The sequence below is a fragment of the Drosophila melanogaster genome, chromosome 2R, assembly GCF_000001215.4.
Source record: "Drosophila melanogaster chromosome 2R".
Taxonomy (NCBI): Eukaryota; Metazoa; Arthropoda; class Insecta; order Diptera; family Drosophilidae; genus Drosophila; species Drosophila melanogaster.
Window position 1 is genome coordinate 4,776,917 of NT_033778.4, and position 69,942 is coordinate 4,846,858.

The window sequence follows — 69,942 nt, forward strand, 5'->3', positions numbered from 1 at the left end:
TTCAAAAACTTGGACCATAGTTAATAGTAGGAGGCGACTTCAATGCTTTTTTTTTTTATATAAATCATTCTATTTATTTTGGATCCAAAAAGAATCGTTCAGTCAATTCCTCTGAACTTAACCTATTGTGTGTATAAATGTATATGAGACAAAGTGGTTAAGTATTAAGTAGAAAAGAAAAAAAAATTTTTCTAGTTATTAATTACATAATGTGTAATATTTTATACTATCCTCCGGGTAGGGAGATCGGTGGGGTGTACCCTCTTCAGCCTTCGGAGGGAGATGGGATTAGCTAGGATATTTGCTAGTTGGTTCGGGTGGACCATAAGCCTGTCGGCATAACGGCTGCTGTGAAAATTGATCTGATCCCCAAGAGGGGTAACTTCAATGCTAAGCACCCCTGGTGGGGCTCCAGATTGACAAATCCGAAGGAAAGCGAACTGTACAAATGCATAGTAAACAACAGCATAACAACACCTTCAACCGGCAAGCCTACATACTGGCCTACTGATAGTAGAAAGATACCAGACATAATAGACTTCGTAGCATACTTAGGAATTGCACAATCACAAATGCGAATAATGGAAAGTTTTGATCTAAGCTCAGACCATTCTCCAATAGTAGTGACATACAGTACAGTAGCTCATATATTGACAAAACCATAGAAAGTAAAATACAGATATCAATGCATTTAAAAGTTATCTGGAAACAGCTATCATCCTGGATATCTCGCTAAAATCAGGAGAGGAGATAGACCATGCCGTGGAGCTACTCACAAACAAGATCCATAAAGCAAGCTATATATGTACGAAGCTACCAGCCAGATACTCACAATCAAATCAAATAGCTGAAATCCGACAACAAATACAACACAAGAGAAATTTGCGTAAAAGATGGCAAGAAACTCTCTATCCTGCCGACAAAAGATCGTATAACAAGGCTGCAACTGATCTCAAAAAACTACTGTCAACTTTATGAAATGAATCTCTCGCTGAATATCTTAGAAATCTAGATCCACATTCTTGTAACCACGAACATAATTTATGGAGAGCAACCAAATATCTCAAGCGACCGCAAAAAGAAACACAGTAGTCCGAAACTGTAATGGCGAATGGTGTAGATCTGATGATGAACAAGGCAAAGCATTTGCTCAACACCTGCACTCTGTATTTCAGTCAAATGATATTGATAAACCGCAAACAGAAATCGAAGTAGATAACTTTCTCAAGTCACCCTGCTAAATGAGCTTATCCATTCGTAAAATCAGTATTAATGTAGTTTCATCCGGAATTAAATAGCCTGAATAGTAAAAAGGCTCCAGGTTCAGACACAATAGATGGCATAACCTTGAAATATCTACCACCAAAGTGTATACGATTTCTAACGTTTATATTTAATGCGATGTTAAGAGTTGACGACTTCCCAAGCCAATGGGCAGAAATTATAATGATCCTTAAACCAAACAAGGCAGAAAATGAAGAGACATCGTACCGTCCCATTAGTTTGTTGTCAATATTTTCTAAAGTATTTGAAAATAGATAGATAATAATCTAATAATAATAATAGATAGATAAATAGAATGTTGCCAATCTTGGACGAATTCGCTATCATACCCGAACACCAGTTTGGATTCAGAAGAGGCCACGGAACCCCTGAGCAATGTCACAGGATTATAAATGAAATTTTGTCAGCATTTGAGAGCAAAAAATACTGCACTGCAACATTTCTTGACGTTCAAGAAGCCTCACAACTCCTGCAAGAAGAGCTACGCCTTATTAGAAGCTGGTTTCTTTTTTGGAAAATTAAAGGCAACTCCCTGAAATCTGCGCAAATTACTTTTGCATTAAGAAGAGGTGTCATTTAATGGATCAGCAATCCCACAAAGTAAGTGCATAAACTACCTTGGCTTGCACCTCGATCGCAGACTAACGTAGAAATACCTGGTTGCTTGGCCGAAAATCTGCAATCACCCTGGAAAATAAAGTCCGATTATACAAAGCTATACTAAAGCCCGTGTAGACTTATGGCATACAGCTCTGTGGTACTGCCAGCAACTCAAATATTGAGATTTTACAACGCTACCAATGAAAAATATTAAGAAATATATAATATAGTAGCATATGTGCCATAGTATAAGACCACATATACTTACATACAGACACACATACATAACCACATAGGAACAGCCATACACAAAATCATAGAATGCCTTAGGATATAAGTCATAAAATCATGTATCCAATAAGAACCCAAATTCTGGTGACAATAACAAATCCAGCCTACCCTAATGTAAACATTAACATCCGCTGCCGAATCAGTTATTCCCACCAGAGGGTCAAAACTGCTTACACAGCTTTAAGGGTCAAAACTTTCCACGTAGCTCAAACTCGGCTGATCTATATCCATGCGCAATCCACTCAAGAGAGCGCCTAATTAACGTAAACATAAATGAGAGCCTATGTACGCTCAATATGAAGAAGTAAATAAGCTCAGCCAAGGGTTTGCTAAGCGTTCGCTTTGGAAATTAGATTTAGATTTTATTCATACTTCAATTGTGTAAGACGTGAATTTGTCTCCGACATTCGCTTAAGTTTTTGATCAATAAAAACACTTTTTTTTATAAACCAATAAACCGCGAAGTTGTAATTATATATATATAGTGACGTATTCACGCCAACTCATCACGCTCAGTTAATTGAATATACGCGCCACCCAAACTGGGCCGCTCTTGTTAACGGATTTCCAAGCCTGACCTAGCAGTTTCGTCTGCTCTCTCTGAGGCTCTCCTCAACGTAAACATCCAAGAACATCACATGATTTTACCGTTTAAAGCTATTTTCTGCGTTATCTGCGTGTCGATCGTCTATTACTTCACTTCACAACCTTGGGAGATATTCCGTTTTTTTCCTATTCTTTATTTCTGTAACCCATAGAGGCCCCTCCTCAATCTCACTCACATTTGAAATTAGTCTTAAGTTGAAAGTTATACCGTAAAGTTCAATAAGTCCTAAACCGATATTTAATAAAAACCAAAACCGAATTTAATAGTGTTTAATTTATTTCGGAGTTGATCCTAGTTTAAATACGGATCATTTGTTCGACTTGAAAAATAAAAACAATTAAACTTTCAGCGTTGATCTTAGTTTAAATACGGATCATTTGTTCGGCTCAATTAAAAAACTATTTAACTATATATATAAAATATTAAATTGTTAATGCTCCATTTTATATTTCAAATGCCAGTATACATAAAGACTTCGGAATCCCTTATGTTAACGTCTACGGTTTTTATAGACAGACTAAGAACACATGAAAATAACTTAGCCTTAAGTTTCGTAAATAATAATAACACCTACCATAATTGGATGGTAGCGGAAATTCTAAGTCGTCGTTGTATCAGCAGTTCGCTCTCTTCTTAGACCTACTTGCGGATTTCTTTAGTTTTCAATTGGTTTGTTTAGCCCAGTTCCAGTTTTTAGTTATGTCTTCTTGTCCTATGTGTCCTATGTTCCTCACTTTTGGATCTTGCGCTACTTTAACTACCTACCCCTGTTCTATCTAATTTCAAAGAAGGCGCCCCACACGATTTGGTATAGATTGGGTCCACCTTAAGCAGCGTGTCGACATCGCTTTCTATGAACTCTCCATTAGCAGAAGTTTCGGTCCGTGGAGTTGCTGCACCGGAAGAGGCGGTGGACGCGCTGCCTTCGCGGCGGCGAAAAGGACAACAGCCATGTGAAGCCATCGGTCTCAAAACTCTGCGGCGTCGCGCTTGAAGAAAGTAACTCGCAGATGCTCGGTGTTCACAAAGCAAATTGCTGGTCGCCGAGATGCTCCTGCCGCCTCGGTCTGATTGCTGCATATCAAAAGGATCTGGACGCTAATCGTGCCTTCCCGACCGCAATTTGGAGAGTCCTGTATGAATTAGGGTTGCGTCGTTTGTGAACGAACGAACTAAATTGAACTATTCACCAAACTGAACGAACGAACTAAGTCTGTCTTTATAGTTCAATATAGTTCGTTAGTTCAATTTAGTTCACTTAGTTCAATATAGTTCACTTAGTTCAATATAGTTCACGTAGTTCACGTCGTTCATTTTGATCTCTAACCCTGATCGTTCGTTCGTTGTTCACTTAGTTCGATCTGAATTCACTTAGTTCGATAGGTCGGTGAAAGTCGACAGGAAGCAAATATTTTATTTATTCTTTTAAATAGGCTCAATAAATTCTTTGAGGAGATAATTGCACCCCAAGATCAAGTAATAACTTCGTTCATTCAATGACCACCGGTTGCCGGGAAAGCTAAGAAATACATTGATAGGCAACAAGTTCGTATTGCAAAAGGTCATCATGCATTGCGAATTGTAGAAGAGCCTGATTTCAAGCAGCTGTATTGTTGAACCTCTCTCTTGCTGTTACAGCTCATTTTATTGAGAGTGAGGCAACTGTTATAAGCTCACATATGATTGCATCTGAGGCATTCGGTGAGCAGCACAGTGGTCAAAATCTGTGCGCATTTTTACAAAAAATAGCAGAAAGATTAAGTATAGAGAACAAAATATCTGCTGTGCTTTCCGATAATGCTGCAAATATTGTCAATGCCATTAAAACAGGAAATTGGCCACGTATACCATGTTTTGCACATAGCTTGAACCTAATTGTGCAAAAAGGACTCCGCAAAATCAGCGTTGTACAAAACAAAGTCAAATTCATTGTGGAGTTTTTCAATCGTAGCACTTTCGGCCTTAAGAAGCAGAAGTCAACTCAAACCCAATTGAACTTGCTCGATCCCAAATTGATTCAAGATGTGTCAACTCGTTGGAACTCAACTTTTAAAATTCTAGAAAGGCTTGTTGTGTTGAAAATTGCTCTTATTTGAACACTTTCTACTCTGCGTCCTGAAATAAACTTATCTCAGAATGAGTGGGCGATAGTAGAAGAGTTACTGCCCATATTAAAACCATTCATGGAGGTAACAGAAGAAATATCAGCAGAAAAGAATGTAACACTTTCAAAGGTTATAGTTCTTGCTATTTTGCTACATAACTGTTTGAAAAACAAAACGCCTAAAGATAAATGTGTTGTTGCACTTCTTACAGTTCTAAAAGCTGAGATGAATCGACGATTTTGCAAGCTGGAATGTAACGAACTCTACGCAGAGAGTAACATTTTAGATCCTTGATTTAAGGGTCGTTGGTTTAAGTTAAAAGAAGAAGACAAAAAAGGTGTTTTTAATCTTAAAAGGAAAGTAACTCCAATTCGTCTCAACAGCGAAAATTATGAATTCGAATCATCTGCGTTTGAAACTAATTCAGCCAATCAGAGTTCGGTTTGGTGTGATTTTGGCAGTGAGTTCAAGAACACGACAAAGGCAGCAAACACTACCGGTTCTGCCGAGAAAGAGATCGAAAAATACCTCGAAGAAGAATTTATACCGAGGACTGCTGACCCTTTGGTTTGGTGGGAACAAAGAAAGAAATTGTATCCGCATCTATATCCTTACACCCTTAAGCGAATATGCGAACGCCTATTTTCAAGTGCTGGGGAAATCATCCGAAAAAGACGGATGCTACTAAAACCTAATAAAGTGGAAAATCTAATGTTCCTTCATAGCAACATGTAGATGGATAACAGGCATAAACATAATTTTATCATATGTTATTGTTCACTAATAAACTTCTCTATTCTCTTTTCAAATACCAAATTAATGCATTAAAATTACTATATTATCTGTTTGTAAACTCTTTATTATTTCTTATTATTATTATGTATAATTGTTTTTGACATAAATTGAATAAATAATATTATTTTTCAATGACAGCACTGTATGAAATAAATGCATATATAGATATATATATATTTTTTTTTGTTGGAAAAAGGTGCTTCAAGCAAGTTTAAAAAATGAACGATTGAACTAAATGAACGACCTAGTTCATTGATTTTTAAAGAACGAACGAACTTATTTCCAAATTGAACTAGGATTACCCAACACTAGTGTGCATACTCCGTCATCGCCTTGCGCTCTACAAATGTTTACCAACATATTCGTTTCATTGTAGTCAATCTTAATCTTGCCATCACTTTGACCATGCAGGCAGCAGATCCGCCGGCACAACATAATTGGTATTTGGGCACTATTGGACGGCACACATTAAAAAATAACTAGTTTACTAGGTGCTCCATTCTAGACACCCCGTAGTTGTCGCTAATAAATGGCGTTAGGTCGATCAGCCGTCGCCGTGCCTCCCAGTTCATCGATTGTGTGGTCCACATGGCCTTGCATCTAATCCGCTCCTGGCAGGCAAAGAATCGTTACCGCCAGCAGTGATGGTTCCATTGTCCTTAGTTATTGTTCGAACAGACAAACCCGATTTTTTTTCGACCTGCGACGCATGCTCGTTGCTGTGGAACACTTGGCCTCATCCTCGTGCATCAAGAACAGCGAACCGGTCTGATTGAAACGATGGTATGATGCACAGTCTGATGGTCGTGGAATTTTGCTTGTAACAAGCGCCGCAATTTTCCTAGCAATGCCCCCAGCACGTGCGTACAGTGCAATTTTATAGTTCTTACAGTTAAGCAAAGAGCGAGCAGATCCAACAGCTCACTTGTGAAAATGAAGACCGTGCACGCTTTAAGATCATTATAGGCCAAAGGCGTTAAAGTCGCATCCAGACTTGTCGCATCTGGAATAGTGACTTTTTTTCAAATAGACACACGCTGCTGCCTGCCAGCTCCAGGCACAATTACTGAGATTTTTTGCAGTGCGGAGTGGTTTTGTTTCAAAGCTTAACTATCACACGATCATATTCGCGCTCTAAATGGAATGTGCTCAACAGCACAAATCGGTGGATGCGTCATCGTCCAAGTACTTCTTCAAATGCTGGACCCGGTGAGTCAGTCAATTCCAACGTGGGAACAACTGCTGTACGTGGTCAAGTCAAGCGTGTGCCAGAAATGCCCACGAATTGCACCGCATTAACAGAGAAACGAATAATGGATCTTCGTCTTGCTTGATAATTCTGCGAACACTCAAGGAATAGAACAGCCTTCATTTAATTTACTAAGTTGGACTTCTTCGAGTAGATGGTCGACTGCAGAACTCTTCGTTGGATTTTAATGACAGTAACCCAATCACCGTACCGAAGGGATCACATCATTATGGCTATTATATGTAACACTCGTATCCGCATAAATGCTTCTTAAAAGAGTTGGAGTCCCCCGAGTTTTCGTACTTAGGAGAGCAGCTGAATATAAGCCACTTGAAGTAATTCATTTATGTAGATATTTGGTTCTTTATGCCACCCTTCTTCGTGCACATTTCTCGCATGCATCTTACATACTTCTTAATGAATCTTGTATTTCCTGCACCCTACTAGTAACGGTTATAAAATAAAAGAATGATAGATAACTGATACTCATTGGTAATGGTATAAAGAAATCTAAAAATTTGGTTGAATAGCAAAGAAAAAACAAACAAAAATCTGAAAATTTACGAAAATGTGGGCGTGACAGGTTTGCTTTTTCAGCTTGCGGGCGCTAAAATGGGCACAGATAAAGTGATTTTGGTATTTCAGTTATATTGTAGACAAGTAGACAGTTTCCAAGTAATAAAACTGAAAATTTTTTTTTTCAAAAATGTGGTCGTGCCCATCTTAATCTTGATATTACAGCATTTATTAGTATAAGCAGATGGATGGACGACGGACATGGTCAGATCGACTTGGCTAGTGAGAACATAACACAGTCGGAAACGCTTTCTTCTATCTGTTACATACATACACTAGCAAACTGCATAAATAAATATTTTAACGTTTAACGTTGGAATTAAAGTAAAAAACAATGCGAAAGGGTTTAATGTGTATCGTCAAACTGTGTATTAACAAATTAAAACGTTTAAAAAACATAATGATTTAATGATTTAATAATGAACAATCGCTGACGACAAAATCCTTATACGGGAACTAAAAAAAAAACCCTACCAGCCCAATCCGTTGTAACTCAGTGGAATCTGACCGCCAGCCTCACGAAAAGTAAACGTAAGCAATCAGTGACTGCACAGTCTGGCAATTTAAAGGAACATAGATTGCTAAGGATGTGCCGTATATTTCAAAAATGTTCAAGTGTAAAATGTTGAAATATGCCAAAGAAACATATGGATGAAAGCTTTTGTGATAGTAAATCGTCAAAACAAAAAATTGTTGGTAAGATTACCAACTCAGAAAAGGCAAAAAATAAGGCCTTCGGCCATGATGTTGTGGGGATGTGTTGCCTACAATGGGTTGGGCGACTTGTTTCATAAAATTTAGTTACACAAAACTCGAGAGAAAGATTTGACACCAGAGATCGTTCACAATTTGGTGGATTCAGTAACGGACTTACTACAAAAAGTTATTTGTGCCAAAGGAGGGTATATATTTTATTAATTGTTTCAATACTCCTAATGTACGTTTAACCTTTTTTGGCATTAAAGGCTTGTCAAAATACGTATGCCGATACAAAAAATCATCATATCATATTAAATCGGAATTTTATATCTATATATTATATCTATATCAAATTGGAATACAAAAAAAAAAAAATGAATATGAAAAACAACTGAATCTAATGTGCATTTTAAATAATAAAATTGGATCATTTACATACTTCATATTAAGTCAAATGACTTTATAAATATAAAATAATTAAAGCAAATACAAAGGAAATTATGATAACTACTGTAATTTAAAACATAAATTTTCCAAAAAGAAGACATTACATTGAAAAATAAATATTTCATAAAAATAATACGAATAAATTTATAAAAAAAATTTATAAATTTATAAAATAAAAAAAAATATGAAAACTGTTTATTGCAAAAGTCATATCAAAGACACTAGAATTATTCTAGTGTCTTTGCTTTGCTGAATACTCTATAAATATTCTAATATAAAGTCATTTTGAAATTTATTTTGTGTTATTATGATTCGGCTATTACTATTTCTCAGCTATATTTAAATAATAATAACGTGCCAATTGATCAAAAATAATATAGATTTAAGCCTAAAAACTTCTAAGGTGAAGGGAATATTTTGTCAAATTCACAATGCATGAGCATACGTGTGCACACATACAGTTGTCTGCTGTCACTGTATGCGTAGAAAGGAGCTGTAACGCTCTCCGCTCTCGAACAAAAATTCTAGAGAGCCTGGATCCACCTCTAGAGCCACAACGAAAAAATCGTGTGCCAAAAAATCTTTGGCGTTACGCATCTTGTTATTCTAGTATCTTTGTTTATACTCTGCGGTTATAATTAATTTAAAACAAACATTCGAACTATTTACACTGAGAGTAAAGGATATAAATGTACATACCGAAACATTATTATGGATATATGCAAAACTTTTCTATCAAAACATTTTTTATTGTTCAATGTCAATATTTACGTTGTGGATGGATATATATTCTTCTTGTATGTCATCGCGTTTTATAGAAACCGTGATTTTTTTTACTAGGCAACAATTTGAAAGGCATAAATTTAATACGAATTCGATGGTAAATATTTGACTGCTTTCACACATAAAATCAGGCCTAGTAGCCTGCACCTGCATGTGGCACATCCCATCAAGTAGATTTCCGCACGTTGGATTTACTATTACAGATTGACATACAGTTTTCACTATCCATTTTTGAGGAGCTTCCTTTGTAAAGTTAAATCTGGGCGAAAGCCGAAGGTTAAAAAAAATTTTACTTGGTTTAATTAAATCAAGAGGCAATGCTTTAACTATATTATTTTCCGTAGGCTTTTGTGTATCTTGTGGCGCATCAATTTCACTAGCGGACGCTATTTGTCTGAAATCTAAGCCAAACGGTTGTGCTATAAGCGTTACCAAATCTATTGTATGTATTGAATGGTTATTGGTATCAGCTACCAACAAATTCCGTCCGCTGGCATCCAAGCACAGTCCGGCGGGCTCGTTTAAAATCAGGTTAGTATTTTCTTGGCTCTTAATTTGTAGAGTAGATATATCATTTGAATCGATGTCAATAATTTTGATTTTATGATTATAGGTATCAGCAACATAGAGTTTGTTATTGGTATCATTGAAAGTCACTCCTAACGGATGTTGGAGTTTCGCGCTGAATAGTCTACCGTCAATGTCGCCAAATGCAAATAAATTCTAGAAAAATCATACATTAATTTTGAAGACTATATAACTCATATTCATGACATGGAACATACAAGTGGGTTTCGATCTCCTCCGACGACAGGCATAACCTTTCCATCTATCATAGAAGCTTTGCGTATGCTAGAGCTTTCGCTGTCAGCTATATATAAAACGTCTCCCGCTATGGCCAGGCCAGATGGCTGTGCGAATGCAGCGTTCTGTGGGTAAGAATTATTACGGTTCTCTTCCAAACCATTTCCTATTAGTGAGACACAGCAACAAGGCTCAAATTTACGAAATTTCCACCAAATAATTCCTTCGGGAAAATAGCCCCAAATCTGGTGGGTGCCTGCCATGGATATAAGGATAATTGTTTTTTCTGGTATGTTACGTTCATCAAGATGAAAGGACATATCCATGTCCCTCGTTCGAAATATGGCAACATCCCACGGTGACGACAGTGGTTGCAATGGTCCTAGACGTCCACCTATTCGATCATTTCCCTGAATTCCTGTGCCAGCAAGAGTTTCCACCATTGCATTTGTTAGAGAGATCTGACGAATGGCGTGGTTTTTAGTGTCCGCTACAATCAAAACGTTTTCATTAAGAAACGCAATGCCTTGAGGATTATTAAACCGTGCCACTGTTAGGTCTCCATCCACGAAACCAGGCTGGTGTCCTCCAATTCTGTGCTGTACCACACCGCCTGCTGTAAGCACAAGCACCCTGTTGTTCCCCGTATCAGCAATAGCATACAGGCCATTAGGGCCTTGAACAATCTTTGCGGGAAAACGCAAGTTAGATGCTGGTTGAAAGTCATTAAATAATTTTAAAGGTAAACCCCTATGGTCAATTATACCCTGACGGCTAAAATACGATAGGGCAGAAGAAAAAAAATCCTGTAGGAATTTTCCATGCCCTTCACCCATTAATAACATCATCGGAACACCAGTCGGGCTTAGAATCAAAAGAGAAGGCCAGCAACGAATTCCAAGAGCGCGCCACATTCCAGATCGTGAATCATTGACAATGGGATGTGATATTCCATATCGTTGTACAGCGGACAGAATGTTTGCCGCATTGCGTTCATTTTCAAACTTAGGACTGTGAACACCGATTACTACAACACCACTTTCTATTGGAAAGCGTTCTTCCAATAAGTGCAACTCTTGCAGCACATGCATACAATTAATGCAGCAATATGTGAAAAAGTCTAATATGATAACTTTTCCTTGCAGTCCTTTTATCGATAAGGGGCAACTTACATTGAACCACTCTAAATCTGAAGTAAAGCAATTAATAATATGAAGCATTGATAACTATAATTTCCTTTTACCTGATTCAAATTCAACAGTGAGATCCTTGAGTTTTGCAATGGAGATATCGTCATTCCATCGGTCAAGAAACTTGACAATTGTCCCAGCCTTTTCATTTTCTCCTTTACTGCTTTTGTATGCTTGCAACAGTTCATCTGTTATAAATGTCAAAATATCAATAGGCGATAAGTCATTATTAAAATCCATTCTAGCATAAGTTATAAAATTGTGTATATATATTCAGATAAAGTTAATGTGACCAGAGGTCTAGAATGAAAACTATATACATATATATGCATGTCGACAAATTTAATATTATAATTATTAGGAACGATGATGATAGGAACACCATGAACAGCATAAAATTCAAAAATGTTCGACCTTAGTTTGATTGAGTAACTGTCACCCTCAGAACGAACAGATTCCATAATGAACGATAGACGAGTTCTAAAACTCGTCTAAAGAAAACTCTCTAAAGAATTATAAAAATATATATAGTGAAATGCTTGTGTTTATTGAGTGGAACTAATGTCCCGTCAGTTGACTAAGGATAACGTCTTTATTCTTTTGATCACAGTTTAAGACTAAATGTTAGTGACAAATATCTTTCTTACACTGCCCTTTTGTTTACATTATTTTGACATAGACAGTATTATCGATAGCAATTAGCGGATGTGATGTACACTGGCGTGGGATTATGTGAATAGGACACTCATTGCCCAGTTGTTTATATTATTTCGAGAGCGAGACCGCCGGCTTGGTATATTGATATTAAGAATATTCTTATTTCTTTGGACAGTGCTAATTATGTGTATCCCTTCTCCTCTCTTAAAAATTATAATGCTTGGGCTGGTATTACAGGGTAGGCAACTAGTTTTGTGCCGGTTCTATTTCTTGTAGTGGTTCTTGATTACTTTGTCTTGTTTTCCAAATTTAGACTGGGGATGTATAAGAAGGTTAGTCGATTCATTAATTTTCGCCTAAAATAGCATTTCCAATCTTTATTTTACATTGTTTATTTTGAGAGATTGTATGTAAGTATAATATTTGGTTCAACGTACTAGATAATTTCCTTTGAGGGAGTCGGCATATAATTTCAAATTGGATTCTTCCGCTTAATTATATTTTTAATGCATTCATTGTTAACTTCTTTTTTGTTATGATAAATTGTATTCTCATCTTCAAAAAATATGTTTTTTTTATCTAAATAGTTTAACTGATACCCATATGGTCAGGATAGGGAATTATTTTAATGGTGTTGATGGTTTCCTGGTTACCAGGGCTATGTGAAATGAGTAAGAAGAACTCGTTATTTTTGTGGTCAATTCAAGTTGATGTTCTGATAAAACGTGAACCTATTTTGTCAAATTAATTTAATTTAATCATTTAATTCTTTTAGAAGCTTCTTGTATAAGGTTTTCATTGTGGGCGAGTCTGTGATTTTGTTACCAAAAGATCGAGATTTTGATCACAATGATTTCCGTTAAATTAATTATTAGACAGTGATGATATTTGAATTGGATTGCTTAAGAAGAGTAAGTAGCCTAGGTCGGAATCTTTGTTGATTATTTGAATATTTTGACTGTGGTCCGTGGTGAATGTTAGACACAACATAATTATACACAAGGTTCCTGTGGAAGTTTAACGGTATTAGGTTTCTTTTGTTTCTTAAATTGTGTTTTGTAGTATTCGGTTTCCCTATTTCGTATTTTGTAATGGTCTTGATCTATTTATCTACATTTTTAAATGGGTTTGGTTTAATTTTTTTTATTTTCCTCTTTGAAGTGGATCTTTCCTGTATTTAGTGTCAATATTTATTTTATGGTTGTATGAGTAAAGGATTGTTTCTAATTTGCTTAACAGATGAATTGATTATACGGATTTTATCATTTATTATATTATTTAGTCTTTAGACGTCTGCTACACCGTTTCCTGCCGTATTAAGTTGCAATTCGATTCCTTCTTCTTAAAGCCGTCGCTTTAGAGTCAAAATGGAAAAAGCTCCGTCTCTGTCTGCCTTTAGTATTTTGGGTTTACCTGATTGATTGGAAATGCACATTATTGCGTTTCTGCATTCTATCCAGTCCTTTGTTTTAATTTCACATATCTCTTCTCTTCAAGTGTAGCGAATTTAAAATAAATGACAATTCAACTGATGTTGATTGCCTCAGCAATTAGGAGTGATTTTAAAGGCAATTTGGTGTTTCTGTGTTCTGTGTTCTGTGTTCTTTAATTAATTTTGTAATGTTCTGTATAACTGAATGAATGAATGAATAAGGTTGTCTTCTTTTGCGCTATGTTGAGTAACTTCCCTATGATGGTTTTCTTCAAGTTTAATTCTAGATAATGCATCGCCAACTGAATTCTCCATCCCTTCAATATAATCGATTTTTGTTGATGATAATGATAACCTGATGATAGCAATGATAAACTGTCGTCCTAGTAAATAATGTCGAAAAGTTGTTGTTGCCCAAGCTATGGCGAGTAATTATTTTTCGATAGCGCTGTAATTTAATTTGTGTTTATTAAGTGTTCTGATAAGAAAGAATATAGGATGACCATTTTGAGAAAGTACTGCCAAATGGGCTAAATTACTGGCATCTGTGGTTAAAGTAGACTTTTTTGAAAACGGATTAAAGCTATAAGTTTTTTGAATGCCTCTGTGTAGCCAAGGTTTTGTGCACCTACATATCTGTGCGCTTTTTTTTTAAACCTTTGGTTATTTGTCTTGCTATGTCTGGGGGATACATTTGCTGTAATCGGTTAATCCAAGAGAAGCTCTGATCTCTTTTACCTTTTTTTGGAATTGGATATGAATCTATGGCTTTTATTTTAAGAGGTTTTGATTTTATACCATTAGGGGTTACGATGTGACCAAGAAAACTAGCTTCCTTTTTCAAAAATTTACATTTATCTGGCTGCAATTTTAAATTTGCTTTTGGGAGTTTTAAAAAGCCTATCTGTAATGAATTTAAAATGTTCAATAAGGGATGTGGAGAAAAAACTAAACAGTGTTTATTATCTATTTATATGTGTATATATGTTTATTAGAATATTATTCATGCCAAATGGCATTCGAATGTACTCATAATGTCCGCTTTTGGTGGAGAATGCAGATTTACATATTGATTCTGGGTCAATGGTTTTTAAATATTAAATATTGACCTTTTCCTAATTTACCAAGGATTTCGTCCATGTATTATATTGGTTATCTGTCCGGGATAGTTATTTCATTAAATTTTTATAATCAATTACTACTCTGTACACAAGTTTCCTAGACGCATCAGTTTCGAACTACCGAGCTGGGACTGTTGTATGGCGAATTACTTTCCCTGAATTATACCTAATTGAGCATTTCGTGTACTTGGTTTTCGACTTCAATTTCATGCGTTTGAGCAAGTGGGTAATGTCTGGAATAAATTTTGTTATGTGTTATGTGTTGTATTTAGTGTGTGTTTAATGGTATTTATAAATGTTTGTTTATCCATCTCTTTATATTAAAGATTTTTTAATTTATTTAATAAACCTGAGTTTTTATTTGGTTCTGGTTTCTTTTGAATTTAAAAATTTTTATATCTTCTCGGCTCTGAAGTAATCAACTTGTATGTTTTGTCAAAAAGGTTAACTGTGCTATTATTGTGCTATATTGTTAATTTATAAATGCTTGTGCATTTATTGCCAATTAACATATCGTAATAATTATTATTAGTTATTAGAAAAACTGTGTAGATCAAATGGTTGATTTTTGTTTAAAAATACTATTGCTGGGTAAGACAATCAAGCTTTTCAACGTAATAGTGTCATTTGATGTTAAAACTTCGGATATTGTATTTTGAATAATATTATTATTATTAAGTGGGTTTCTATGTGTACTGCGACCCAGTCGGCTCTATTGTACTACCCCTTCAAAGATCCCCCTGACGTCTAATGCACTGTATAAATGCCAGAATTTTATTGGGATTCAGGGCTGCAATTATTTTCCGTGGGACTACATACATGCCCAGGAGTCTGTTCGTCCCGATGGAAAGCGCCACGCAGTCACATATAATATGTGCAGAGCTCTCCTCCTCCATGCAGCAGAAGCGACAGAGTTCACTGTCTGCAATGCCAATCTTATGCAAATGCGAAGTCGGCAGTGCCCCGTAAGAAGGCCAGTTAAAATGCGCACGGTGTTTTTTCCCATGTGTCATTAAGGTCATTACATTACATTCACGGAGGAATGTATGTTACATTCACGGAGGAGAATCTTAGACTGCCAAAGACCTGGTTGGTGTTCCCAGAAGGACAGACGTTTTTCTTCCTCTATTGACTTAAAAAAGCCCAGTACTCTGTTGTGACCAACACCACAGAACTGTTCGGGCCCAGTTAGAGGGTTGTCTGCCCCTTTCTTGGGGAGGTTGTCCGCTAGCTCATTTCCCGGGATGTTGTTGTGTCCCAGGACCCACCTTATTGTGAGTTTGCTGACAGCTCATAGGGCTCATAGGGCTGGTCAGGGCTGTCCTCACATATAGATTAAATGTTATCTTAGCTTTGCTGAGCGCCTTTATGGATGCTTGACTATCAGATTAAACTCCGCACAGCGTCCAATACCACAGACTTCAGCTTCAAAAATACTGGTGTATCTGCCCATTGATTCGTGGTATTTCAACCTGGGGCCTACAACCCCCAGCCCACTTCCTTCGTTGGTGAGGGATCCGTCTGTATACCACTTTATTGTTTGTGGTTTCATAGGGTGTACTTTCCCCAGGGTTGTCCAACTGTTTTTATTACTGAAATGAGTGCTGAAGTTCTGAGCGAACCTGTGCTCAGCTGGCATCTCATCCCTTTGTTGCATTAGCAAAGGGATATCCCGTTTTAGGTTTTCAGCATCCTTACTTGTGAGGTTGCAGCCATTTCCTGCTCCCTCAATTCTTATTAGGGTGGCTTTCCTCTTCATTTCAATGACGATATGAATCGGCGTCACCTCCATAAGTACTTCTAGGGCTGCAGTGGGACAGGTACGCATTGCTCCTGTCATGCATACGCAGGTCATGCATTTGCAGCTTATGGAGTTTCACCTTAGTGGTGCTAAGGCGTGCTCTATCACCCCAGGCCCCTTAAGTTAGTATGGGTCTGACTACCATGAGGTACAGCCATCTTATTATGCGTGGATGGGTTCCCCACGACTTACCAGCAATGTTTCTACACGTGAAAAGTGCTCTGGTGTACTTATCAATTGTGTTATCGACATGAGTTTTGAATCTAAGTTTGGAGTCAAGGGTTATCCCAAGATACTTAACTTCTTGGCTGGCCTCTATGGGACATTCTGACAGGGTTATTGCCTTCATTCTCTGTAGCTTGTACCTATTTGTGAAAGGAACAATAACAGTTTTGCTAGGATTAAGGCTCAGGCATACTTTCTTGCACCATTCGCTGGTTATATTGAGGCCCAGTTGAATAATATCGCAGAGTGCTTCCTCATATTTACCTCTAGCTATAATGACAATATCGTCAGCATAGCCTTGGCAAAGTATACCCCTGCGGGTCAGTCTGTCCAGCAACTCTTTTACCAGCAAGCTCCACAGGAGAGGCGAGAGGACACCCCCTTGGGGGCAACGCCTTGTGGTAGATACTGTGGACGACTGTCCTCCTATAGTGGCCATGGCTCGCCTAGATGCCAGTAGTGATTTGATCCATCTGCTGATTGTCGTATCTAGTCCTCTTCTTGCCAGGGATGCGTTGACAGCCTCATGGGAGGCATTGTCGAAAGCACCCTGTATGTCTAAGAAGGCACATAACGCCACTTCCTTATGAGTCAGTGAATCCTCAATATGGCTTTTCAAGCTCTACAAGCAGAGTGCTTCTAATGCTGACATCCACTAGCTTTTCCAACGTTCTTAGCAAAAACGATGTCAAGCTGATGGGTCTGAACGACTTCGGATCTGTGATGTCTTTCTTTCCAGCTTTCGGAATGAAGACAACTTTTGCCAAACTCCAGGCAGTAGGTATGTGTCCCAAAGCTAGGCTGCTGATCAGTATTTTCCTGATCGGCACTGCGAGCTGATTTAGCGCTCGTTGTAGCAGGATTGGCTGAATGCCATCTGGACCAGGAGATTTGTAGGGCTGGAATGTACCAATTGCCCATATTTTGAATAGGAAGGTGTATACACACATATCGGCTAACCACTGTACCTATATGTATTCATAATATACAAGCACATTGTAGCACTCCGTTATTATGTGTACATAAACAGTCCAGCCCAAGTGTATGCGTAATACGAGCACCCACGTGGGAGCTAACATATATATATAAGATACGCAGAGAAGCGTCGTCTGCAGCGCTGCTCCTCGACCTAGGCTAAGAAAGCTTTGTAAGTAGATCACGAAGATATTCACAAATTGACTTCGAATGAAGCGGGACCTTCCTTGCTCCTCAAATTGATTAGAATAAAGAACATACGGTGCTTGTGATAAAGACGTAAACAAGTTACCGTTTACTGGTCATGGAAAAGTACTAGCTCAGCTCGGAGTCTACTTGGGCGTAACTACAAAGACAAAAATAAAAGTAAAATCTTCTAAAGATACCATCTATCGTCCGTAGATGGCATGCACGATTCCTAACCCTCAGTTAGACAATTTTGCCTATGTACTAAACAAAAACCTCCGCTCTCTCCTATCCTTGTCGAGCTCACCGGAACTGCCAGTCAAAGTATTTTATCGGTGGGCAGGGTGTTATGCCAAGTCGCACGCCATCTTCTTTTGCGATGAACAGCAGCGTGACTCACCTTTCTCGACTCTTTAGTCACCTTTTACTACCAGCCGAGCGTACTGTGGTAGAATTCTATCTCCGCCACCACACGGCAGCACTTCTCATCCATCGCTTTGATTGACCATCTCTTCCTTACGGAAACGCTTCATCATGGTGACGATGATCACATGAACCCTATTCCAAACGACGTTATCCGCCATCATAGCGGCATTCAGGCCTCTCGGGTTGAGAGGTGCCCCAGCGAGCGCCTCTAGCTGCACCTTCTTCTCGGCGAACCTGGAGCAGTGCAGAAGGATGTGCTCTGCTGTTTGCACTTCGTCTGTGCAGTAAAGGCACTGGGATGTATCCACGTAGTGGTACCTGGATAGGTACCCTCGGAAAAACCATGGTTCGTGAGGAACTGGGTCATGTGGTAGTCCACCGTTTTATGATACACACTCAGCACACTCTGTTAGATTCGGTATAAGCTGGTACGTCCAACGTCCTCGTTGCGACTCATGCCACCTGGTCTGCCAAACTCCTTAACTCCACTCCCGGATCTCTAACTGGGTAAACCCCTCTCTCGCTAGGTATTTGCCCTTTATGTCCAGGTCATTAGGTGTAATGCATGAAAGAGCGTGCGCTGTGTCATCAAATATGATTCTAAAGCCTCTGATTAGTCTGAGAGCCATCGGTCGCGACAGTGCGCGGGCACTATCCAAGTAGGTTGTTTTGGTGGTAACGCAGCTCCAGATAGGGGCAGCGTAAAGCAGCGTTGCCTTTGAAACCGCCACTAGCTGTCTCCTAGCCGGCAATCTGGGCCCTACCACGTTGGGCTTGATTCTTGCCAAGGCTGCTGCTGTCATTGCCGCTTTTTTGCTGGCATAAATTGCTCGAGCCTTGAACGACGGCCTTCGGTCTATTAGGACACCCAGCGTTTCAGCGTTTCAGCAGGACTACTCCGGTCTTATGCGCAGCTATTCTTAGTCCGACTTTCTCGAGCCATTCTATGACCGCCCTGGAGCTCCGGTATTGTCTTGGCGACCGCTGTTACCGCAACGTCGTCGGCGAAGCAGTGCAGCTCCACACCTCTGGGCTCCTCCTAATGTTCCACAAGATCGGTTCTAGTACAAACCCTTGGGGAACACCTGCGGAGACTTGGTGGCTTCTTGGATCAGCTTCTGTTACGTACCATAACACACGGTCCCTGAAGTAGTTGCCAATTACGGCTCGTATATAGCCGGGAATGCCCAAGTTCCGCATTGCGCCGAGGATATTAGGCCATCTCACTGTATTAAATGCGTTCTTGACGTCTAGCGTGATGATGGCCCAGTACTCCATACTGCCGCATAACCATCGGTTACCGTCGAGTGATTTCTTGGCAACGTCTGTTACGGCTTTGAGAGCGTCGAGCGTGCTTTTCCCCTTCCGGAAGCCATACTGTTAGCTCTGAAGGCCTGTGGGACTTTCGGTGATTAGCTCAATGTACAGCGTACAGTACACGCTCAAGGAGTTTGCCAACAATGTCCAACAGATACAGATGCTTGTCCTCTTGGATTAAAAGTGTTGATCACCAACGTTCTCCCTGGCGTTTTACCGGTGGAAGTTTATTCCGCTTCAAATCGGACACCAGAGCTCTGCTTAGGCGAGAACGGAGGATGACCTTTGACTTACGATATCGCCCACTGCGATAAGTGGGCAACGTTATCTGATGCAGGTGATCTGATTATATTACCAATTTCCTGGGTCTTTCGTTGAATTCTAAAACGACACAGTGATTCTCAGGACCACGGCACAAACTTCAGTGTGGATTTAAAGACTTGCCGTCAATTATGGCTGACAGGACTCGTAAATATGTCATAAATAAATGCATAAATCCAATCCAGCCTTCTCATATATCTCCTTCTCCTGTGTAGATACGATGATAGCCTCACTTTCTTTAGCAGGCTCCGAATACTCCCTCTGAAATGTAAGAGCACATCTGGCAAAGGCTTATAGTGCTGAGGCCCTTTGTCCAGTGCCAAATTTATCGAAGTTCCTCTCACATTGGCTACAGCATCAAATACAAGGATCTAGCCGTGTGCCCGCTTCGCAGACATTTTAAGCACAGCCAATGCTTCTCACCGATGTTTATTGAATTCGTTACGTAAGATGCTCGCATGTAGAACTTGCAACGCCAAAGCCGTGCACACCACGTTTGCGTATTCCTGTAACGGCGCGCTACAGTGAACTACGGTTGGAAAGGGCGCACTAGTTGCAGCATGCCGGACCCTGTCCACTTTCTTGCTCATAGGAAAATTTACCACAAGATCCTCTATTAGGGATAGGTTCGACAGGTGTTGCTCCAGCTTCGCTGTCTGCAAGAAGGCCATGACGTTTCTCGCTCGTGTCGCGAAGGGAATTATCTTTATGCTAAAAGGTGCTAAAAGGCAATCCTCAAGCCGATCTGGACTTGCGGGATTCAGCTGTTGGGCACGACAAGCGCATCCAACCGCCTGAAACTACAGCGGTTCCAGAACAAATACCTAGAAATGTCTCCGACGCACAACCACGAGAGTTCCATTATCCACCAGGAACTACGATGATCAAGCCGTCAAGATACTCATACTCATACATACTCACTGGAGATCGCGACTTGTAAATGCAAAGGAAAACAGCTTTATAAGACTATAATAAAATCCCCTAATAAACTTGATTATGTTTCTTCTGGGAGTCCTACATACTGGCCATCAGACCTCAAAGAGCTTCCATGCTTGATCGACTTCGCAGTTACAAAAAATATTTCTTCCAGCTAGGTTAGAACTACATGCCTGCCTGATCTGTCATTTGATCACTCGCCTGTACTAATTCACCCCTGCCGGTACGCGGAAAACTTAAAACCATCTTAAAATTAGACTTCACATACAAACAAACTGGCTCAGGTATACAAAATATATAAGTTCATACATTCAGCTAAACTCAAAACTTAACACTGAATCTGATATAAAGAGCTGCGCAGGGTTACTAGAATCAATTATTACGGCCGCATCTCGTACTGCCGTACACCAAAAATCACAAGTGGTAAAATTGAGCCGAACAAGACATGCTACAAATCGAGCAACTTGTCCACGAAAATCGACGCTTAGGTAGATGCAGATCTCCATCTGCAAAACAAAAGGTAAAAATAGCCACACGGAAACTCTGAACCAAGATTATGAATACGCTAGCGCCGATACATAGAACAGCTTTCACCAACCGACACAAGAAATAACACACTGTGGAAAGCCAATCCAACTCCTCGCCCACCGACTGAAATTAATTTGCCAATAAGGAATTCCTTAGGCGGCTGGGCCCGTAGTGATGCAGGCGGAGCCACCACAATTGCCGCTCACCTACTAGATATATTTACCCCAAACGAGGCTACTAGCACATTCGCAAAAAATAATTAAAGAAAATCTCAACCCGAAAAAGTCCCCTGGATGCTCTTTACTGCCATCAGCAAACTTGGTTACTTCCCACATGCAAAATATCGAACATCACAATGTTTCCAAAGTGAAGGACCACAGAGTTCCTTCATCTTCCAAACCAATAGGGCTGCTTTCTTATTCTATGGTTCATCGTAGAGTAAAAGGGTATCCTAGATTCGTTGAAAAGTATGTAGCAGGCAGAAGGAATCGTTTTCGACCATATAAAGTATAAATATTCTTGATCAGAATCAATAGCCGAATCTAGCCGATCTCGCCATGTCCGTTTGTCCGACTGTCCGTCTATCCGTATAAACGTCGAGATCTCAGGATAGGTCCTGAAAGATTGAGATTCAGCATACAGATTCTATAAACAAAAACACAGCGGACAAAACTGCCACGCCCACACTTTTGAAAAAACTGTTTATATCTTTTCACATTTTTATTAGTCTTGTAAATTACTATAAATTTGAAAAAAACTTTTTGCCGCGCCCACTATAAAGCCCAAAATCCGGAGAACCGGTCACGCCTACACTTTGGAACTATTTTTAAATTTTTTCTCATTTTATTCTTCAATATCTTGAATATCTTCTTCCAGAAAAATGATGAAATTTCGCATTGACACTAGCTGAGGAACTCGACTATAGCTTTCTCTCTTGTTTATTTTCTTTATTTTCTTCAACAGCTCTCTCCCAACCGACCGAGGGGCTCGATTAGCGAGAGGATAGACACGATATAGAAAAGAACACAGAAAAGAGGAAATATATAAATATTAGTAAGATCTAAATATGTGTTGAAAAAGTTCGAATTGTTTTTTTAAAGAGTGGCAGATAGTCAAGATCATAGATAATTCGATAAAGGCTATTATAATACTATGTACTGAACATGCAATTCTTAGTTAAATTTACAATGATTTAAGATAAGGGGTATGTAGTTTCTAATTAATCGGACTGGAACAGAGAAGTTTAGCCGACTATCGATTCAACCAATTCATTGCGGTCCAAGTGGACTCCAAGCAGGTAATCCATACTTAAGAATCGCACAGACTAGCGAAATAAATAAGGATTTAGTCATGTAAGGATCATCAAATTCCTTTGACCATCTTTTTATAAAACCAAGCACACCCCTGGCCTTATTGACAATAGTCAATATATGGTCTGAACATTTTACTTTTGGGTCCAGAAGGACACAAATATCATCAACCCATGTTATTCTGTCCAAAGAGCACCCACTTAGAGTAAAAGGTCATAACTTTTTCACTTGAAACCACTTCAGTTTAGTACGTTATCACGGCACCATATTTAAAAGCTGTCTAGATCGTATTGTAAATTCCAATGGCACGAAATGTCCCTATACTGGAAGCATAATTTAACATCGTCTGCATACATAAGAATGTCGTTAATAAATAAGGTAAAAAAGATCGGACCAAGGTAGTTTCCTTGTGGGACACTGGATGTGACTCGGCGAATACAGGAAAGATAACTTTTAAAGAGGACCCGTGGCGTCCTGCCATTCAGATAACTTAAAATCCAAGTTAGAAGATCCTTACTAAAAGAGAATGATTGGCAGAGTCAAATGCTTTACTAAAGTCAGTGAAGATGACATTTGTTTGCAGACTCTGTATGACGAAGTAAGTTAGCTTAAAATGGTTAGTGGTTGCTGATCTGCGTTACATAATTGTAACGCCTCACCCCTTTGTCGTTGACCTTCGTCAGAAGGTCGTCCAGAATTGCTCCCACTTGTTGGTGCACTTGTTGCATTGCTCGGTCCGACGGTCAAGTGTGACGCGGTCTGGGAGGTTTGGGTGGAGTGCTTAGTAGTTAGTTGGCTGTCCGTTCTGGGCCTCCAGAATCCGAGGGTGGATTTCCACATTTGTGGCTGCCACCTGGAGTATTAAAGTTTTCAACAGACATTCCAGTTAGTTGGTGCATTTTATACCTCCTGACAGGTTTGCGGATTTATACCTTTCGCCAGGTGATGGTTATGCTGCCGCCCGATGCGGCTCAGACGCAGACCATTCCGCTGGCCAACTTGGCTCAGACGCAGAATGGGTTTTTATTATGCTGTGGCCGGGCTGGAAAAGAGAACAGGCGCAGGCCACGTACCCGCACACTTTGGGTCAGACGCGTCGTGGACTTATGGGGTGCGTGTGAAGGGGGGAGTTGCGACGGTGGGAGGTATACCGCTCCAGCTTGGTCGACAGAGCCCCGTATTTAAAGTGTGCCGCATAAGCTGATAGGTTGGCTATTGATCTGCTCCTTGACTTCTTACACTATTATTCTGCCTTTCCAGCTCGTTTGTGGTCCTGTCCCTGGGTTTCCATGGGATGTTGCCAATCATAACTGTCAGCAGCCCAAAAATGTATTCTACGGCCGGTGAACCGATCGTTTGGCGATTTTCGTAGTGCTTGCACCGAGAAAACGGCTCACCAGTGCTAGGGGACTCATGCATCCGACCAGCGCCGCCAGACCACGCTGCTTTAACCATTTACCAGTACTGCTTTCCAAACTGACTGCGAGATCAGCTGACGTGATCGGCAAGTCTGGTGGCAGCCAAGATGCCAAGAGAAACAACAAAGCGACAGAAGAGAAAGTAGTGCAGAGAAAGTTCGCTGCTAAGTTCTATCACCTTGACCTGCCCTATGGCCTTGAGGATCGGCGCCGGCGGGCGATCCATGGATACTTGGAGCTTACCTTCTGCTGGTGAGTACTCATATCGGCACTGTGTGTTAGAGACAGCCATTACTGGTTCCAACAAGCCGCCGCGACACGGGTAATTTTGGGGTTTTCCAGGAGCGCCAACTCCATTCACAGAGCTACTCGCGCGAGTCCCCCCTGTGTGACGGTTATATGTACATACATATACAGTTTGTCAATAAACTGTTTACACACTGCGAAATAATTTGAATTTTTGACTTTAAAGGTAAGAATTCAGAATTCTTTGCTTAATTAAACGCAATTTTTTTATGAAATATAATTCAAGAATGTTTATTTTACTTATAAATAAAAAAAAACAAATTAAAAATATTAAATATACAAGAAAATAAACAACAAATTCCAAGTTTACACACTTTTGAGACTGTCAAGAAACTCTTTATATATGTATGCATGCATATTTTTCCTTTGGCAGATTGTATTACATATAATATTTTTTGAAAATATTTAGTTTTAAAAGAAGGACAAACGAAAAAAACTTATTATAAAGGGTGGGCAAACGAAAATATTTATTTTTGTTTTCTCTCTTGTTTTTCATATATTTATTAGTATTGTAAATTTCTATGGATCTGCCAAAAACTATTTGCCACACTCACCCTCTCTCTCTCCCACACTTTTGACAAATTTTAAATTTTTTCTCATTTTATTCACCAATATCTGTAGATATCGCTGAAAATATATGAAATTATGGGTTCGCATTTCCACTAGTTGAGTATCTGATAGCCGGGGATCTCGACATTCTCTCTTCTTAGAACTGTGTTTATATCGTTTACGTGACCCTACATTCTTTGGGAGATTTTTAATTGAAGAAATTTTTTTTAAAGAGGTGGGCTAACAAAAAAACTAATTATTATTAGTTATTTTTAGGGATGGGAAAACGACAAAAACTAATTTTAAAGGGTGGTCCAACGAAATTATTTATTTATAAGGATGGACAAGCAACAAAAACTAATTATAAAGGGTGGTCAAACGAAATTATATATTTTTAAGAGTGGGCAAACGAAAAAAACTCATTTTAAAGGGTGGGCAAACAAAATATTTATTTTTAAAGATGGGCAAACATGATCAAAATTATTTGATTTTAAAAAAGGGCAAACGAAATTATTTATTTTTAAAGGGTGGACAAACGTTTTTTTTTTTTTTTTGAAAATATTTATTTTTAAGAGGTGGGCTAACTTAATTGGTTTTTTTTTAAGAGAAGGCATATGAAAAAAATGTTTTTAAAGGACAACTATAAAAACTAATAATAATGGCTAGTCAAACGGTTTCAATTGATAATATAGGGTGCGGCAGCATAACGTCCTTTTTTAAAATGCGGTAACCATTTAGTTAGTTGATGACATAGCAGAGGGCGCTAGTGGTCCCGCCATCATGCGTTAAAATAGTGAGAGCGTGCCTTTGCATTTGACTCCTACTTTTCAAGCGGATGTTCGGTTATTAAAACACAGCGTTCATTTCGGACCGCACATCAAATATTACATGTGTGCAAGTGCGACAAAAAGAGGAACTGGAGTCCCTCGGCCCGTTAGATCACCTGAGAGCATTGAAGCCGTGAGAGCGTCAATATTGCAATCTTCACGGCGTTTTGCGCGCAAACACGCATCTGCCCTTAGACTATCCGATCGTTCTGTGAGAAGAATTCTTCATGATGATCTTTAATTCCATCCGTATAAGATGGCAATAGTGCAACGGTCCCAAAGGTCCTAGTGTGGTGTGCAATTTCCTCAGATGGACTTATTATTCTTTAGGTTTAGAATAGAGGAAAACAAGGTCACAGTGATTCGGACCGGTATGTAAATATGCTACAGAACCTTTTTTCCTACGGCAAAAAGAGTTGGATTTGAGGGACACTTGGTTGGCTGTCCGTCAAATGTAAATGTCTGTCATCGTTTCTGACTTACTCCACTTCTCGGGTCAGCACCCATCTTGAAAAGGTTTATCTACTTATTTTTTTGTAGTTAAATTAATAACATATCTTTATTTATTTATATACCTCCGACTATTGCCATGTTTAAAAATAAATTAAAAGCTACAATGCAAAAGCTACAAAAAGTTAACAACAATGGTTTTAGAGAAAAGTATAGAACTCACTACCAAGCCACGGTGCACACGTCAACAAAAGTTGTTGGCTATTCACGAGTACAAGTGGAAGTGCAAGTCTTTATGCGTAAAAAAAACTGATAGTCGCCGCTGAACAGTTATCTTTATTTATAAAAATTTAGTTATCATTAGACATTTTTTGCTGTCAATAAAAGGCACTGCCTGGAAGAAGTTAACACTAAACACAACATTATAAAAAAAATATATGTATTTATCGTAAACAAGATAAACAAGGTTGGCACGAGAATATACAGAGGTGGTCAAAAGTACTGTTTATGGGCCAAAAATAGGAGCATTTAACTGATCCTTGCCTGTTGACAAAAGTATTTACACACAATTTTTACGCGTCAAAATTATTTACACAGTGCAAATTGAGGATTAGTCTTTGATTTGCATTGAGTAAGTGAAGTTCTAGTTGATGTTGATCGAATAATTGTTAACAGTTAAGTTAAAAGATAAAACTAAGCATTTAATTTGTAAAATGGCAAAAACAAAGCAGCTATCAGGTGGGCATCGAGCCGAGATTGTCTCTAAACTTAAGACTTGTACTTCTGCATCCAAATTAGCTGTGTTGTACAAAATATCACGTAAGACTGTGTACAATTTAGTTAAAAAAAAGGACACATTGGGAAATTTGGAAAATAAAAAGAGAACTGGCCGAAAAGTTGCATTGAACCCAAAAGACTGCAGACACATTATAGGAGTTGTACTCAAGAATCCCACCATTAGTCCCGTTAAAATTGCCCCGGCTTCGAAAAATTTAATTGGAAAACAAATGAAGGAAGTTGACATCAACTCCCATGTTATTCGTGCAGTAGTTGATATTAGCCCAAGAAACAAGGAAAAAAGTCTCGCATTTGCCTTGGAGTATAAAGAGAAGCCTATCGAGTTCTGGTTTGATGTTTTATGGACTGATGAAGTTGGGTTTCAGTTTCAGGGATCCTCTGGCAAAGCAATGCATTTCCCAAAGCAACTAAAGGGTAATGCCGGTTAGCCAATCAATCGGTTTGGTGGTGGAGCGGTGATGTTCTGGAGCTGTTTAAGCTACTATGGATCTGGAGACATGGTACCGATAGAGGGTACACTAAATCAAACAGGATACCTCCATATCTTAAATGAGCATGCATTCACCTCAGGAAATAGACTGTTCTCCAAGAATGACTGAATCTTGCAGCAGGACAATGCTCCATGCCGAGTACCAACCAAGTTCTTGAAAGACATAAATCAGGCGGTACTTCCATGGCCCGCACAAAGCCCCGATCTGAACATTATCGAAAATGTCTGGGTTTATGTTATGAGTCAGAGGACATTTGAAAGAGATCGCCAGCGCGATAAAAATAAAATTACCTCTTGAATTTGCGCACAACTTGGTCCGGTCAAAGACACTAGAATATTCTAGTTATTCTAGTGTCTTTGGTCCGGTCAATACCAGCAAGGCTGCAAACAGTCATTAATGCCAAAGGCAGAGTAACTATTTATTAATTGGCTTAACATAATCACATATTAAAATAATAGAAAAAATATTTCGTTTAAATTAAAAAAAAACGCAAAAAACAATTAAAACAGCTGTGTGTCAATAATTTTGACGCGTAAAAATTGTGTGTAAATACTTTTGACAACAGACAAGGATCAGTTCAATGCTTCTATTTTTATCCCATTAACAGTTATTTTTCCACTTTTGCTTCTGTTTGCTTCTGTATAGATGTAAAAGTATGACAAATACCGTTATGTTCGTTTCTGAGTACAAAAGCAGCAGCAATAAGCGATCAAAGTTGACAATTGAAAAAAGAAGCACGTTGTGTAAATACTTGTGACCACCTCTGTATGTATAAGTTAACCAGTTTCCTGCTGGCTCATTTCCCGGGATGTTGTTGTGTCCCAGGACCCACCTTATTGTGAGTTTGCTGACAGCTCATAGGGCTCATAGGGCTGGTCAGGGCTGTCCTCACATATAGATTAAATGTTATCTTAGCTTTGCTGAGCGCCTTTATGGATGCTTGACTATCAGATTAAACTCCGCACAGCGTCCAATACCACAGACTTCAGCTTCAAAAATACTGGTGTATCTGCCCATCGATTCGTGGTATTTCAACCTGGGGCCTACAACCCCCAGCCCACTTCCTTCGTTGGTGAGGGATCCGTCTGTATACCACTTTATTGTTTGTGGTTTCATAGGGTGTACTTTCCCCAGGGTTGTCCAACTGTTTTTATTACTGAAATGAGTGCTGAAGTTCTGAGAGAACCTGTGCTCAGCTGGCATCTCATCCCTTTGTTGCATTAGCAAAGGGATATCCCGTTTTAGGTTTTCAGCATCCTTACTTGTGAGGTTGCAGCCATTTCCTGCTCCCTCAATTCTTATTAGGGTGGCTTTCCTCTTCATTTCAATGACGATATGAATCGGCGTCACCTCCATAAGTACTTCTAGGGCTGCAGTGGGACAGGTACGCATTGCTCCTGTCATGCATACGCAGGTCATGCATTTGCAGCTTATGGAGTTTCACCTTAGTGGTGCTAGGGCGTGCTCTATCACCCCAAGCCCCTTAAGTTAGTATAAGTCTGACTACCATGAGGTACAGCCATCTTATTATGCGTGGATGGGTTCCCCACGACTTACCAGCAATGTTTCTACACGTGAAAAGTGCTCTGGTGTACTTATCAATTGTGTTATCGACATGAGTTTTGAATCTAAGTTTGGAGTCAAGGGTTATCCCAAGATACTCAACTTCTTGGCTGGCCTCTATGGGACATTCTGACAGGGTTATTGCCTTCATTCTCTGTAGCGTGTACCTATTTGTGAAAGGAACAATAACAGTTTTGCTAGGATTTAGGCTCAGGCATACTTTCTTGCACCATTCGCTGGTTATATTGAGGCCCAGTTGAATAATATCGCAGAGTGTTTCCTCTAGAGTGTTTCCTCTAGCTATAATGACAATATCGTCAGCATAGCCTTGGCAAAGTATACCCCTGCGGGTCAGTCTGTCCAGCAACTCTTTTACCAGCAAGCTCCACAGGAGAGGCGAGAGGACACCCCCTTGGGGGCAACGCCTTGTGGTAGATACTGTGGACGACTGTCCTCCTATAGTGGCCATGGCTCGCTAGATGCTAGTTGTGATTTAATCCATCTGCTGATTGTCGTATCTAGTCCTCTTCTTGCCAGGGATGCGTTGACAGCCTCATGGGAGGCATTGTCGAAAGCACCCTGTATGTCTAAGAAGGCACATAACGCCACTTCCTTATGAGTCAGTGAACCCTCAATATGGCTTTTCAGGTGATATAGGGCAGTATCAGTTGATCTGCACGCCCTGTAGGCGTGCTGCGTCCATTGGAGAGGATGCTCCACAAGCAGAGTGCTTCTAATGCTGACATCCACTAGATTTTCCAACATTTTTAGCAAAAACGATGAAGCTGATGGGTCTGAACGACTTTGAATCAGTGATGTCTTTCTTTCCAGCTTTCGGAATGAAGACCACTTTTGCCAAACTCCTGGCAGTAGGTATGTGTCCCAAAGCTATGCTGCTGATCAGCGCTGCGAGCTAACTTAGCGCTCGTTGAAGCAGGATTGGCTGAATGCCATCAGGACCAGGAGATTTGTAGGGCTGGAATGTACCAATTGCCCATCTTAATATCTCCGTTGTTACTATTGAATTTGCTTTGGCCCAATCAGTAGAACGCGGTCTACTTTGTGCCGTTACCGGGGTATTCCCATCCGTTTGAAGCGTGCTTCCCGGAAAGTGAGTTGCCAGTAGTAGCTCTAGTGATTTGATTCTGGCACTCCTTTCAGATTGCTGTGTTTACTATTGCCTCACAGAAAGTTCTATGATTCCTTCGTTTGGCTTTCCTGATCTCATGGTTATACATGGTCAGTTTATTCCGGTAGGCATCCCAGTTCCCTTCTCTTTTTCCTTTGTTAAAGAGACGCTTAGTCGCTTTCCGCAATTTCTCCAATCGGTCGTTCCACCATGGAGCATCTTTATCCCTCTTGGCTCGGCCAAGGGAGCAGTTTTCTCTGAATGCGTTAATAAGACACGAGTAAATATCTTCTACGGCGGCCTCCAGTTCTAGAGTGGTACGGAGTTTCCCGGTTACCCTAGTAACTGGATCTCGCAGTAAAGAGGCATTGAACCCTTTCCAGTTCGTATTCCTAGGATTGCGCTTACGCTCGCTACATTCTAGATTTAGTCCCATGTTAAAACGAATAATTCTGTCATCTGACATTGACTCCTCAGGAGATACGTGCCAGTCGCTTATATGCGGAGCCTCTGATCTGCTGGCAAAGTGTAATGTCCAGAACCTCAGATCTTACCCTAGTAACAAATGTCAGAACATTGCCGACTCACCTCTTTGGTGATGATGGGTGAGTGCATCCTCTTACAGTGCTCAGCCAGTGCAGTGATTTCGGGAGGTGGGCACGCCTCGTCACCGGCAAAGTATGCCGTACCACCACAGTCTTCTTGACTGCTCCCACATCTTCTACCACGATCGGTACACAGTCCCTCGTGAGAAATTCTGTAAGTATATAATAATTAATACTTCTACATGCGAGGATACAGGCTCTAGGGCTAGAAGCCCGTTGATCCCAAATTACCTTGGCGTTCTTCACGTACAGTCCTTTTATTCCCTGGTTATACCAGGGTTCCTGTACAGGGCTAGCTCAAGATGTTGCTTGGTGAACATCCTTGCCAGCACGGCCGAGGCCGCCTTGACGCGATGGATGTTCACCTGAGCTATCCCTGTACTCCCGACCATTAGATGATCGGGTCCATCGTCGGCGTTACTGATCTGGAGATGCCCAGATCAGCGTCCGCCGGTACCGCTTATTTCTTACTCAGCAGGTCTAGTTCCATGCCTAGCTCTTGAGAGGATATCGGGGTCTGATCCCCATCTTGATGACGATCGCATCGAGATCCTCATCATCCGCCAGATCCTCGCTGGATTCGGAGAGTTTATTGGGCTTCTCCTTCTCCGCGGAGACTGGTAGATTTCGAGGAGTCTCGACCCGTCTTGTGCCGGCTTTGATCGTCTTAGCCTTCTTTAGACCACAAACTGAGATGTCTCCAAACCTGAAGCTCAGCTTGTGGTCGCTAGAAAAGATCTTGGCACATGAGTTGTCATCAATGCCCAGGCTGAGGAACGAGCCACCACCCTCATTCTTCCTTGATATAAGACGCCAGTTCTCAGTGTCCAAGTCATTCTGTTTTTTGATCAATTCCATGATCCACTTTGTTGTCTTGTCTCCTGTCCTAGGGCAGAAGATGGTGATGTGGTGTGACGATGGCAAGTCGTCGCCCATCTTTACCTCCAGGGAGACACCGCTCCACTTACTGAGGCTGGGGACTGCTAATTGCAGCCACTCAGCAGTGGTTGCGTTGCGGCAGTCCACTATCAGTTGACCCACCCTGAAGTGGATTCCTCCAAACTTAATTGGAGAATCCCAACCGGTCCTCTCCGGTTATCTACCTATCTCTTCCAGTAGTACGTCCTCGAGCTCTGAGAGGTTCTCACTGCTGAGGACGGCTTTGGGGTAATCCTCTGGTACGACCGCAACTTTAATGGCCCCAGTTAAGGCCGCATATGATGGCTTGAGTACTTCAGTTGCCTTTGCAGCCCTTGAGGTACTGGGGCCATCGAAGGGAGCAGTCAGTGGCCTGCTCTTCTCCACCTTCTGCCTCTTAGGTTTTCCGTCGGAGGCGTCAGGGTGGAGTTTTCCCGCTTCGAAGCAGAGTTGGGCCTTTGCTCTAGCGGCTGCGATGTCTTGGCCAGAGACAAAGCTTCTGCGGGTGACTTGCCCTGCTGAAGGTAACGAAGATACCACTTCGTTCTGGCCCCGCTCAGCCCCTTAAGGTTAGGGTCATCCCGGGCCCCAGGCTGACCAAGTTGCGGTAATGGGGTTTTAGCCCGTACCGCTTGCCCGGCTTGGACTACATTCGAGTGATTCGGTGTGGCTGCCCGATTCTTCCCTCCCGCAACCGGGCGTGCTTGTGCCGTTGGCGCACTCCGATTATGAGCATTTTTTGGTGTTACCACCGAAGTAGGCCGCTCTCCGTCAAGGAGACCACCCGCAGTCAAGGCCTGCGGTGTTTTAATATTTTTGGGTCTATGGTTCATAGTTCCCATGAGTTGCAGAGAAATTAACGGTCCACCCGGGCAGAGATCCGCAGTACGCGGGTCAGGCTAACTAGACCGGGCGGACGCCACTTGCCCGGACTGTCCGTTAGCGACTGGGCTAGTTGTTTCCCGGGCCCTCAGCCTGGCAGACTCTCGGCACGGGTCGAATGACACTTCAGTCTGGCCCGGAGATGTGGAAATTTTTGAGAGTTACCAGCTCCAGCCCAACTACGATTAGCAAGCACTCTTAGCAGAGACGTGGCCTAACTAAGTGCCTGTTTCCAGCCACCCTCGCGTGGAGAGTGAAGTTGCACTTCCAGTAGTGTGTCACAACTGCGGCGCGTGCCACCGTTGGTGGCGCGTTAATCCCCGTGTGGTACCTACTGGCGTGGTGTCCATAAAAGTTGTATAGGAAAGTTATAATTCAATATATGCTAAGAGGACTAGTTGCTAAAAGAAGAAAAAGAACACATCATTTATTTAAATTTTTCGATATATACGTGTAGGGGTATTATATATCCTCTTAGTTAACTAAAACACACAAAGGCAGGAATTGGACTCTTTGATTTATTTGTTACTTCCCGTGTTCAGCTTTAGCATTCGACTGACTCCCTCTCCGTTTGCGATCTGCCTCTATGCTTGTTGCTACAGGGCCGATATTGCGAAACAGAGAGAATGCCACCCGAAAGCGAACAAGTACTTCATGTTTATATACTATGTTGCTATTATGAACCGAACTTATGTATGTGTACCTCTAGCCTACTACAATTCGACCATCCTGACATTTAAGATCACCTGATCTTGTCGAAATTTCCAACTTATAACTATTACATTGTTCTTAGCCGCTATTTGTTAAATTTTTTTTTTTTTTTTTTTTTGTACTTTTCTTACTACTTACTACTTTCTACTCCCTATCCAATGTTTAATATTTTGACTACTCCAGACACCTTGATATGGATTTCGCGCTAATTGAAAACCTTCAACATCTTTAATTAAAAACCTATCATTTTTCAATACCTTCTCTATTTCATATGGACCCTTATGTTTAGGTATTAGCTTTCTAGCAACTCCTCCTGTACTATCGAAATTCTTAACCATAATGTAATCTCCTACTTTGTACTGCGTACTTTCTTTTTTCTTATTATTATATCTTTTTTCATTATCCCTCTGTGCTTTTAATTGCGATTCCGATCCTTTTCTTCTAATTTCTTTCAAGTCTCTAATTTCACTAACATTATCTAACTCTTCTAATTTTTGTCTTAATTCATCAACAACTTTTCCCTTTTGTTCAATTCCAAACAACATCTTGCTGGGAGATTGCGCTACACTTCTTTGTTGGGTATTATTCAGAGAAAATTCTACGTCTTCAATAACTGCATCCCAATGCAATGTTGCATATGCTTTCCTGCTTTATGAACTACCTCGAAATCGTACTCTAATAGTTCTAATGCCCACCTCGCAATCCTAGGGTTTAATTCTACTTTATTTAACGCTAGACTTAATGCGTTGCAATCCGTAACAATTTTAAATCTCTTTCCCTGTACATAGATTCTAAATCTTCTTAATGCATACACGATGGCCAATGTTTCAAGTTCAAAACTATGATATTTGGCCTCATCCTTTGTTGTGGTCTTTTGCAATAACACTGCACCAAAACCTTGTGCACTTGCATCTGTATGTAACTCTATTTCATCCTTATAACAATATAACCCTAACACTGGAGCTTCCACTAACTTTTTCTTAAGTGTCTCAAAACATTCTAACTCTTTTTCTTCAAACGAAAATTCTTTGTCTTTCTTTAATAAGTCATATAAAGGTTTTGCAATCGTTGAAAAACCCTTAATAAATCTTCTAAAATATGAACACAATCCTAAAAAGCTTCTGACACCATGCTCCTTATCTGGTACTGGAAAATCTCTAATTGCTTCTATTCCCTTGTCATTGGCCTGTATTCCCTTACTTGTTATTAAAAATCCTAAATATTGTACACTCGATTGCAGAAACTCACATTTATCCATTCTCAGCTCTAATTTGTTCCTCGTCAACCTGTCAAAAACTTCCCTAAGTACTTCCATATGTTCCTTAATTCCTTTGCTAGCTATCATAATGTCATCCATATATATAATAACTTTATCCTGCCTTATCATATCCTCGAAAATTCTATTAATAAATTTCTGAAAGACCGCCGGTGCATTTTTCAGCCCCATTGGCATCCTTAAAAATTCAAACTGTCCTAAAGGCGTCATAAAAGATGTATATTTCATTGATTCCTTATTAACAAAAACATGAAAGTATCCATGTTTAAGATCTAACTTCGAGAATATCGTTTTATTTACTAATCTATCCAACAGATCATCATGATTAATGGTAAAGGATAATTATCTTTGACCATTGTTTTGTTAAGTTTTCTGTAATCAACACATAATCTTAGGTCTCCTGTTTTCTTTTTCACTAACACTATCGGAGATGCATACTCTGAATCACTCGGTTTAATAATTCCGTTTTTTAGATATTCATCTAAGATAATCTGCAGCTTTTCTTTTTCAGAATATGCTAATCTTCTAGGAGAACAACTAAACGGCTTTAGGTCATTTAATCTTAATTGTATTTCACACCGAATCTCCGGTTCATTCGGTCTTTCTTTATTAACATAACAGTTTTCTACAAACTCAATAAATTTTATACTACATACTATACATACTATACATTTTATACTATGATCCACCTGATCACCTATTTTGTAATCAATTGAGTCATCTATTACATTAATTTCAAACATTTCCCTCTCCACTTTGCTTATTTCAGCATTGACAGCTTTCTCTAATTTATTTTTAACCGTGTCACTACTCATTTGACTTTTACTACTACCTTGACTAACACTATCGCTAACTGTTTTATTGTTGTTGTACATATTTTCTTCCTTTAACATTTTATCGCTTTTCTTGTTACATCGACTTTCAATTTTATCCACTGTAATCATTTTCAAGGTGTCCAGATTCAAGATTAAATTACATGCTTCCATAAAATCTCTTCCCAATACTACATCATGATTCATAGACTCGTTTGCCACCATTATTAAATTAAAGTGTATTTTATACAAGTTTTTCATAATGTAACACAATATTTTTCCATATGTTTTCAAGGGACTTTTGTTTAATCCGTAAAATGAACTTAAAACTGGTACTCCAATAACATCTTTGGGTACTTTACTAATTTTTATGAACGAAATGGGGCTTCCCGTGTCTATGGGGCATGCTGTAATAAATTTTGATTTAGCATTGTTCATAAAATTAATTTCAAAATATCTTACGTAATTGTTTTCATCCCCATTCTTGTTTTTCAGGCACTTTGCTGCAAAGTGCCCCATCTCACCACAGGCATAGCATGACCCTTTTTCGCGCTTTGGCTTCCTGCACTCTTTGGCCCAGTGTCCCTTCGAATTACAATTGAAACAACGCAAGAGTGTGCTGCTATTATTGTTCACCGATGCCACCTTCTTGCCTGCTTCATCCACTTTCGGTAGTTTCACTTCCGCAAATGCCTTCTTTATGTGCTAGATATGTTCAAAGCATTGGATACGGGCTTGGTTACGTAGCATTTGATTCGGAATACCTTCAATGAGGAGCGCCACCAATTCTTCCTTATCCATTTTTATTCCATGTGCAAGCATCACCTTATCGTCTGCATAAGCAACAAAGCTTTCGCTCGCTGTCCACTTTCGTTCCTCAAATTTTCGCCTTGTTTCTAACTTCGACTTCCTCTCACCAAACATTGATATTAGCTCAGCCGCCAACTGCTCCGTTGGTAGCAATACACGTTCTGGATCTGCATGCAACCACATGCATGCTTTTCCTTTTATCTTACTGACAATCAACATCTTTATATACGGTTCCTTTATTCCATAAACGCTGGCTATGTTTTTCACCTGTAAGATCCATTTGCGCGCACATGTATCTCCCGAAAATTCATTTACTGCCTCGGTTGCCATAAGCAATAATAAATCCATATTTTGCACAGCTTGTCCCACTGTATTTCGTTAATTCTTGCCACATTCTTTGTTCATTTTCTCACCGCCGCCGTCTTCGCTGTCGCAAACTTCGTTTTCGTCGCTATTCCCGTCGCCGCTGTTGTTGTTGCGGGCGCCGTCTGCACTGTTGTTCTTGTAACTGCGTATCCCGCTTTTGTCGTCATGTTCGCCGTTACTTTTGTCGTTGGGCACAGTGCTCTTCTCATCGCCGTCTTCGTTGCTATCTCCAGCTTCGCTGTCACTTTCGTCGTCTTTATGCTCTCCGTCTTTTCCGTTATTTCTTTTTCCTTTTTGAACATTATTATTGCTGCTTCCGTCGAAATCTTCTTCCTCGCTTTTTAATAATAATTTCAATTGATTTCGCTTTTCGTTTGTTAAATTATTCAAACGCAAAATCAATTCTCTTTTTGTTCCCGTGGTTGGTTCTTTTACTTCACTCAACCATCCTTTCAATTGCGCCGTCGATGCATTGCTTATATTCATTTTTTTTTTTCTCTTTGGCTCGTGATCGGCCCACTTCTGATATTGTAGGGGTATTATATATCCTCTTAGTTAACTAAAACACACAAAGGCAGGAATTGGACTCTTTGATTTATTTGTTACTTCCCGTGTTCAGCTTTAGCATTCGACTGACTCCCTCTCCGTTTGCGATCTGCCTCTATGCTTGTTGCTACAGGGCCGATATTGCGAAACAGAGAGAATGCCACCCGAAAGCGAACAAGTACTTCATGTTTATATACTATGTTGCTATTATTAACTGAACTTATGTATGTGTACCTCTAGCCTACTACATACGTTTTTTAGTATAATATAATTAATTAGTATATATAATTATATAATATATTCTTGTTTCATAAATTATTATATTTTTTTTTTCAAATCAGCTTCTTTTCCTTAATCATGACAAAAAAAATGTATGAGAGTGGGCTGCGAGTTAATTCGGTTAGATTTTAATTTAATATAATATAATTTAATATAATATTTAATAGTTGATCTTAAATTAAAGTTCTAACAAAATAAATAAAGTTGTTTTAAATTTATTTACTTTGGCTATTTAGCCTCCATGATTTGTGCCGTTGTATAGTTGAAAAAAACTGTTGTTATTACGTTGACTACTCTTCGTAATTTCTCTTGTTGTGCCATTTCCAGTTTCAATTTTAATTAAAAAAAAAAACTCACTCAAATTTTAATCCTCGGCGAAAGATCTATCTCCGGCGCAGGTGAGCTGAAATAAAAGCATGGCATTTTCCACGAACACTTGGAAAATATACAAACACATATGTACGAATTTCGAATCGAAACGAATTTAAATAAACTTTTCTTGCCAAATTTACTACGAAAATGTAAACGCGCACGTAACTCATTTAACTTAGGGAAAATAATTAAATTAGGTTAGATTAAATAATAAATAAACTTTGGGTCCCAGTGCAGTTAGTACGCCACGTTCTGAATAATGCGCATGATCAACATCTCTCATGGCCTCTCATGGAGTCGTGCACAAGGCACAAAATGGATTTGTCGGTTATGTTATGTTTATAGTATTTTAAGTCGGTTTCCGCAAGCCGGTGGCTTCACAATAAATCCACGACGGAGTAACTTTTAGAAAACTCTTTATTGAGCAGAGCAAGTGTTGCTGCTTATGAGGGTAGAAAAGAACTAAATATACGAATACAAGAATTCAAATTAAGAGCTAAAACTAAAACGAAACACATTGTTGCGGTTTCATATTCGTAGCGGCCACGCAAATAAACAGTTTTTGCCGGCTACGTAACGTCATCCGGCATAATGCTTACATTGCAGAATGTTGTTGTTGCCGTTTTTCACATACTCGCCGTAGCGGCGTTAACTTAAGTTAACTTATACATATATATATAATAATAGACGAAATATGAAGACAACATGGGAACTGTGTTCGGTCAAACGTACCCCACTTTAATCACGTAAAAGCTTTGAGTCTTCAGATCATTCAGACAGGTTTATTCAATTGAAATTAATAACAGTTTTGTCGAAATGCCGAAATTCGACTGACTGGCCAGCGTTTTGCCGTCCGCTCGAAAGCTCAGCGGCCCAACGCTTAGCCAAATCTCACGGTGTCAGCGGGTTCCGCTGCAGTTCCGATGCGATGAAGGTGGGGTAGGAACTGTCCTGATTACATAACAATGACCGCAACTGCAGTGGTGACAGCCAGCGGGGTTGAGAGGGGGAAGTAAGTGCTGTGTGTTAACTTATCTGGGATGTAGGTTTTCCCACGGCACGTTCCGACCGCTATCTGGTTCTCAAATTACTTGAGTCCGAGAATCGCACCTCCCGAGAATTAGCTACACATATCTATCGGGAGCTGAGTTCTTTTTATACCAGTTTAGAGCTTTTTCTGGGTTACCCCGGTCGTCAAGTGTTCCCACCTAAGAGTCATATTTCTCCAATGCGGTGTCCGATTGCGGTCGTTCGAATGGACACTTTTTCATTGACGAATTGCATTTACTTAATTGGTGGCAACAATCAACCTAATCAAAAAATACAACTTTAGTAAACTGCTCCTAAGGGAAATAGATAAGGGTACATTCACACTTTAAATGATTTGCTACAGTACGTCGTGAACCCAACGTGGAAAGGTCTTCATCGCAGTTGCGGCGATAGGGTGCATAATATGCAAGACTGATTTTAGTCCCTGATAAAATCAAGATAATGTATAACCTGAATTTGAACATAAAAAGCCAACAAAGAAACGCTTATCCAGATTAGTCTAAGCAAGATTTTTGAACCGTCAATTCCGTTGAGTAAATACCGGGGCAATGTACGCTGAAGTCGCTATGATAGAAATATTGCAAAGAGCGAGCTTGCCGAGCTGCGATTAGATCGATTGGGAGTTCATCTCACCGCGTGCCACACACTTCGGTAATTTATGGGAGACTGATGTTAAGTCGGCTAAATTTTACTAAATTTCGTTGTGTATTCCATCTTAGCCATCAAAGAATTAGGAACTCTGGGGTATGAGATTTCTGTCATCCTTAATTCCCGTCTACTCTGTCCTATTTCAAAAAATGTTGAAAGTCTTGAGGTGCTTCTGCAAGCGCATTGCCAGCTACACAAAATTTCCTGAGCCGGACACTCTACTTTGCGTAGGCCGCCTAGCAAGGGTGAACCAGGTAGCAACGGGTGACCCAGATGCAACAATACGGATGGAGCTGCAAGCATTTGTCCCTACTACAAGAGAGAAGTAAGTGGCGAGTCGATACGTCTAACATCAAAGTTGGAAATATAGTTTTTCTGAATGATGACAACATTCCACGTTGAGATGGCAGCTTGGCGCATCCAGGAAGGCATCATCAGGCATCATAATATTATATATTTTTAATATATAGTAATATACTTTTTATTATAGAGTATTATATTTTTCATTATATTATATTGTGGGAGGGATGCTACACTAAACTATATACACGAAGATAAGAAAATGCTGAAGTTGTTTCGATCATAACTAGTGATATGCGAATAGAAAAGTAAAACAATACTTTAAAATATAGACCTCAATTTTTTCTTTAGTTAAAAAGCTTATGATAAATTGTAGTTTTACCACACTCCTCTTTGAAGGAAATTTACCTCCGCAGACACATTGTGTTCACAAAAAAATTAGATGGTGTTGAAATTAAATTAAACGGAATTTGATTCACTTAAACGGTCTAAAATAAAAATATGTATATTTTCATGTACAAGTGTAAATGGTTCAAAAAGTTAAACATTAATGGAAACCAACTGATGACGATTGTGTTGCTCGAATTTCTTATTCATTTTCGATGGTCATTCTTTGTTGTTATTGCAATATGTAAGAATTCACATATAATTTATATGTAAAAATAAATTAGGGCTAATATAAAAGCATTTTTAGATCAGAAATACAAAAGTTCGTCGTTTAAGAGTGAAAGTTGCTTTTTTTAAATTCCCACAGCTACGACTCATCTTTTATATGTGGTACACTCGTTCCCCTTGTTTCCAATCGTCCAACTGTGATCAAGGATGTCTTCGCTTGTGAAACGAACGTCTGGATCCGCCTGAAGCATATTGGCAATAAGATCGCGCACTCCGTCCCCTATATCAGACCAGTAAGGATCTGGAAACTCATAAATGCCAGAGATAATAGCGTCGAATAGCGGCTCCTGTTGGTTGTCAGGCGCTACAAACGGCGGAAAACCGCATAGAAGTATATACAAAATGATTCCAGCGGCCCAAACGTCAATCTTTAAGAATATATAAGTATATTAATTTTTAAGAAAGCTATTATTTACTATTACCTTTAGCCCATATCCGACTTCTAACAATATCTCTGGTGCTACATATGTGGGAGTCCCGCAGACAGCATATAGAAGATCGTTTACCTCACATGCTAATCCAAAATCAGCAAGCTTTAGTTCAAGAACGTTTCCATGCTCATCCAATTTCACCTGCAAATAGTTCCAATGATTAGTCCTATTATTGCTCAGTATTTTTCATTAGTCATGTCATACTAGAAGATTCTCAGGTTTTATATCTCGATGCACAATGCCCATTGAATGCAGATAAGTCATGGCCGCACCCAAATGTCTAATCATAATGCGCGACTGGTTTTCTGAGAACCTCGTTACCTGAGTTATAGCGTCGAATAAATCACCACCTGTTACAAATTTAACAACAAATTTAAGCAGAAAGAAGCTGTGAATGTATTCACATTCAACTTACCACTTACATATTCCAGTACAAGATACATATTTGTATTTTGGTCTACACTCAAAATAAGCGAAATTATATGCGGATGATTTAATTTTTTCATGACGCGAACTTCCGCGTCTATGTAGTGTTCCTTGCCCTTGCATTTGTTCTTGTCTATTATTTTTAGGGCGTAGGAATGACCAGTTTGGCGGTGCTTAATCTTAAACACAATGGCAAAGTTGCCGTCGCCAATTATTCTTCCCAGAGAGTAAGTGTTACGAATATTCGATGGCAATTCATTGATCTCCATACCAGTGCTCGTAAGTAAAGCCGCATGCCTATCATCTTCTGGTGTGGTTTCTGCCTTAAATGGCTCCGAATCAACCAAAGGAGGATACACTTTTTTGCTCTTTATGGGCATCTTAGGCTTAGGTCCCTTGCATGTGGTTCCAGTCGTGCGCATGGTCTTACGAATGACATTAATAGCTCGCTGCTCCTCCGCCTCTAACTTAAAGTCCTCCGCAGTGTTAATCCGCTCTGTCCCATAAGCGAAGAAAACATCATCCGACCCAAAAAAATCAGATAGTCGGACCACTGGGATACCGGAAAGAGTGAATACTTTTCTCACATAGCCCGTGTCCAAGCGAACCACTTGCGTAATGGCGGTCAGCACATGATCGAAGCTCGGGCTGTTACGCTTGTTTAGCAATAATCGCATAATACGCCGCGGCTTAGTTCCACTACGTATCAGCGTCACAATACGAGGATGAACCACTGTAACTCGATCGCTTAATCTGGAAGCGATAAGTGGACTTCCGTTTCCCGTTCCTCCGCCACAAGCTGGGAAAGGACTGCTGCCTGCAAGCAAGCCATTTTTTAGGGGAGACGATGGTCGACACTTAGCCAATCGATGACTGTTGGAACGACTATTGCTCAGCGGCAGATTGGACAAAGGCTGGGAACCAGTGTTGTACTCAACCTTCTTAAAATTCTCGTTATTGCAGGAACAAACATAGCTCTGTCCATCTTCCAATTCATCGAGAGAGGTAATCTACAAGGGCAAATAAATAATAAAAGTATGTGTAGTAAAAATAACGAGAAGTATCCACCTTCTTCCCACACAAGTTGTAGATGGTGCGAACAGCACCTGGTATCTTTACATTCTCTTCCAACAGACGGGTTAGGTCTTCAAAAAGTCTTTCAAAGGATCTGTACCGTTCGTTAGACACGGGAATTGTTATACCCGGATAAAAACGATCCCCGTTCCGGTAGAATTTGATTCTTAGTGCCTTTCTTGTCGGCGTTCGACTGCTTGGGATACGTTTCTTTATGTGATCAGCGGTGGGTGTATTGCTTAAGCATGCCGACCCACTAGCAGAGTTGGTCGTGACAACACTTTCAAGCGTTTTAGTTTCGGAAGTGACTGATGTGATAGAGTAGACGCCGTTTAGCGAGCCAGTCGATTTCCCCACCACTACGCTGTTTGTTAGAGAGGAGGAGTGCAAGTTCCGCAGATCATCCAACTCCTTATCCTGCTCCGAGCTAGAACTTTCGGGGCTGTCGCAATCTCTATTGTAGTTATTATCTTCCTGAACATTATGTGGTTGATTCGTCTTTTCGATAATAGAAGCCTCGGTGACGACATTCGCCTTTGAAGGAACGCTCTGAGGGGATGTCGCAGAAGGGGATGCTTGAAGTGAAGAGAGCACAGCATCATTACAATGAAGGCTGTTTATCTTTACTTTCTCTAATTCCATGCTGAAGCAAGAAAGAAATTAAGTGTGAAGAATAAGCAGTCTGTGATTTTTATACTTCGATTTTTTTTAATACATTTAAAACGAGAGAATGCTATAGTCGACTTCCCCGACTATCAGATACCCGTTTCTCAGCTAATGGATATGAGAACACAGAATTTCATAATTTTCCTGGAAGACTGATAGATATTGGTGGGCCGGCAGAATCCTTAACGACACCGAGATAAACTACTCGACCATAGAAAAAGAAATGCTGGCTATCATTTGGGCGTACCATATCAGACCATATTTATTAGGTAAAAAATGACGGATCACAAGCCTCTAATCTGGCTATTGAATTTCAAGGAACCGAATTCTAAGATCATCCGTTGGGGTCTTTAACTGCTAGAATATGAGTTCGAGACCATTTTCAAAAAAGGCTCCCAAAATGTTATAACTGGTGCATTAACCAGGGCAGACGTTAACTTGAACCATAACGAAATGATTCCCGAACCTGCCCCTAAACCTCCATACATCCGACAAACCTCTCAAAGAATTTCCCCCGATAATAAACACTTAACAGTTACACACTTAAAAGAGAAAATTAGAAGAGAATACTACAAGCCCTTATTTGACTTTACCGGTTGTGCAAATATACTCAAACAAAAATTAAAGCCAAATAAGACATGCGCTGTCTTTGCCGACGAAAGCATTCTCAAAACACTGGAACACGTATACGCCGTAATTTTTCCAATAACCCAGCATTTAAATAAATTAGCTTTTTTCCTCACGGAAATATCAAAATTATTTGCTATTAAGCAAATCTCATTCTTAATTCCACTAACACCTTGACCCAATGAGCACCGAACATGCTTACCTAGAAAAACTACATACTTTCCAAGGAAAACTTTACCCAATCGTTAAAGGAAACTATCGTAACAAGAACTCTTCTCTCTCTCTCTTCTCTATTCCAGAAATTCCAGTAGACCTTGAAAATATAGATTTGAAGAAAGAGAAGAGGAGGCACTACACTCACTACCATTAAAAGACAGAATCTACGCAAAACTTAATATAATTCCTATAAACAACGAAGGAATACTAAAAATAGCAAATATATTTATAAACCAAAATATATATGTCCAATTAGATGAGCAATTATACAGTCTTTTAAAATCATATACTACCTATTACAATTCAAACATCATATTCAATGTCAAAATACCTATATTTAAGAAGTAGGAATACAAAATTGCGAAAATAATTTCCCTACCAATAAAAAGCACCCAATAATATTTTGTAAAAAAACAAAAGTAAAATTTACCCTCTAAAAGAAAAATGTTGAAACATAAATAACATATTCTTATGCGAAAACTTCAACTTCCCCATCCACCGAAATACGAGTTGTATCGAAAGCCTGTAACGAGAGAAGGCCAGCTTCTGCGACATACAAAAAACTAGCCTATCATAGATATTTGTTCTCTTTCTGTGACGTCTATTAAAAAGAAATCAATTAATTTATTAAGTTGTTAATTTAATTAACTTAACTTATTTGTTGTAAATTGTTGTTGAATATGAAATATTGAATATAGCATTATTGGAATTTTAGGTACAATTTTATGACTTTACAGTAAATGGCTATTTAGCCTTTTCCCTGGTATAATTTTTCGTAATTTTTCTAAAATGGTAGCATTACTTCTTGTTGTGTGAACAAGGTATCTTATTTTTTTTATTTATACAATATTGGTGCCTCGTAATATTTTTTCCGACTCTTTTAGTACTGCAACTTATATAGTAACGTAATTATGCCTTCCTCATAATTCACTTATACAAAAGACCGACCGCGATGGTCCGCCGTCGTATCGATTACCCGTTAAATAAAAAAAACATTTCTCTATATTTCGCATTCACTCAAGCCGTAACCAAAACCCAGCCATTAGGCAGGCACATAGCCACGTAGCACATAAGAATTCTTTTTAACATGTATGCACATAAACATAAGCATAAGCAAGAACAACCCACTAACCCAGTACATCTAAGATTTTCTCACCACAATTGTTTCAGTCTTAAGCTGATATTCAATCAATAAAATCGCAAAGTGGATTCATTCGGAGTTTTTATTTATTTCAACGTTGATCTTAGTTCAAATACGGATCATTTATTCGGCTCAGAACAATAACTATTGTACTTTATATGTTTAATATGTTTTCTGTATTTTTAAGATAGTATAAATTGTCAGATAGATTCAAATAGATTGGGTTGAGAATTGGTCTATTAGGTCAAACGAAAAGTCGTTGTTTTGTTCGTCATTTATTTTAACTGTTTGCATGGGATTGATATCGCCAAGTCTTTTGCCAAGAATAAAGAAGAAAATATTTTATAGCCCAACTTTTTTTGATATCGAATTTCGATTTTTTGCGAGTTTAATTTTCTATAGTCGACAATTTATCGCCGCCATTTCTTTTGTTTTGATAAGTCCAATTCTTTTCTTCCACTTTTCAAAAATGTGGACATGGCAGTTTTGAGCGGTTTTAGGGCGTTGAAGTGGGAGTTTGCAAATAGATAGAATTTTACAAGACTAGTAAAAATGTAAAAAAATATTCAAAAATATTTCAAAAAAACTTTAGACTTCACTCAGAGATTAAAGTCAAACGAAATATTATCAATAAATATTTTTTGCCCAACCATTATTATTAGTTTTTATGGTTTGCCCATCCTTAAACAAATCTTTAACCAAAGTTTTTTCCGATTGCCCACACTTAAAATATTACCAGTTTCGTTAGCCTACCTCTTGAAAATAAAAATTAAGAATAAAAAACGTTTGCCTAGCCTTTAAAAATAAATTATCATTTACACATACTTTAACATTAGTTTTTTTGTTTGCTCACTCTTTAAAATGAATAATTTCGTTTGCCCACCCTTTAAAATAAGCTTTTTTTCTATCAGATACCCCTTACTCAGCTAGTGGAAATGCGAACTCGAAATTCCATATATTTTCAGCGATATCTACAGATATTGGTGAATAAAATGAGAAAAAATTTAAAATTTGTCAAAAGTGTGGGAGAGAGAGAGTGGGTGTGGCAAAAAGTTTTTTGGCAGATCCATAGAAATTTATAATACTATTAAATATATGAAAAACATGAGAGAATGCTATAGTTGAGTTCTGCGACTATCATCATTTTTCTGTGATATCGATAGTCCTCATCATTTGTCTTATTTGCCGCTTCAAACGTAAACAACCATCTAAGGACATAGAATCCGGATGCCTTCAAGTTGCCTCGAAGTGGTCCTGCGTAATGCCACCCAGAACCGGATGCGGCACCGTCAACAGTAACATCGACGGTACCGGGCCGGGCGAGCTTCTTTCCCCTTCAGCAAAAGCGATGTGCAACGTTCAGTTCAATACGGGACGGGCATGTCCGCTGCCCTCAACGGAAGACTTTGTGAGATAAATAAGTGAGCTCTAGAAGTTATTTTGTAAGAGACCGAAAACAAGAGAAGTTGGCTCAATAAATACCTATTTTATTATAATAATCTAATTGACTTAATTTATATACTACCAGCAATAGAAAAGTTTTAAAGTTTTAGGACTGGGAGACTAGTTTGCTTAGGAACGGACGGCCAGACACAGATGTCTTCTGTCTAAACCAATATACCCTTCGCAAGGGTAATAATATATAATAAGTAAATGTGTAAGTATAAACATTGCAATAATATCGTGCAGTAAAAATATTTTTGCTTGGCTGGTTGTTTTATAGGCTGCTTGTGTTGATTGAAATAAGCTGGAAACCATAATACCCTGCATTGAAAATGGTTGTAAGGGACACCAGTCTTTTAAACACTCCAATCAATGCACAGACGAACTTCAATTTGATAGCACAGTGGAGAATTAATAAATGCAAAACTTTGCCACGCTGTTAAGGGGACGGGTTAAATATATTTGGTCGCAATGCGTACTTTAAAGAGGATGTTATTTGACATCTTTAATGCTCTCACCTGATGTCAAAACAATGTATTTTTTGGGTTGTACCTTGAAACCTGTACGGCTGAGTTGCGTACACAATTTTATAGTTATTCACACAAAAGGATTATACCGGAATTTTACTTATGGATTTTCGCTCAAGGTGATTTATGATGTCAGCATGTTTTAGTTTTTTAACCGTGTTCGACATTCGTTATAGCACAAACTAAAATTGATTTACCTGTCAATAATACTAAATTGAACACTGTTATTAAATATACTTTTTTACAATTCTTTTTCATTGAATCATTCCGCCTAAACAAAATGTAAAAAACTTATTGTTTGTCAAAAGATAATTCAAAACGGATATTATATTTAATAATAATCTTTAGCACAAATGTAAACTGCTTTAATTGTAATACCGTGCTTCGATATCACCACACATACACCGTTGGGCCGCAACAGATTTCGAAACTCGTTCCTATATAAAATTCACGCCGTCAAGATATCGTCGATGATTTTACGCCGATTAAGGAATATTGGAAAAGAGGGAAAATTAGGTTCTTATTTATTCGTTTTTTCAGGCCCTATCTAATTTAAAAATTTAAAATGTATGAAGTAGAATGTATTTAAATTGTTACTGTTTAATTATTTATAATAAATAATTTTTTTATTATTATTTAAATTTATTCGGTGATAGACGTTTGCACTTATACTATTACAAGACACTTTTTTTAATAGCTTATCTTTGTTTTGAAACTGCTCACGATCTCGTCCCGATTTAGACTGATCTTTTAAATCTTAATCCTAATCCACTCAGCCTCGGCCAGAAGCATTTCTTTAGGATTTTCTTGAACTTTCAAATATGTTAAGGATAAAAGCTTTATACTGAAATTATTTCACAGCATTGTGAAATCGAAATTTGCTGACTGGTGATTACTTTAAGTTTGGTTATTTATCGGGTGGCTAAGTGCTGGCACCCAAAACGGGCAATGAAAATGCTGCTGAGAATGGAGATTGAAATTTGTTTATCAACTGGGGATTAACTTGGATAATTGACAGGGTTGGATAATTGAAATGCTGCTGAGATTGGAGTTTGAAATTTGTTTATCAACTGGGGCAGAGTGCTATATTTAAGGATTGGAGAACTTATATAAGTTAAGTGCCGAGGACCTGGAGGAATGACCCCAGGTCGGCAATAGATTTGATATTACCTAAATGTCGGTTCCATATGAAATGATATCAATCGAATATTTGTCTTTAGTCTTTGTCTTTATTCCGCTTGATTGGTTTGCATTTTGGTAACAATCCGCTCGAGTTCGGTTCTTCTCCAAGAGTGTCACTTCGCTCGCCAGCTATGAGCGTCGAGCCCTCGGGCAGCTAGCATAAGTGCTAACCAGGCGCAACGTGACATTCGTTGACGCGCCCGAGTGTTGCAGTCATGAGAGTGCCGGCCCAGTAACTCCGCACAATGTTGTTGATCTTCCGCTGCCAGCGCGAAATACTGTGCTGACGCCGCAGCGGCGGTGAGGCAGGAAACGCCCCACTTTCAGATCGTTGACCAGTTCAGCGTTTAGCTTCTTATATACTTACATATATATAATTTTATATTATTATATATTATTTTTATTTTTAAGGAAGGGAATATAGTAGTCGCGTACATCGAGAGCTCCCTGTATATAATTGACTAGTACAACAGCTAGAACAAGCTGTTTTACCTTGTTTGAGGGCTCACGTAAAATGAGCTCGCATAAGCATTCTCCCCCTGACCAACTACTAATGCTGACGGCTGAGTGCGCGCGAGAAGCAAAGCGAAGCGATGAGATAATATTGGGCAAGTACGAGCGATAAGCCACTGCAAGCATTTTTAAGTGCAATCGCTCGAAAGTTATTAGAGTGAGACCGATAAAGCGAGAGAGCAGTTTGCAACCTTATTTATCGCTTTAACTCGCTTAGAGCGTGCGATTGTTTTGATGTGCTTTCTGTGCTTTTATTTTCAAAACACATTTTTTGGTTTTGTTCTATTCTGTGCTTTATTTACCGTTTACTTTTAAAGCACGCGGTTTTTATTTTTGCATATGGTGTGAGAAAACACCAGAACGAAATGGACGTAAACGTGGTTTCGTAAGCCATTATATAAATTATTAAATTCACCTTTGGCATTTCCATTGCAGTTAAGGTTGTGGACGTCAGTTTTTTTTTAAACAGAAAGTTAATAGTTGCACTTGATGCAAAAAACTCCGAACGAAAAACTATTTATTTTCAAATAATAATAAGAAAAGCTTTTAACAGGCAAAAATAGTCGAGTCGATCAGTCTGTCTGTATGAACGTCGAGATCTCAGTAACTATAAAAGAAGAAGGATGAGACTCAGCATACAGATTCTAGCGGCAAAGACGCAGGAAAAGTTTGTTGGCCCATGTTGCCTAACGCCCACAAACCCCACAAACACTTTTGAAAAATATGATGATATTTTTTCACATTTTTATTAGTGTAGTAAATTTTTATCGATATGCAAAAAAAAAGCATTTTGCAACGGCCACTCTTTCGCTCGAAAACCGCCCAAAACTACCCTTCCTAAGCTGAGATTAAGTACACAGCATAATGTCCGCAACTTTTGGAAAATGTTTTGATTTTTCTTAATATTATTATTTATCTTGCTGCCAGTATAGCAAAAACACTTTGGCCACTCTTCTTCTTACGCCGTTAAACATCCCAAAACTGTCATGCCCCACACTTTTGAACCATTTTTGTAATTTTTTCAGACTCGCACTTCCACTAGCTGAGTAACGTTTATCTGATAGTCGGGGAAATCGACTATAGTATTTTATCTACTTCTTTCTGCAACACCTTATTGGAGTCCTGATATGCCCAAAAGGGGTAGGAGCTATTCAAATGAATTTTTAAAATTTAAGTGTAGTACGTCACGGTACCGTACCATATTTGAAATCTATCTAGATGGTATTGTAAGTCCAAATGGCACCAAATTCCTTGTAACTGGAATCATCGTCTTCGTACATACATAAGTATACTCTAATGTTTTACTACTAAGGGAATGTCGTTAATAAATACGGTCAAAAAGAGAGGACCAATGTGGCTCCCTTGTTGGGAGGGAATACAGGGAACACAAGATTGAGAATTTTTAAAGACGGCCCGTTGCGTCCTCTTTTTCGGATAACTAAAAATCCAATTTAGAAGATCAACAACGAAATCTAATAAATTAAGCTTTCTTACAAGAAGAGAAAGATTAACATTAGCTTTACTTAAGTCAATGCAGATTACATCTATTTGAAGACTATTTTTGAAGCACTGTATATTGAAGGAAGTTAGCTCCAACATGTTGATATAATTGAAATACAAACATGCTCAACGTTAACAGTGATAACATTTTCAAAAAGCTTAGGGATATCCGACAATTTAGAGATTTCACTGTAATTCCTTGAATCCAATTGGTTACCTTTTTAATGGAGAGGAATCACAATAAATAGACAGGCTTAACTCGTTAAAGATCGTAGAGCAGTTAGCATTCGTTTAGAATGGGACACTTACATTTGGCACCGTTTAAGAGTATGGATGTTCGGAATGAGGTAACTTGGAACACTTCGTTTGAAAAAACTTTTCAAATGCCTGATCCGATGGTACCGTGGTATTTAAAAAAAATAGCGAGAACGGTTAGAAATTGTTTCGCGAACTGGAACGTACAGTACATTAGTTAATCTAACACTGAGCATTGAGCACAGTAAAATTTTACCGATTTTAAAAGGATAGACCGTTATTTTTAAATTTTGTATGAAGGCTGAACTTTACATTTCTTAGGTCTGTCAATTCTTTCGTAAACTAAAGAGTCTTGTGAGAGATGGACGGAAAGTAAATCGGAACACAAGAGCTTAAAATCAAGAGGGAATGCTATACTCGAGTTCCCCGACCATCAGATACCCGTTATTCAGCTAGTGCGTAAAAGTGTTTTTGCAAATAGATTAGATTTACAAGTATAATAAAAATGTGAAAAAATATCAACACATTTTTCAAAAGTATGGGTGTGACAGTTTGGTTCAGTTTGAGGCATTAGTCTTGCGAAAACAATGAATTCTTTTGGTTTGCTGCTCTGATTTCTCTTTTATTATGGTATTATGTCGATTGTCATCTCGAAATTATGATGATATTGATCTTTCGGTTCCGGACAAAAAAAACATTTTCAGTACATGTTACAAGACATAGGATCCAATAATCGACCAATAGAAAAAGACTTCTTAAATTATGAAAAAAATCCAACTATTTTTCAAAAATGTCGGCGAAATTAGAAAATTACAAGACTAATTAAATTTAAACAAACGCGGCACTGTATACAAAATTATAAAAAATTTAAAAATTTGGGCGTGGCAGTTTTGGTCTGTTTTAGGGAGTTTGAGTGCATAAATATTTTCAGCATAAACATATTTGGCCAATCCATTGAAAATTACAAGACTTATAAAATTATGAAGAAATATCCCAAAAAATGTGCAGGTGGCAGTTTTCGGGAGGTTTAAGGGCTTCAGAGTGGGCGCGGCAATAAGTTTTTTGGCAAATCAATAGAAATTAATAAAAATGTAAATAAATATCAAAGCATTTTGCAAAAGTGTAGGCGTGGCAGTTTTGAGCTGTTAATGGGCGTTGGAGTGGCAACAAACTTTGCGCTGAGTCTATGTCTCTAGAATCTATATTCTTAATCTCAACTTTCTACCTTTTATAGCGCCTGAAATCAAGACGTTCATCGGCAGACGGACATGCCCATCTCGAATCGACTTCAATAGAATATATGTACATATGTATGTACAATATATACTCTAAATGGTCGGAAACGCTTCCTTGTGCCTGTTACAAGCTTTTAGTAAATCTAGGATATCCTTCTACTTTACGAGTAACGGGTATAAAAATTAAGGACACAGTCGCATGTAGTTTAAATGGTTGGTTTGGTATTTTGATATGCTTGGTACGTTTGCTGATATAATTAATTGATTTCTGTTGCTTCAGGTATCCCCGAATGCTGTTCCTAAAACAACCTCAATATATGATGCGATTCCTATTACTTAAAATACTTATTTACTTCAAATAATCTGATATCAATTTTTGAATAACGTTCTTTGCCCTTATAAAGTTTTTAATTAAATTAATATTTTTCAAACAAAATAGATTTTGGTTATTCAAAAAAATATGATTGCGCAGTTATCTTAATGTCCAGTTAAATGTTGAGGCAGAATAATCTAACGAATATACTGTAATTATAATTGATTAAGTCAGTGACATAACGTGGCATAATCAGAAGCACAAGTGCAGTGTAAAGACCCTATAAATAATAATATGGCAGTGTGTGCACACTATTAGTGGACACCAATAGCGTGGGTTAAATTGATTTTTGAAAGGAGGCCATGCACTTTAGTATAACAAATTCTCGCCAAGATATGAAGCCGTATTTAGATTCAGATTATTCCATCAGTCGCAATTTGCGTCAGAGACATAGAAAAAAAGGAGTTTCTAACGAATACTCAAATTATTTAGATTCCGAAAATAAAAAAAAAGGCAGAAAGAAATGTCAAAATAGCGCATATGATGAATACGGAAATATTCGCTCAAACGGTCTGGACATATGTAAGTACAAATCACTCCTTACGTGGTTGTTATTAATAAAACACGTAATTCAGGCGACTGTATGAATCAAGAATGTGATGGTTGCTGGTATAATTGCCGAAGTTGTGGCTCTACCAGGTGTGGTCCCCAATGTCGCTCGAATCGAAAGTTTTTTTATGAGGACATAACATATGACGGTAAAGATTTAAATATTCAAAATAAATATATACCAAGATAAAGTTAAGCAAATCACATGTATTAATTAAATATTTGTAACTTAATATAAGTATTAATGAACAGCCAAACGAGCATTAAACTATCATTCAGACGAAATACATCACATATAACAATTCTTAACAAAGTTATTGCTTCAGAAAAATACATTATGTGCTAATTGAAAGGAAATGATTCCAAAAATAAAGTAAATTCTTCAGCAGCTATGGTGAAGACTTATTGTACTTGTACTTATTTTGCGTGCTTTATCAATTGTTATACACTTTTATTATTGCTACCGTATAAGTATAAGTACATTTTTGATGGTATAATAATTAGTCGACTGTAAAAACAGTTATACAAAGGTGAAAGATCAAAATAGGGCGGTTCGATTCGCGAAATGGTGCGAGATTGTCCTCTGCATAGGACCGCTTGCAAGAGATAGTAGAATAGTACGTCGTGCCAAAGGTGCTGATAACCGAACACGGAGTTAAGTTAATAAGCAAGGCGTTCAAGAGCTTCAAGCGTATAGGAGCTGGGGAGCGACACAATCTAACGGCTTCATACAACCCACAGGAGAACCCGACGAAAAGCGCCAATAGTACCGTGATGAAATTAAGGGAAATGTGCACGCTGGTCCGGTGAAGTATAAAATCTCACCGTCACCGGTGAACAAAAGACACTAGAATAACAAGATGCGTAACGCCATACGATTTTTTGGCACACGATTTTTTCGCCGTGGCTCTAGAGGTGGCTCCAGGCTCTCTCGAATTTTTGTTCGAGAGCGAGAGAGCGCATACAGGGATAGCAGACAACTGTATGTGTGCACACATATGCTCATGCATTGTAAATTTGACAAAATATGCCCTTCACCTTCAAAGTTCTTTGACTTTAAATCTATATTATTTTTGATCAATTGGCACCATGCGAAAAATTCTTGTTTTGCATTGCCTTAACGTTATTATTATTTGAAAATAGAATAGAAATAGCCAAATCTATGTACATATTATCACAAAAATAAATTTCAAAAATGACTTTATGTAAGAATATTGGTCATTAGAGTATTCATCTTGAGGCGTGTGAAAAATTAATAAGGCAATGATTGTTGAATGCTTGTGTCCGCACTTCGTGCCTCAAGATATGACCAAAACAAAGACACTAGAATAATTCTAGTGTCTTTGATGTGACTTGTTGTTGCGATAAATGCAGATCGGTAATTTTAAAAGAAATCGAGCATTTAACAGCTCCATCAGAGCTTTTTATACATGAGAAAAACTACTCAATAGAATCCGACTTTGGGAAATTAAAGGCACCATCTGATTTATTTTTTAATATTTGCAAAATACACATTAAAGCTTTCGAAAATATTTTTAAAAATAATAAAAAACAAATGTGTATAAAAAAATTTATTGTTGAGCAATGCATTAAGTGCACAAATGAAAGTAGTGCCTTCTCATTATGGTTTTATGAAAATAATTAATGTTATGCACATATAACAGATCTTTTAAACAAACTTATAAAAGTTTTGCTTTTTAAGCATTGTAAGTGGACTGTGATAGCTGATAGACAATAAAAGCAAGCTAAGCTCAGCATTCTATCTCATAAATAAAAAAATGAGCCTTATTAAAATAACTGACGACTGAAAAATCGAGCAATATATAATAAAAAACAAAAGTTAGAAAAATAACTTAATTGGGGAATATGGAAATGTTTTAATGTTAAACATTAAAATATTTCAAGTCGACTCGAAGGTCATATACGTAAATATAAGACCCCATTACAATTGTAATGGCCTCCCCGTGGTGTTCCCTGGGTACCGATTATTATATATATAACATAAAAATAATTATTAACATAAATATAAATATGTAAACGGTATCTAATTCGAGAGGCGATTTTAACAAACGAATTTAAAAAGCTTTAAAAATATAATAATCAGGGTGCGAGTTTTTAAAAATTATTTTATTTTATCATATTGCTACGAAATTGGCAAAAAACTACCCTAATATGTACAATGTAAATTCATTTCTTCGATCAGAATTGATTTCGGCCCGAAAATCGTCTTCTAGCACAACACGCAAACATATACGCGTTCTCGTCTCTTGTTTTTACTCACACAAGCAAGCAAATTCTATTTTTAGATTTCTTACGTTCTAAGCGTGAGCGAGCGGAAAGAGAGCAATTTTGGCCGTTACTAAAAAAGTGGCTGCATAGTGCCAAACCATTGTATGGCCGTTACGCATCTTGTTATTCTAGTGTCTTTGCTGTGACCTACCCATGGCCAGTTTTCAACATGACTTTCAAATTCTCATTTCCCGGCTACACAGTTTCGCTATTGTAAGAATGTTGTAGTGGACGTAACCAATAGAAACGAACAGTTAGAAAGCATCACGGCAGAACACAATCGTATACACAGAGCTGCTCAGGAAAATATCAAACAAGAACTTAGCAAGGTAAGTGGTTACAAATTGCAGAATATGCACCAAAGCCAAATATGACAGAAACTGGGGGAAACACCCATACCAAGCTACACCGGCGAAATGTTGCAACTGATAGGAAGCAAAGCTCAACATGCGTTGGTAAGTTCTCGAAGTTTGCGGTAGTACAGCCAGCGCTGTCCAGAACGATAGTGGAAGTCACAGGGCCCTTGCTTCAACTCGTAAACTTGGTCCCCAAAATCAGAACAATATATTGCAACAATGAGGCAGCTTTCTGTTCTGAAACTCACCTCTTTACAGCTACCACATTGACAGCTACCACGTCGTCAAACGGTCAAGTGAAATGGTTCCACATCACCTTGACAGAAATCGCCAGATGTTTTAAGCTAGACAAAAAAATCTGCCATGCGGTAGAACTAATCTTGAGGGCAACGGTAGAATACAACAAAACCCTACACTCGGTCTTTCAGGGGAAACCGGTCGAGATCCTCCACACGGGTTCCGATGATCGCTGCCTAGACATTAAAGTCAGGTTGATAAAGGCACAGCAAAACAACATCGAAAGAAGTAACGCAGCTAGGCGAACCCGTGTTTTTGAGGTAGGAGATGAGGTATTTGTCAAAAACAATAAAAGGTTAGGAAACAAGCTAACTCCATTATGCACGGAACAGAAAGTGCAGACACACCTGGGAACGTCTGTTCTTATTAAGGGGAGGGTGGTTCATAAAGACAACCTCAAAGAGATCCCCCCACTTCTAATTTGATGTAAGCCATATTTTTTAATAGTAAGCCAGACTTAGGTTAAAAAATCGTGGCTCCGATTAATAGCTCGAATAGCTTCGATTTTTTTGGGGTCAGCCCTTAAAGTGGTTGCGGGAACCCCTGACGCCACGGATTTTTTGAAAATCCCGATGACAGAAGCTTAGCTAGTGGACTCAAATTCCAGACAGATTTCTATAAATTTAGAAACTCAAAAAAAGATAAACAAATTAACCGACGCTATTGATAGAATTATTAAAGTCCGAAAGAACGGTTAAAAAGAAGATATAGCTGATTCGATATTATATTATTATTATTTACATAAATAATACCTTGGCAACTAAGTAGATTCACACAAACAATGCTGACGCGCCCAATATAAGTTCATCACCCCATCCTTAGTGTCGAATTGCAATACATACTCAGCGTACATGAAATGCTGAGTCGGTATGCTGAGGGTAGACTTATGCTGACACGCCTCCCACATCGACGCGGGACAGGATAACATATTTTATACGTTTGCCCGCAAGGCCATTGAACAAATCGTGGCGGGTCGTTGCCGTTCGAGATCTTCGTCTAGTCCAAGCTTCTTAAAAAAATACCAACAGTTCAACAATTCATTGTAGTGAACTTATCGATGCGGTTAGCATAAAAAATATATATAGTATTGGACTTATCGTGAAGGTTGGGCCGCAACGTCAGTAGGTATCACAAGGGGATCAACGCGCCACCAACGATGGTACGCGCCGTAATTGTGACCCACTACTGGTAGTGCAACTACACTCTCCACGCGAGGGCGGCTGGAAACAGCGTGCGCTGGCTAATCGTAGTTGGGCTGGAGCTGGTAACTCTCAAGAATTTCCACATCTCCGGGCCGGACTAAGGTGTCATTCGACCCGTGCCGAGAGTCTGCCAGGCTGGGGGCCCGGGAAACAATTATCCCAGTCGATAACGGAGAGTCCGGGCATGTGGCGTCCGCCCGGTCTAGTTAGCCTTACCCGGGTACTACGGATCTCTGCCCGGGTGGACTGTTAATTTCTCTGCAACTCGTGGGAACTGTGAACAATAGACCTAAAAATATTAAAATACCGCAGGCCTTCACTGCGGGAAATGTCGCAAGACAATTTGAGTACCGTCTCCTTGACGGAGAGCTGCCTACTTCGATGGTAACACCAAAAAATGATCCTAATCGGAGTGTGCCAACGGCACAAGCACGCCCAGTTGCGGGAGGGAAGAATCGGGCAGCCACGCCGAATCACTCGAATGTGGTCCAAGCCGGGCAAGCGGTACGGGCTAAAGCCCCATTACCGCAACTTGGTCAGCCTGGGGCCTGACCCTAACCTTAAGGGGCTGAGCGGGGCCAGAACGAAGTGGTATCTTCGTTACCTTCAGCAGGGCAAGTCACCCGCAGAAGCTTTGTCTCTGGCCAAGACACCGCAGCCGCTAGAGCAAAGGCCCAACTCTGCTTCGGAGCGGGCAAACTCCACCCTGACGCCTCCGACGGAAACGCCTAAGAGGCAGAAGGTGGAGAAGAGCAGCCACTGACTGCTCCCTTCGAAGGCCCCAGTACCTCAAGGGCTGCAAAGGCAACTGAAGTACTCAAGCCATCATATGCGGCCTTAACTGGGGCCATTAAAGTTGCGGTCGTACCAGAGGATTACCCCAAAGCCGTCCTCAGCAGTGAGAACCTCTCACAGCTCGAGGACGCACGACTGGAAGAGATAGGTAGATAACCAGAGAGGACCGGTTGGGATTCTCCAATTAAGTTTGGAGGAATCCACTTCAGGGTGGGTCAACTGATAGTGGACTGCCGCAACGCAACCACTGCTGAGTGGCTGCAATTAGCAGTCCCCAGCCTCAGTAAGTGGAGCGGTGTCTCCCTGGAGGTAAAGATGGGCGACGACTTGCCATCGTCACACCACATCACCATCTTCTGCCCTAGGACAGGAGACAAGACAACAAAGTGGATCATGGAATTGATCAAAAAACAGAATGACTTGGACACTGAGAACTGGCGTCTTATATCAAGGAAGAATGAGGGTGGTGGCTCGTTCCTCAGCCTGGGCATTGATGACAACTCATGTGCCAAGATCTTTTCTAGCGACCACAAGCTGAGCTTCAGGTTTGGAGACATCTCAGTTTGTGGTCTAAAGAAGGCTAAGGCGATCAAAGCCGGCACAAGACGGGTCGAGACTCCTCGAAATCTACCAGTCTCCGCGGAGAAGGAGAAGCCCAATAAGCTCTCCGAATCCAGCGAGGATCTGGCGGATGATGAGGATCTCGATGCGATCGTCATCAAGATGGGGATCAGACCCCGATATCCTCTCAAGAGCTAGGCATGGAACTAGACCTGCTGAGTAAGAAATAAGCGGTACCGGCGGACGCTGATCTGGGCATCTCCAGATCAGTAACGCCGACGATGGACCCGATCATCTAATGGTCGGGAGTACAGGGATAGCTCAGGTGAACATCCATCGCGTCAAGGCGGCCTCGGCCGTGCTGGCAAGGATGTTCACCAAGCAACATCTTGAGCTAGCCCTGTACAGGAACCCTGGTATAACCAGGGAATAAAAGGACTGTACGTGAAGAACGCCAAGGTAATTTGGGATCAACGGGCTTCTAGCCCTAGAGCCTGTATCCTCGCATGTAGAAGTATTAATTATTATATACTTACAGAATTTCTCACGAGGGACTGTGTACCGATCGTGGTAGAAGATGTGGGAGCAGTCAAGAAGACTGTGGTGGTACGGCATACTTTGCCGGTGACGAGGCGTGCCCACCTCCCGAAATCACTGCACTGGCTGAACACTGTAAGAGGATGCACTCACCCATCATCACCAAAGAGGTGAGTCGGCAATGTTCTGACATTTGTTACTAGGGTAAGATCTGAGGTTCTGGACATTACACTTTCCAGCAGATCAGAGGCTCCGCATATAAGCGACTGGCACGTATCTCCTGAGGAGTCAATGTCAGATCACAGAATTATTCGTTTTAACATGGGACTAAATCTAGAATGTAGCGAGCGTAAGCGCAATCCTAGGAATACGAACTGGAAAGGGTTCAATGCCTCCTTACTGCGAGATCCAGTTACTAGGGTAACCGGGAAACTCCGTACCACTCTAGAACTGGAGGCCGCCGTAGAAGATATTTACTCGTGTCTTATTAACGCATTCAGAGAAAACTGTTCCCTTGGCCGAGCCAAGAGGGATAAAGATGCTCCATGGTGGAACGACCGATTGGAGAAATTGCGGAAAGCGACTAAGCGTCTCTTTAACAAAGGAAAAAGAGAAGGGAACTGGGATGCCTACCGGAATAAACTGACCATGTATAACCATGAGATCAGGAAAGCCAAACGAAGGAATTATAGAACTTTAGCACAAAGTAGACCGCGTGCTACTGATTGGGCCAAAGCAAATTCAATAGTAACAACGGAGAGATTAAGATGGGGAATTGGTACATTCCAGCCCTACAAATCTCCTGGTCCTGATGGCATTCAGCCAATCCTGCTTCAACGAGCGCTAAGTTAGCTCGCAGCACTGATCAGCAGCATAGCTTTAGGACACATACCTACTGCCAGGAGTATAGCAACAGTGGTCTTCATTCCGAAAGCTGGAAAGAAAGACATCACTCATCCGAAGTCGTTCAGACCCATCAGCTTCATCGTTTTTGCTAAAAATGTTGGAAAAGCTAGTGGATGTCAGCATTAGAAGCACTCTGTTTGTGGAGCATCCGCTCCAACGGACGCAGCACGCCTACATGGCGTGCAGATCAACTGATACTGCCCTATATCGCCTAAAAAGCCTTATTGAGGATTCACTGACTCATAAGGAAGTGGTGAAGTTCAGTAACTGCACCCTTGGTCTCCCTGGTGACGTACCGCTGGGTCACGATTTCGAATAGAATGTTTAATTTGCCATTAATCCTGGCGAAGATTGTCGTCAGATCCCCGTTCTGAAGGGCTGTTTGTGCCTTTTCCCCTTTTTTAAAGAATAGTACGCTTTCAAGGAACCAGTATGAAATTAAATTTAAAGATTTAAATTTAAGTTTGAATTACGCGCCCATCGGTCCCAACTCAACACGGATCTTACCGTTGATCTGGCAACGCCTCCCGCACATAATCACCCACTGCGTTAAGTTGGCAGCTCTATCAGCTGTTTAATCTGCTGCAGAAGTTGCAAACTTATAGTTTTGCCATTTACCGACAACAAGCGTTCATTTAACTCGCCTAAGTAACGCGCAAACCTATGGCCCAACTCCACCGTGGGGTTTTGCAACTTTACCGCAAGTACCGACCGACACAACTCCGTAAATAACGAAATTTTATCGCAGCTTTAACACAAGAAGTCTGTCTTCACGTATGGATGGAATGCTGAGTCGGCTTGCCGACTTGTCTTGGTGGCGCGATGCAATGTTGTGAAACTTAGTCTCACGAATTGCCAACTCCTCTTTTTAGTCAGCTTTCCAACCTAATCTTCAGATAAACCATCTGAAGACCATCTCACTTTTAAACAGTAAGAGCAGCTGAAAGGCCGGTATCAAGTGTAGGAGAGACAAGGAAGAACCAGCTACCGCTACTGGAGGAATGAAACGGAAGACTTCAGAGAAGAATGCTCTTCAGGTCCCCGTTCTGGAATGCTGTTGGCGTGTTCGAATACCGATGTGGAGATCCAGCTTGAGACTTCACTACATCGTCTTCTAACTTGTCGCGGTAGTAGGTGGAGGAGCCTTGTTCTCCACATCTACAGCAGCACTGCAGTCGCTAGTCAACGGCGGCTGGGGGCCTGCTTGCTCACCCCTCGCCACCGCCGGAACCGTGATTCCGTCTCCCTGAATCGGGTTTCCAACTCCTCTAGTGCCTGGAGATGGGGGGACTGTCCCCCACAGCGCTATCCATCTAGTATACAACGGCCTACGGTTACCTTTGTAGAGAATGAACTTTAAACAAGACTCCCACGTGGGCCACGAATTTCCTCTGCACTGCCCATGCACCAACACGGTGACAGGATGATTTTAAGTATGTCCGCGATCCTTATGCCTTTTATGGTACTCTCCTAAGGAAACAGTATCAAATTTTATTTAAAATATTTAATTTAATTTTGAACTACGCTATCCACGGTTACAACTCAACACTAATATCACCGTTGGTCTGGCAACGCCACACGCTCGTGATCGCCCTCTGGGTTAAGTTGGCAGCTCTATCAGAAGTTTTATCATATGCAAAAATTACTTACAAAAATTAATTTTTAGCTCGCCTTAGTAACGTTGTATTTTGATTAATTAGGAGGTTATTCTTTTCGCGCAGCAATGTATTGTTTAAACATTTTTCTCTTATGGAGTCCCTACAAGGACTAGTTACTAGTTGATTACTTTTCAAAGTAGTGGATGGTAACGAGGTCATAGTCGTCCCTAAATCAATTGAGAACCAAATAATAAAGGAAGCACACATTTTGCCTGCAGGAAACTATAAATTCCTTACAGCAACATTTTTGTATTCTGCATATGGGGAAAAAAATAGGTCAAATCATCAACAACTGCGTGAAATGTATTCTGTTGAAAAAAAAGGTTGAAAAGAAAGAATGTTAGCTTTGCATTGACAAGATGAACCACTGCACAGTCTTCATGTTGATTATTTCGGATGATATAAACAGTATCGGTTTATCTTTGCAGCCGTATATGCATTCACCAAGTTTGTTATTCCTAACCTAAAGCACTGGAAACCGACGAGGTCGTGAAGAAGTTACACGAATGGTCAGCTGCCTTTGGCCACCAAGTTCGGCTCATAAGCGATAGAAGAGTCGCGTCAAATCAATTCCAAGAGCATATAATGAGAAATGGAATACAACAGAAGTTGCAAGAGAAAACGGACAAGTTTAACGTGCAAACAGATGCATAATCTCAATTATAGCTAAATTGTCCGCTGAAGATCCATCCAAGTGGTACAAGTCAAGGAGCTATAAATTCGCATGTCCACTGCTAAACAAGGAAGACTCCTTCCCAGTTATTATTTTGTACTGCAAATGTTGCTGGAGAAAGAATTAGCCAATGCACTGTGGTCCAGAATTCGATTTTTTTGGCATAAAGTCTAAAAATTGAGCTACAGACTTGAAACTTTGTACATTTTGTTTTTAAACCACAAATAGTTTGCACACAAAATTTGAAGTCTGTGCGACCACGCCCTCTCTTGCCTCCCATATTAACTACTGGTATGACTCAGGAGTCAACGAAATTTCATTTTTTTTTTTTTTTTTTTAAATAAAAGTGTGTACATTATTGTTTTAAAAATAATCGCCCTCTTCTTCTTCTAGCTCAACATTATAATTTTCCGAATCTGAACTCGAATCAGAATCAGAATGTGAGTCCAATATTTTGTCTGATGGATCAGGTTTAAGACTAGACTGTATTTCCAAAAGACTTATTACTGCCTTCGGAAGTGGTTTTTTCCTATTTTTTCTCTCTCTTTCTTTTAAACATATTGTTGATAATAGTGGGTCCGAGGAATCAATAGCTCTGTGGAAAATATCGCTCATCGTATTGATCCGACTATTTTTCCTTGCATGTGATAATCGGTCCCTTTTGTAAAGTTTATTCCGGGCTTCACTCGCATTTTCGCCTAGGCATCCAAGTGGAACCAACGCCGAATTATTGATTTGATATCCGATAAGTTTCGGCGTCCCATTTGCTGGGGTATATTGGAGTTTTAAAAATCACTAACAACAATTGTTATCTTAGACGCCATCCACTTGGTATGTTTGGAAATAAATCGGTCTAGTTGTCTGTTACACTCGGGCAGTTTTTTTTTAATAAATAATTTAAAATTTACTATTTTTTTGTCAATCTCTTCTGTCTTTTTCGATTCCTGATTATTGTTGTTGATTGCGGAATAAACGTAATCTGAAACATAACTTATTTGTCTATTGTTACGCCTCCAAATGTCCAGGAGGTCGCTATGTGAGAACTCGAACTTGCCTATATAAAATCAAATTTTTAAGAAAACGAGCAAAAATGGGCAAAAGATATTACTTTACCGTGAAAGACAATAGTTAAAGGTACAAACTGACGTTTTTAACTTTTGTCAGAAATTGTCAGAAAATTAGTTATACTCCACGAAACACAGGGGACACGTTAGAATTTTCTGTTAAAATACACATAAATTGGATGTCACACAACATAAAAACAGTACAACTACACATATATTACATATATACGTTAAAAACATCATACCTTGACATTTATTTTCCATATTTTACTATAATTTTTGGATGCGTATTAACGATCGTACTACGTGCAAAAGTAAACAAATAATTTGGCGGGAATTGCATTCTCTCAATCAGCTGTTTAAAACTTCAACTTTAAAAGCTCATAAAACGATTTAGTGAAGCTTTCGGTCAATTTTGTTTTTGGTTTTTATTTCTATGATCAATTTTCTATTAGAAAATAATTGCTAGAGGACGATATATTGACATAAAAATTTAGACTTTATGCCAAAAAAAACGAATTCTGGACCATAGTGCAATGGTTTCGATCAAGAATGAAACCAGATGAGAATGGAGGCACGAAGACAAATTCAAGAAGTCCAAAAAACGTATAAGAAGAACTACGACATGAACCGAGTCAGAAAAGATTGGCCAGTTCGTTCATCGGTCATACGATATAAAGAATGCAGCATTCGTTAAAGCTCTAACTTCTACCAGCGTTGATAACATGAAGCTTTAAAAATACGCAGTGCAAAACGAAGATGCTGCGTCGTCTGGTCAGACTGTGTCAGATATAAGGATGGCCAAATGTAGAGTTACGCGTTGATAGCTATTTAGTGCCTGCTAAGCGATAGTATATTAAGGAAGAAACATCACCAGAACAAATGACTATTGTCGAAAAAATCTATCTAGTGCAATTCGTACAAAGAAAATAATCCCAATTATATAAAGTAAAGTTGGTGTGTCAAAATTTTTGTAATTTTTGTAGGTTGTTCGAATCTGAAGATTCGAAAACGTTGTTTGTAAACAACGTTAAATTTGAAAGAACACAGTTTTCGACAACTGTTGCGCTGAACGTGCTCTTTCTGCTTTCTTTTCTGTTCTGGCCACAACAACGAGTAATAAATCGTTAAGCGATTCGTATTTTCCGACACGAAGCGTCGAAGACTGCATTGCGCTAAGTCGATTTGCTGATATGTATAGTAAAGCAATAATGGGTAATAAGAAAGGTAAAAGCAAAGACATCAAAACATTTTTTAGAAGGGCCTGGCAGTTTTGGTCGGTTTGTGGTCGTAAGATAAGAGTGGTAAAAAGTTGTTTGTAAATCGATAGAAATTGACAAGACTATTAAATATATGAAAAAATATCACATAATTTTTCAAAAGTGTTGGCGTGGCATTTTTGGGCGGCAAGCGTTAGAGTGTGCGGGGCAAAAAGTTTTTTGCCAAGTCGATAGAAATTTACAAGATTTGTAATGGTTCAACAAACTTGTGCATGCAGCACGGTGTGCTCAACTTAAACTTTCCAGCTTTTATAGATCCTGAGATCTCGACGGGCAGAAGGACGGACAGGGTCAGATCGACTCGGTTATTGATCCTGACCAAGAATATATAAGTTATTGCCCTATAAGTTATTGTCCCACATCTTATATTTCAACATCATTTCTGGGTAAACACAAGTGCCCAAAATGCTGACCAAAGGTCTGCATTCTTTCCGCTGTCAACGACCAGCTAAAAGTGCGATCATCTGCACTTCTCCGCCGCGTAGCCGCTGACGATCACTGATTCGCTGCCGACGCCTGCTGCGACGCTGCCGACGCCCACACTTGATTGCTAGGGACTTAGGGAAATATTTTGTATCTTAGCTTTAGTTTCAAATGAACAATTACAATAAACGGTCGCTTGCGATCTACAAAATAAAAATCAATAAACTGTAATTATTTACTGGCGCCCGAACAGGGACCAGCGAATAACGCGTACGACAGACACAATTCTAAGTCGCGAAGCAAAATAAAATTTTGCAAAAAAAATTCGTTGGTTAAATTAGTGCCGAAGAAACTCCCGTGAGTTAATAAAAAATTCGCGGTCGGCATTTATAAAAAAAAAAAAAACTTTTGTTTTCCGGAAGAGGAAAATATTCAACGGCAGAATATTGCCCATCGGTGGATCACATCTTTTGTCAGGCCAGCCCGCAGAAGACCTTCTTTGGAGTGCTGACGTGGATCCCCAGTAGCACAAGGCAAAAAGGATGACCTTCACCCAGCCAGGAGGAGTGACCACAGCAATTTTATTGTGAGACAAGAAAGAAATATTTTTTTATAGAATTTATTTTAAGATTTAAAAATTTAATACACTTGTACTTTAACATTTCATCGACCCCAGATCGGTTTCGACAGTACATTTAATTTTTTAATTTCCCTTTTAATTTACTTACGGTTTTGGAAAATATAATTCAAGCTCGAATAGTTCGAATGATTTAAATTGCCAAGATCATAACACTCGTGCCTTTTTGTTTTGTTTAAGATCGTTTTGTGTAAGTGTTGTCCGAGTTAAAAGCCAACATGGCAAACCCCAATAATCTAAGTTCTAATGAGAGACCGGTACCCGTAGAAAGACTCGACCTGCCTGAACGGCAGCGCGTAGATATGAATGTTGAACAGTTGACAGGGTTAATTGGCCAAACGGTAGCAGAAACAATTTAGGGGATTTTGACAGGGTACCTGATATCGTAAAATCGATCAGGCAATTCTCTGGGGACCCAGCAGAATTCGGCTCTTGGAAAAAGAGCGTTGATAGAATCGTGGAAACTTATACCCCATATGTGGGTACTCCAAAATATTATGGTATACTTCATACCATAAGAAATAAAATTGTCGGAAATGCCGACGTGGCACTCGAGTCATACAGCATTCCGCTGGATTGGAATGCCATGTCAAGATGTCTCACTCTGCATTACGCAGACAAACGAGACATAACAACACTAGAATACCAAATGTCAATTTTGGTCCAAGGTCGTCAACAGTCGGTGGAAGACTTCCACCAAGACGGTTATAAAAATCTCTCGCTTATTTTAAATAAGCTTAGCTGCATGCAAATGACCAGAGAATCCGAGCATTTCATTACAAAAATGTACAGAGATAAAGCTCTGGACACTTTTATTAGAGGCCTTCGAGGAGACTTACCCCGCCTCTTGGCTATAAAGAAGCCAGCCGATCTCCCTTCAGCTTTGCATTATTGCTTAAAACTTGAAAACCAAACATACAGATCAAACCATGCGACAAATAAAGGGCAACAGTCGAGCTTCAGGGTAAACGAAAAACCCATACCGGCACCCCGCAATTTTCAGCCATCGAACGCCTTTGGCCATCGACAGCCTCCACCGGTCCCTCCACGAAACTTCATGAGGGGACCACCACAACACTTAGGTCAGCCATCGCTGCGCCAAGACAACACATGCTCAATTTCGGTAATGCACCGTTCGCCGCACCCCGACAAAATTATCAACAATTGCAACAATATAATGCCCCAGCCCGTCCTTTCGCGGCCAAACCGCAACCAAGACCAGAACCAATGGACGTGGACCGCAGTATACAGACGAGAAATGTCAATTATATGAACCGACCACATTTTGACGCCGGCAAACGACCGAGTGGACAGACTACAGACATAAACAAAAGACAAAGAAATTATAATATCCAAACTAGGGGCATGGAACATCCAAGTGTCAAAATAGCTGGGCCCAGTTCAAGCATGACAGACTATCAACGGTCGATGCAAGAATATGAAACCCAGAACGACATAAACGGCACCATGGACGAATATTGCAACGAACTGACGGACTACTTAAATGACGATGAGCAACAACAACAGATGCATTTTTTAGATTAGAAGACTCCTTACTGCCATACTTCGAATGTAGAGTGAGGAGTGGAAAGGTTCTAAAGGTGTTGATCGACACGGGCTCCAACAAAAATTATATTCAGCCAAAACTGGTGTCGAATGCAATACCAAATTACAAGCCTTTCATAGCTGCCACTCCGGGTGGCGATATAAAAATAACACACTACAAAAGAGCAGACCTTTTTGACTGGGAAATAAAATTTTTCCTATTAACATCTCTTACGACATTCGACGCAATTCTCGGCAAAGACACCCTGTAAGAAATGGGAGCACAGATAGATTTAGGAAATTTGGCCATGACACTAGGAAATGGGAAGAGGATTGCTATCAAAAAAAAAAAAAAAAAAAACTGAATCGGGTAATTAATAATTATCCAGGTCTCTTCGCAGACCCAAACCAAAAACTGACCTTCACAACAAATGTAAAGGCAGCAATTCGAACCTCATCGGATACACCTGTGTATTCGAAGTTTTATCAGTACCCGATGTCCCTAAAAGATGAAGTCAATAAACAAATAGCGGAGCTTTTGCGCGACGGAATAATTCGACCATCAAGGTCACCCTACAATTCACCAGTGTGAATTGTGCCAAAAAAATTCGACTCCTCTGGTAAAAAGAAATACAGAGTCGTGATTGATTACCGAAAACTCAATATGGTAACAGTAGCAGATAGGTACCCAATCCCCGATATTAACGAGGTTTTAGCCCAACTTGGTGACAACAAAGTTTTCTCGGTGCTCGATCTTAAAAGTGGGTTTCACCAGATCCCACTAAAAGACTCCAAAATCGAAAAGACCGCCTTCTCCATAAATCATGGAAAATACGAGTTCACTCGACTCCCATTCGGTCTGAAAAATGCACCATCAATATTCCAACGCGCACTCGACGATATCCTTCATGAGCATATTGGCAAAATATGTTTCATCTATATCGACGATATCATTATCTTTATCAAAGATGATGAAACCCATTACAAAAACCTGGACATAATTTTCAAGACCTTGCAACAAGCCAACATGAAATGTCAGTTGGACAAATGCGAGTTTATGAAGAGGAAGGTAGAATTCCTGGGATTCGTCGTGTCCGACAAGGGCATAGAAACCAATCCAATCAAAGTACATGCAATTTCAGACTTCCCAATTCCAAAAACACTCAAAGAACTGAGATCATTCTTGGGATTATCTGGATATTACAGGAGATTTATACCCAACTACGCTAAGTTGGCAAAACCACTTAGCTCGCTTTTGAGAGGGGAGGATGGACGAATTTCCAAGACATTATCGTCAAAAAAATCCGTCTCCCTTAATAACGAAGCAATGGAAGCCTTCAAGAAATTGAAGAGCAGTTTGATTTCCCCAGACGTGATACTCCACTACCCAGATTTTAAAAAAGAATTTCACCTAACAACGGACGCTTCCAATTTCGCAGTGGGTGCTGTTCTTTCACAAGAAAACAGACCCATTTCATTCTTATCGAGAACACTCTCGAAGGCAGAGGAAAACTACGCCACAAATGAGAAAGAAATGCTAGCCATTATCTGGGCTCTAAAAAAGCTCAAAATTTACCTTTACGGTAAAGCAAAGGTGAAAATCTTTACCGACCATCAGCCTCTGACCCATACCTCTGAGTCATACCTCGAGGAATACGACTATGAAATTCTCTATAAACCAGGCAAAGAAAACGCTGTGGCCGACGCTCTGTCCAGAGGACCAACAGCCGCGCAAATAAACTCGGTAACCTCAACAATGCACAGCTCTGACAGTTCGAGCCATGGGTTAGATACCTAGCGTTGAAGCCCCAATAAATGCATTTAAAATTTTCTTCCGGAAATCAGAGTCGGAGAATTACTCAGTTAGCATCCCATTCCCGACATTCCATAGGCATTTCGTGGACCGTAAATTGTTCACACCTGATAGCCTCTTGTCAGATTTGAAGAAATTAACCCATCCGTGATAAACGGAATTTTCACATCCAAGGATGTAATGGGGAAAATACAAATCCTCTACCCCATCCACTTTAAGGGTTTCAAGATTAGATTCACTCAGACTGAGGTCAAAGACCTTGTTACCGAAGCCGAACAGGAGGAAGAAATACTTAGGACACACAACAGAGCACACAGAAACGCTTTGGAAAATAAAGCTCAGCTGTCTGAAAGAGTGTATTTTCCTAAAATGAGGAAAAAAGTTTCAGCTATCGTGAGTCAGGGTTTGGTGTGTAAGACCTCTAAATATGACAGACACCCCACACATCCGGAAATCAGAGAAACTCCCTTGCCAGAATACCCCGGACAAATTATTCATGTCGACATCTACTCGACAGAACGATATCTGGTGCTCACAGCAATCGACAAATTCTCCAAGCTGGCTCTGGGAAGAGTCATTAAATCGAAAGCTATAGAGGACATTAGAAAACCCTTAAGAGATATCGTATTCTATTATGGAGTGCCCAAACTAATAGTAATGGACAACGAAAAGTCCCTCAACTCAGCTTCTATCAAATTCATGTTGGCAGACCAGCTGGGCATTGAGCTCTATAAAGCACCTCCGTACAAGAGTACGGTAAACGGACAGATAGAAAGATTTCACTCCACACTCTCTGAAATAATGAGATGTTTGAAAGGAGATGGAACACATAGAAGCTTCGAAGAACTTCTTGATAGAGCTATCTATGAATACAACTTCACTGTCCATTCGGTCACAAAGAAACGACCCCTAGAGGTGTTCTTCGGTAGGGTAACTACCGCGTCACCAGAACAGTATGAACAAGCTAGACTGGACAATGTAGACCGTCTTAGAAAGAAACAGGAAACTGACATTAAAAATTACAACCGGACAAGAAAGCCCATAATGACCTACATCAAGGGCCAAGAAATTTTCGTTAGGGTTAATACAAGATTAGGATCTAAGCTATCAAACAGATTTAGAAAAGAAATAGTTAAGCAAGATAGGAATACTACAATACTAACAGAGTCAGGAAAAATAGTGCACAAAAGTTACATCAGATCATGATTACTTTCAGGATACTCACTGTGGTCGCATTGACAAATGGACTCATTGAAATAACTAACTACACCGACGCACAGACTGTGACGATTTACAACGGGA

At 39.5% G+C, this 69,942-nt stretch overlaps 3 protein-coding genes, 4 long non-coding RNA genes and 1 pseudogene across 12 annotated transcripts, besides 51 other annotated features; 5 read left to right on the forward strand and 3 right to left on the reverse strand.

Annotated features, from left to right (window-relative positions):
* Positions 1 to 3,351: part of a mobile genetic element that runs on past the window's edge.
* Positions 52 to 373: a mobile genetic element.
* Positions 2,113 to 2,648: a mobile genetic element.
* Positions 2,659 to 3,190: a mobile genetic element.
* A 43-nt stretch (positions 3,352 to 3,394) lies between the features above and the next one.
* On the reverse strand, positions 3,395 to 6,730 carry CR43281 (annotated as a pseudogene).
* lncRNA:CR46064 (long non-coding RNA:CR46064) lies at positions 5,976 to 8,627 on the forward strand. The gene has a single exon (NR_133104.2). It is a non-coding gene; the product is annotated as a long non-coding RNA:CR46064 (long non-coding RNA).
* Positions 7,068 to 7,133: a mobile genetic element.
* Positions 7,467 to 7,550: a mobile genetic element.
* A 194-nt stretch (positions 8,628 to 8,821) lies between the features above and the next one.
* Positions 8,822 to 9,271: a mobile genetic element.
* CG12547 (uncharacterized protein) lies at positions 8,939 to 12,049 on the reverse strand. 3 transcript variants are annotated; one of them, NM_001299207.1, is made up of 4 exons: positions 11,845 to 12,049; positions 11,484 to 11,618; positions 10,222 to 11,429; positions 9,386 to 10,159 (listed from the first exon to the last, which is right to left on the reverse strand). In NM_001299207.1, exons 3-4 carry the CDS (start codon positions 11,329 to 11,331, stop codon positions 9,401 to 9,403), a joined length of 1,869 nt encoding a protein of 622 aa, NP_001286136.1. In that variant the 5' UTR covers positions 11,332 to 11,429; positions 11,484 to 11,618; positions 11,845 to 12,049; the 3' UTR covers positions 9,386 to 9,400. The 3 variants fall into 3 exon arrangements, with proteins under 3 accessions (NP_001260704.1, NP_001286136.1, NP_001036460.1); NM_001273775.1 differs by lacking the exon at positions 11,845 to 12,049 and having other exon boundaries at positions 8,939 to 10,159; positions 11,484 to 11,726; NM_001042995.2 differs by lacking the exon at positions 11,845 to 12,049 and having other exon boundaries at positions 11,484 to 11,726.
* Positions 11,847 to 24,589, forward strand: lncRNA:CR46478 (long non-coding RNA:CR46478). Of its 2 annotated transcripts, NR_167864.1 has the most exons (2): positions 12,203 to 12,998; positions 23,926 to 24,589. It is a non-coding gene; the product is annotated as a long non-coding RNA:CR46478 (long non-coding RNA). The 2 variants fall into 2 exon arrangements; NR_167865.1 differs by lacking the exon at positions 23,926 to 24,589 and having other exon boundaries at positions 11,847 to 15,497.
* Positions 11,960 to 15,301: a mobile genetic element.
* Positions 15,308 to 17,590: a mobile genetic element.
* On the forward strand, positions 15,953 to 18,058 carry lncRNA:CR46476 (long non-coding RNA:CR46476). The gene has a single exon (NR_167862.1). It is a non-coding gene; the product is annotated as a long non-coding RNA:CR46476 (long non-coding RNA).
* Positions 17,597 to 17,672: a mobile genetic element.
* Positions 18,012 to 20,047: a mobile genetic element.
* Positions 19,770 to 19,858: a mobile genetic element.
* Positions 20,060 to 20,614: a mobile genetic element.
* Positions 20,615 to 20,768: a mobile genetic element.
* Positions 20,803 to 21,771: a mobile genetic element.
* Positions 21,807 to 22,291: a mobile genetic element.
* Positions 22,315 to 23,310: a mobile genetic element.
* Positions 23,311 to 24,466: a mobile genetic element.
* Positions 24,498 to 24,733: a mobile genetic element.
* A 51-nt stretch (positions 24,734 to 24,784) lies between these two features.
* Positions 24,785 to 25,628: a mobile genetic element.
* Positions 24,966 to 25,106: a mobile genetic element.
* Positions 25,107 to 25,143: a mobile genetic element.
* On the forward strand, positions 25,504 to 38,214 carry lncRNA:CR46477 (long non-coding RNA:CR46477). Its single transcript, NR_167863.1, has 2 exons — positions 25,504 to 28,294; positions 38,101 to 38,214. It is a non-coding gene; the product is annotated as a long non-coding RNA:CR46477 (long non-coding RNA).
* Positions 25,629 to 25,963: a mobile genetic element.
* Positions 28,288 to 32,949: a mobile genetic element.
* Positions 33,054 to 37,371: a mobile genetic element.
* Positions 37,419 to 37,982: a mobile genetic element.
* Positions 38,215 to 38,231: 17 nt separating the features above from the next.
* Positions 38,232 to 38,437: a mobile genetic element.
* Positions 38,438 to 38,509: 72 nt separating this feature from the next.
* CG17528 (uncharacterized protein) lies at positions 38,510 to 47,403 on the reverse strand. Of its 2 annotated transcripts, none has more exons than NM_001042997.2 (6): positions 46,989 to 47,403; positions 42,372 to 43,020; positions 41,293 to 42,313; positions 41,082 to 41,227; positions 40,869 to 41,018; positions 38,510 to 40,814 (listed from the first exon to the last, which is right to left on the reverse strand). In NM_001042997.2, exons 2-6 carry the CDS (start codon positions 43,017 to 43,019, stop codon positions 40,533 to 40,535), a joined length of 2,247 nt encoding a protein of 748 aa, NP_001036462.1. In that variant the 5' UTR covers position 43,020; positions 46,989 to 47,403; the 3' UTR covers positions 38,510 to 40,532. The 2 variants fall into 2 exon arrangements, with proteins under 2 accessions (NP_001036462.1, NP_001036463.1); NM_001042998.2 differs by having other exon boundaries at positions 40,345 to 40,814; positions 47,195 to 47,403.
* Positions 43,094 to 43,205: a mobile genetic element.
* Positions 43,213 to 43,726: a mobile genetic element.
* Positions 44,786 to 45,181: a mobile genetic element.
* Positions 45,488 to 45,610: a mobile genetic element.
* Positions 45,642 to 45,919: a mobile genetic element.
* Positions 45,932 to 46,043: a mobile genetic element.
* Positions 46,126 to 46,167: a mobile genetic element.
* Positions 46,285 to 46,542: a mobile genetic element.
* A 1,847-nt stretch (positions 47,404 to 49,250) lies between the features above and the next one.
* Positions 49,251 to 49,785: a mobile genetic element.
* A 75-nt stretch (positions 49,786 to 49,860) lies between these two features.
* Positions 49,861 to 51,128: a mobile genetic element.
* Positions 50,295 to 50,433: a mobile genetic element.
* Positions 50,848 to 50,907: a mobile genetic element.
* Positions 50,908 to 51,021: a mobile genetic element.
* A 277-nt stretch (positions 51,129 to 51,405) lies between the features above and the next one.
* Positions 51,406 to 51,862: a mobile genetic element.
* A 467-nt stretch (positions 51,863 to 52,329) lies between these two features.
* Positions 52,330 to 53,671, forward strand: CG14464 (uncharacterized protein). Of its 2 annotated transcripts, none has more exons than NM_001299208.1 (2): positions 52,330 to 52,577; positions 52,631 to 53,671. In NM_001299208.1, the coding sequence occupies exons 1-2, from the start codon at positions 52,391 to 52,393 to the stop codon at positions 52,792 to 52,794; spliced, it is 351 nt and encodes a 116-aa protein (NP_001286137.1). In that variant the 5' UTR covers positions 52,330 to 52,390; the 3' UTR covers positions 52,795 to 53,671. The 2 variants fall into 2 exon arrangements, with proteins under 2 accessions (NP_001286137.1, NP_001036466.2); NM_001043001.3 differs by having other exon boundaries at positions 52,631 to 53,019.
* Positions 53,251 to 53,377: a mobile genetic element.
* Positions 53,445 to 55,033: a mobile genetic element.
* Positions 55,034 to 56,239: a mobile genetic element.
* Positions 56,240 to 56,302: 63 nt separating this feature from the next.
* Positions 56,303 to 60,391: a mobile genetic element.
* Positions 56,655 to 59,801: a mobile genetic element.
* Positions 59,929 to 60,109: a mobile genetic element.
* A 261-nt stretch (positions 60,392 to 60,652) lies between the features above and the next one.
* Positions 60,653 to 61,160: a mobile genetic element.
* Positions 61,161 to 62,011: 851 nt separating this feature from the next.
* Positions 62,012 to 63,476: a mobile genetic element.
* A 715-nt stretch (positions 63,477 to 64,191) lies between these two features.
* Positions 64,192 to 64,553: a mobile genetic element.
* Positions 64,554 to 69,942: part of a mobile genetic element that runs on past the window's edge.

Coding starts and splice junctions, on each gene's coding strand:
- CG12547 (NM_001273775.1), bottom strand. CDS start 11,670: ATGGATTTTAATAATGACTTATCGCCTATTGATATTTTGACATTTATA. Junction 11,430..11,483: donor CACTGTTGAATTTGAATCAG/GTAAAAGGAAAT, acceptor GCTTTACTTCAG/ATTTAGAGTGGTTCAATGTA. Junction 10,160..10,221: donor GAGGAGATCGAAACCCACTT/GTATGTTCCATG, acceptor TGATTTTTCTAG/AATTTATTTGCATTTGGCGA.
- CG17528 (NM_001042997.2), bottom strand. CDS start 43,019: ATGGAATTAGAGAAAGTAAAGATAAACAGCCTTCATTGTAATGATGCT. Junction 42,314..42,371: donor ACAACTTGTGTGGGAAGAAG/GTGGATACTTCT, acceptor TTGCCCTTGTAG/ATTACCTCTCTCGATGAATT. Junction 40,815..40,868: donor AAGTCGGATATGGGCTAAAG/GTAATAGTAAAT, acceptor ATATTCTTAAAG/ATTGACGTTTGGGCCGCTGG.
- CG14464 (NM_001299208.1), top strand. CDS start 52,391: ATGAAGCCGTATTTAGATTCAGATTATTCCATCAGTCGCAATTTGCGT. Junction 52,578..52,630: donor CTCAAACGGTCTGGACATAT/GTAAGTACAAAT, acceptor CACGTAATTCAG/GCGACTGTATGAATCAAGAA.